Genomic DNA, 63123 nt, shown 5'->3' with positions numbered 1-63123 from the left:
CTTCCCTCGACGCGGAGGAGGAGGGCGGCGGAGCAACCGTCGGTTTCGGGCTTTTCCGAGTCAGAGACTGAAAAATCGATTTGATTATCACGTTAGGGCTCGGGATGAACGATGGGTTGTGATTCTCGAGAGGTACAACGGAGAATCTTTCCCGATGAGGGTGATGGGGCCGACAGTTGTTGCAGGAGACGGCTCCGGTGCCGTCGTCTTCACCGGGAAAAGTGCTGTCGTGTCGTTTCCTGGTGGTGGGTTCGTCGTTTTGGCGGCGGTGGCGGCGGCTCGGAGTGGCGGAGGATCCGCCGTCGCTGCTTGGGGTTGTTCTGTTTTTACATCTTTCTTCGTGGAGATTGTCTTCTTCACATTCTGGTATCTGGAAGAACAAAAAGGGAGAAAAACATCAGTTTTCTGGGGAAAATATGCAGGGAGGGATCATGTCATAAGGAGTACAAAAGGTTGAATTTTTAGATGAACAAGTGACGGCAGTGGTTCTGTCCAGTTGTTTTCCTTCATTTTCTCGGGAAACAAACAAGGGATTAGAAAAAATTGCTGGGCAACACGAAGAAGTATATTCAAGGTGAACACGAATGAAAAGGTTCTGCATTTTTGTTAGAAACGTCAAAAAAAAAGGGACGCGTTATTGGACTAACAGAGTAGAACATGAATCTCAGTTCTTTTCTTTCAAAACTAAAGATTTTTCTTGCGTTTTCCCGGGAAACAAACAGGGTTTGACTTACAGGAGTGAAGTGGAAGGATTGGTGAAGAGACCGAACGGGAGATTTGGAAGGAGAAGAAGAAGACGACGGAGCCATTTTTGTATCTTTTTTTCGTTTATCTCATCTGTTTTTTTTTTGGATTCTGGCCCCTTTTTTTATTATGGTTGCTTTAATATCATACCTTTATATATATATATATATATATATAATATTAATATATATTTTTTCTTTTAGTCATCATAAATATGGAAATACAATTATGATTTTTACCGGTAAGTAAGGTTTCTCAGTGTATACTTTCTATCCAAATTTGTTCAAATAATAAATGTGTTTCCAATTTTCCTCACCTTAGTATAAAGATTCCGATCTAACAAAATTTTATCTTTCTCCAAATTTCTTTCTATAAATAAATTTTTATCTTCACTAATGGTTTGTAAATCTCAATCTTGTATAAAACATTTTTGTTAAATTCTAAACTCATAATTTTACAGGTGCAGAGGAAAATCCATAATTTCATATTTATTTGAAGTGTATTAGACGATCATTTGAAAATAGTATACAGTCTAAACCTAGATATTACAATAAATTAATCACAAGTAAAAATAAAAACTAATTCAAATTAGGAACATGCATGCATGCATGCATGTATGTATGTATGTATGTATGTATGTATGTATGTATGTATGTATGTATGTATGTATGTATGTATGTATGTATGTATGTATGTATGTATGTATGTATGTATGTATGTATGTATGTATGTATGTATGTATGTATGTATGTATGTATGTATGTATGTATGTATGTATGTATGTATGTATGTATGTATGTATGTATGTATGTATGTATGTATGTATGTATGTATGTATGTTACACATGTAAGTGGTAATTATTGGAATTTCCTTGGATATGTAAAAAAGATGGGTATGTATGTATACACACACACATATATATATAATATATAGGTGTTGCATATCTACATTTGTTGTTGAAAATATGTACATAAGCGTGCCATAAATTTGATTCCACATCCATCCATATATAGATATCATATCTCCTTAGAATGACATAAAATACAAAACTATACATACAACAATTTATATATACGTGTATAATGGGTATAATAACAAAAATCATAACCAAACAGAATTTATGCAATATTTTTCTATTTCCATTTTTCATGTGTGAAGTACATAAAACATCACAGGAGAAGATGCTTTCTAATAAATGCAATTGGGTGGTAGATATACGAGGTGGACCAAATATTTAAATTATCAAACATATAAAAGTTATAAAACAATGCATGTACGTCTGTGTGGTATTGCGCTATTATGTTCATAAGCTTATTATAGAAAAAAATCATTTAAATTCTATGTCCTATCTGTGGTGGGAAATTTATGCATTTGTTACGTTAAATCATGTGCATAAATATTAAATTTTTATTATCGATTGCCGCTCCATGTTTCAAATCTTTATTAAGTCAGAGACACAGATATTCGATGGCCAATATAAAATCAAACCGGTTAATATGTATGCGAATCAAATTTTATCTAGAAATTAATTGGATGTTATTTCTTAGAATCAAATTAACTGTGTTTGAAATAATCTGAACTAATAAAAAATTTTAAAAAGTAATTTTTTTTTACAAAATAAATATGATTTTAATGAAAAAACAAACATAAAAAAATTAAATTAAAATCAAATCGAAAAATCACACTTTTCTTTTTAAATAGATACATTTTTAAAACCAAAATACAAAAAAAAATCACTTAAAAAACACAAACTTTCAGAAAACTTGTATAGAAATACATAAATTTTGAAATTTATACCAAAATATTGAATTTTTCAAATATTTAGAAAACTCATATATTTTGGTTTTAAAAAAAATAAAATTCGTATATAATTATATATGAAAGTTTTTTTAAAGTTTATTTTTTTTAAAGCGATTTTTAAAAAATATGTAATTTGTTTGAATTAGGGGAGAATAAGGAGATACAGTGCTCACTATTGATATTGGTGAGAATGCCAAGAATAGATATGAATGAAGTATGGGAAAAAATAGGAAATAAATTATCCATTATATATATATATATATAAAGTTTGGATTTAGCGTGTGATGGAATTGATAGAAATTAAATGAGGGCTAACAATTCGACCCACCCTCATTTATTTAGCATAGACCCACGTGGAAATGCCTACAAAAAAATATTTAGCATACCACTTGGTACGGTCGATGGGTGTCGTTGCCTTGCCGCATTTGTTCCGCTCTTTTCCGACTCCCATGAAATTAACTTTCTGAGTCTCTGTCTTGTGATTTTATTTTATCGTTTTATAATAATAAAAAACACACACCTCTCACCTGCTTTAAATGAAAAGACTTTTCAACATTTCAAGCTAATTCTATATATATATATATAAACTGGGTTAACTTCTATTATATCTTTAATGTGCTAAAACAACATCCACTCATACCCTTTTCTTTAAAAAAAAAAATTGCAACTTCTATTATACCCTCTTCTATGCATAATGACTAAAATACCCTTAATGTATTATATTATATAATTTTTTTATTAAAAAATATTTCTCTTAAAACGCATGATTTTTCTCTCTCCTCCCTTTTTTGGTTTCTCTCTCTTCTTTTTTGAGTTTCTCTCTCCTACCACTCTCTCTCATCAAATTTGTCCACTCTCTTGCACTTTCTCTCTCTTCTGATTTTTCGTCAAAATTATTCAAAATCAAAACAAAATCAATGAAAAATTAGTTAACAGTTGAAAATAAATAATCAATTGCAAAAATCTTATTGTTTTTCATACACATTGATGGTTGTGGGTGTTATTTTGATGAAGAATGATGTTTTTTCTATTTCTTTTCTTCTACTTGGTGATGTTTGTGAAGTTTTGTCTTTTGTTGTATGGTATTGTCATAGATTTGTAAAATCTTATTGTTTTTCATACACATTGATGGTTGTAGATGTTATTTTGATGAAGAATGATATATTTTCCACTTATTTTCTTCTACTTGGTGATGTTTGTGAAGTTTTATCCTTTGTTGTATGGTATTGTAATATATCTGATTCGGATGGTACCAGATTCACATGGTACCATGTTCACATGGTACCATGTTCACATGATCACATGGTACCATGTTCACATGGTCACATGGTACAAGATTCACATAGTTACATGGTATCAGGTTTACATTGTCACACGATGACATGATCTCCATAATAGTCGGATTGATAATAATGGTCTCATGGATTTAAATTAAATGGTCAAATGGTAATAATTATCACATGGTACTATGTTCATATGATCACATAGTCACATAGTCAAGAATAGTCAGGAATGTTAATAATGTTCACATGATACTATATTCATATGGTCACATGGTCACTGTGTCCAGAATAGTCGAATTGATCTGCATTTTGTATTTATATTTTCTATAACTATTATAGACGGACGAGATGAGAGATCGATAATTGTATATTTTTTGTATGATGGTAAATGAATAGTGAATAAGAATGGAGAATATATATGAATGAGAAGGAAAAGTGATGAAAAACTAAAGAGTGTTGGAAGTTACCGGATCCGACTATAATTGGAAGTTGCGTACGGCATTGATTTTAAACTCGAAACGTTGTAGTGTAAGAAAACACAATCTCATTCATAGTTACAAACATGTATCAGAATCAAGCAAAACTATGAGGGGTACAAAGAAACTGGAAGACAAATGAAAAAGTGGGAGACCTAAACAAAACCTTTTTCAGGTCCTAGCGAAGTCCGAAAGTGAATCCATATCGTAACAGGAGTATCAACATCAATAAAGTTTGAAAGAAACCCTAATTTTGAATGAATAAACAAATATAAATTGTATAATATTATTATATTATATCTTTATACTAAAACATTAAGATTTTTGTATAATAACGTATTAAAATAATGAATTATAATACTTTGGTTCTATTTTATATAATAAAAAATAATAAATAATTTATCTCATATGAGTAGTGGTTGGGTCTCATGTGACCAATGTGACCAATGTACAATTTTACACTATGTGACCATTGTGACCGGATGTGACCTGTGACCAAGTGACAAAAGTAAATACAGGTGGAAACATACTTTTCAAGCTTTGGTCTATTATTATAAGGTATAAGGAAAACAAATATTATGTTGATGACAAAATTACAAAACATTAAAACGAATTTGTAATATAAAAAGACCAAAATTGTCAAAATTCTTTATAAAAGACTATGGACATTAATGTATCACATTTGTGAAAACTACTTTTGTACACAAAATTCGAATAACTCAATTATTATAGTTCAAAATGGTGCATATGGAATATGTGATGATAATCAGATCGATTCATTTGAAAATATCCACTAAATCGACCCTTGTGACCAACTGTGACCCATTGTGACCGAAATATTGTGGGTCCCAATTTGAATATGCAATATTTCTGGTGGGGCTCAGTATAATCCAAGTGTACAAAAAAGTTACGGTTGACAAGTCATCACTGATTTTGGTGTGACCCCACATTTTCAACCCATATTTTTAGCATCCAATATTTTTTTAACCCAAATTTTTTTCCCTCAAAAAAATTTCAACCTAAATTTTTTTCCTTCCAAAATTTTTCAATAAAATTTTTACCTTCCAATATTTTTCATCTCATATATTCAGGTATAAAATAAACATAAAACATAACATCATAACATAAAATTCTTTAGATTTATAATAAACAAACAAAAAGTCATAACGAAAAGAAATAAATTCATAACATAAATAAGTTATTGATTCTACTTCTCAACACTTCCATTGACATATATGACGGTTGCAAGGAGACAAGCCGTGAGAATGAGATGACAATCATTAGTCTCGATTAACAATCATAAACTTGAAACACCTTTTCATTGAAATCCACTTTAATGGTGTTCTTGCATACCCAAGTGGATTTTTTTCCGCCACCTTATTGGCAATTATAAACTTGGAGCACTTCATATATTATCTCCTCAATGTGCTATAAAATAAATATGTCAGCATTCTAGATCATATCACCATATGACCGTGTGATATGATACCTTGTGACCGAGTGACATGGTACCATATGACCGAGTGAACATGGTACCATGTGACCGAGTGAACATGGTACCATGTGACCGAGTGAACATGGTACCATGTGACCGAGTGAACATGGTACCATGTGACCGAGTGAACATGGTACCATGTGACCGAGTGAACATGGTACCATGTGACCGAGTGAACATGGTACCATGTGACCGAGTGAACATGGTACTCTGTAACCAAACGATCATGATACCATGTGACCGAGTGACATAAGATATGTGACTATGTAACTTGTGACATGTGACCAAATAGGATAAACTCTCATGTGACCGTGTAACATGGTACCATGTGACCAATTTAACACAGTACCATATGACCATATGTTAACAAGTCACCATGAAACTTGTGACCAAGTGGCCTGAGACCATGTAACCAAGTCACTCGTGACCATATGACCTACTATCCTGTGAACTGTAACCATGTCACTTGTGACTTGTGACTATGTCACTTGTGACCATGTCACCTGTAACCTGTGACCATGTGACTAAACTGATCATGTGGCCTGTGACGATGCCACCTAAATCACTCTGTAACATGTTACCACGTAACTTAAATCAACATTTGGCATGTGGTTTTTTTCACCTTGTGACCATACAATTATGTAACATAAATTATATCAAACTCTATCACCTATATGAGTGAGATCCAAATTAACATATTATTCATCATTCAAATATCGCCTCATACATCCATGTGATTCAAATCAATCCGATTTTAACTATTTCACATCACAATCGATTATTTGACTTCAATCCCAATATTTTATTTTGAAATCCAAAAAAATTCAAAAACATAACCCTAAATTTATATCCGTAAAATCCTCATGCTAACACTTAAAGTCAACGTAAAAAAATTTCAAAATCTAACAAACCTGAGAAAAAAAAGAAGTAACCTACCCGATGATCGTTTAACTCATTAATTTGTATTTGGTTCTCAATCTCTTCAAAGATATCGATGAAAATGAGTATTGGGCTGAGTATGAGTCTTTTTTTTTTCGTTTGTGACTTCATTTCTTATTTGAATCACATGAGAGTTTAATAGATAGTGAGAGATTCGACTTTTTCAAATTTTGGGTAAAGATTCAATAATTTCGAAAGAGAGCGAAAGAACATATAGCAAGAGGTAGGAGAGAGAAAGATTTTCAGAGAGGTAGGAGAGAGAAAGATTTTCAGAGGTAGAAGATAGATGCATCGTGAGTAGAGAAATAATTATCTTTTTGTTTTTTTAATTTTTTAAATTGAGAAAAAGGTTTTTTCGTCTTTTTGGATTTTTATAAGGGTTTGAATGTCTTTTAAACTGTGCAAGACTCTTTTTTTTAATTTTGATTTTGGAGGGTATTGACAGAAGTCCGTAAAGCAGTCAAAGGGTACTTCAGATATATCCCCATATAAACTAATACAAATGTGTAGAAAATTGGATTAAATTTTTTTTACATGGTTTTATAATTTAAATATTTGTATTAGATGATTAAATCGTTTTCATATATATATATATATATATTATATATAATTTTGAGTCTTGGATTGAATAGAGACAAAATTCAATGTATTCTCCAAAATACGTATCTATAGTTACTTAATCTCCCATGTTTCTTCCTTCTCATTCCCATCTCTTTCTAAATTAATTATCTGATGCGTCATTCTATTCAAAATGATACTATCAACATATACACGCACATTCCACTCATAAATTTTAGGTGAAGTTCATTAAGTTCCTCAACTATCTCCGTAACTTTTGGTGGACAAATTAATTCTCCATCTTCTATAGAATGGTCGAAATTTGCAAATAAAATTCAGACTAAAACAGAAATTCCGGTTCAATTGACCCGGTTCATTTAACAACAAAAAACCCTACCCTAAATCACATCTCCCATCTTCCAAACCAAATCACCAATTCTTCTTCTTCTTCTTCGGCAATGTGTATGTTTTTTTTTTTAATCATTGTTCCAATATCTTCGTGGGTCACCTAACAGTTGATGGTCCAGATGATGAAATGTGACAAAGTCATCGTTAAGATCCTGTTTCGATTTTACTGGTGGAGAGTGATGTAATTTCTGGATCAAAATGGTCTATATACAAAGACTCGTCTCCTAGGATAAATGTAGTTGGACCGAAGGCCCGAGGAACCATCCTGGTTATAAAAAAAATACATCTTCATCAGTGGCGGACCCACGTTATGACCAATGGGGGCATGTGCCCCCAGTAATGTTGCAAAAATGTCTTTGTACAATTTATTTCTTCATACCATTTCTTTTTTTATTAGGTATATATATACATTATTATATGTCTATGCCCCCAATTAAAATTTGGCGTGAGTCCGCTACTGATCTTCATGATTTCTACTCTATGCCTTACGAGGTGTTTGGGATTTGGTTTCGAATGGAGAAAATGGGATGTAGTTTATTTATTAAAAAAATGGACCTGTTTTAGTGAACCGGAATTTCCGGTTTGGTCTGAATTTTTTAATTTTTGAAATAACTTACGTAGCAGTGGTACATGACGTGCCAAGTTCAGGTACGATGATATTAATGTCCGTCGAAGGATCGACCTTGAATTTTACAAAAGAAGAGAAGAGAAACGTAAAAACAAGGGGCACGTGAAAGTAATTAATGGAAAGGGGAGAGGGTAAGATGGTCTAAAGATGCCTTTTTTCATCATAAAAAAAGCTCGCTGACATGTCACCGTGCACGTCACCCTCCTCGTCAGATTTTAATTTAATTTATAACAAAATAAATTATTTAAAAACACACGAAGAAATAAAAACCCGAAACTTGGGTTACACGGTTATGGGAGGACAACGTCAGACTGGTCAGGGATCGGACAAGCCAGACGCCGAAGAAAAACACAACGGCCCTCCCCTTGTTAAACTTTTTCCAATTTACATTTTTCATTTAATAACGTGAAAAACCGCAATCACTATCTTTTATATTGGATAAACTCATTTTCGTATAATTGTTTATAAACCACAAGAGAGATCTAAACTATATTAGATTACTTGTGTACGATCCAAATTCATTTTGAATATGAATTTTAAAAAAAATCAGATATTTTGTATTACAGAATCGGAACTTATCTTCATTGTATATAAGATCAAGTTATCAGTCTATAATTCAAACGTGTGTAAACATGAATTTCGGATATCACATCCGTAAAATGGTTAGATATATTAAAATTACGTATTTTTATCTAGATCGAATCACATCTTCGACGGACATTTTTACCAGATTTGTTTTTTGTATCTTTTGAGTTGGTCAGGGAGTATATGACTTTGGAACATAGCATATATATTGTCTATATATGTATACATACACCAAGTATGCACGTAGAACGTGCGCGTGGATCAGGATTCGTCTGAGCATTTGGGCTTGAGATCACCCGATTATAAAAAAAAAAAGAATGCACATAGAAAAATATATATTTTAGTGATTATCAATAACAGTGATAAGAAAAATCCCAGGTCTTGACATTTTCATTTGTAATTTTCTAAAATAATTCCAGATTTTCTTTTTCTATAGGTTTATTATAATCTATTCTGAAACTGGGAAAAAAAATGATAAAATCATCTGAAAGAAGAAGAAAAAAACGATTTATGATCGTTACAAAAAAAAAGTATGATGAGCCAGGCCCATATGAGTTGGGCCTTTACGTCATTTAGAACTTGGAAACGGCGCCGTTTAATTCCCATTTCCTTGGAAATCACAAACGCGCATTCAAAGATCGTCGGTTTTTGTGGTAGCCGAAGCGAAGAGCAATTTCCACGGAGGTCGCGAAGATGGGGAAATACAATCTGACCGACGAGCAGGTCTCTTCGATGAGGGAGGCTTTCATGCTCTTCGACACCGATGGCGATGGCAAAATCGCTCCGTCTGAGCTCGGGATCCTTATGCGGTCCCTCGGTGGCAATCCGACGCAGGCCCAGCTCAAATCCATCATCTCCTCCGAGAATCTCGCCTCCCCGTTCGATTTCGACCGGTTCCTCGATCTCATGGCGAAGCACCTGAAAACGGAGCCCTTCGATCGCCAGCTCCGTGACGCGTTCAAGGTTATCGACAAGGAAGGAACTGGGTTCGTTGCTGTCGCGGATCTGAGGCATATTCTCACCAGTATCGGCGAGAAGCTAGAGCCGAGCGAGTTCGATGAGTGGATCCGGGAGGTTGATGTCGGGTCCGATGGTAAGATCCGGTACGAGGATTTCATCGCCAGGATGGTCGCAAAGTGAGATCTAATCTTTACCTCGTTCTTTGAATTTGAATTTGAGTTGATTTCTTTTTGTTTATTTCTCTGTTGGTTTGAGCGAATTCTAGGGTTTGTTTGTGATGCCATTGGGGTTTGCTCTTGGGACAGTACGTACTAAATGTTCTTCCTGTCTGTGTGGGTGAATCCTCTCCCTAGTATATCTATTCCATGAATTTCTTAAATCCCTCGTCTTCTTGCCCTGTTTGTTGCTGTATGCATCTGTAATTCCATGAGTTGGATAAGGGAATGCGATTGATTCGTGTCTGCAAACTGAAAATGTGTTTGGTTTTGATAACACCACATTGACATCTTATGAATCTTGTTTGCTCTCAGATTCGAGTTCATGTTCTTGTTTGCTACTTATGTGTCTAGTTCTGTGTCCCTCACCACATGTCAACTGCATTCCTTCATATTCAATTCAAATAGATATGGGATCACGGGTTGTCTTGATATTGATCTACTGTCTGAACAAATGCCTTGTTCGTATTCTGAGTCATGCTACTATGGTTGTTGATGCGGACACACGATGAAAGATGTAGAGGTCTTGCAATGATCTTGAGCTTTGCTTTGTTCAACATCCTGCTCGCTGTTAAATTTGCTTTTCGTTTTGGAATGTTAAAAGCTCATAGGATGACTTCGAAGAAAGAACTGACCTTTCTATACACCCTTCTCAAAGGTTGTTCCTTTGGAAGATAGGATCGATGCATAGAGATGTTAGTCCAGTTGCACGACTCGGGTTTTGCTCCTCTTCGTGCTCGGGCAACGACGATCCATTTCGTTGTGCCCGTGTGATAGAATATATATATCTTAAGAAAAGAACTAGACTCATGCCATTGAGGTAGCAAGCCCTATGCACTGAGAGGAGTTTTGCTTCATCAGGTGAATAGATAATATAATCTTGAGGCTTTTTACTAGTTTCTTAATTCTTATGGGTACCTTGCCAGAGGATGTGTCTGAAACTCATTGATTCCGGTTCGGTTATTGGGATTGGACCGGTTTAAGGCTTAAACCCAAGTGGGTGATTCTGGTCCAGGGTAGGACCATGAAATTATATAAACCGGTATTGGATCCGGCAGTGGCTGATGGTTTACCGGTTCAGGTTCGTTAGCTAAATCGGAAGTGTTGGAACACATGAATGATGAATATTCGGACCGGCACAATACCAGGGGCGTAAAATGCACTAGTAACCAAAACCGAAAGTCTTGGAATTATTTATCAGTAAACCGGCAATAACGAAAACCGGTTATGACCACAGAAGAACAACGTTTTGAGGATGCGAAAATTAATTGGCAGTAAATAATCGTAAAATACCTTAATTTGTATAATCAAATTTGTGTGAACCGGATTGCCGAGCGGCGAAGTGCTAAGTAAGAACCCAATAGTGTTTGGTTTGGCTTATGTGAACATTAGTTTTGGATTCTTTCCTTTCGGTAAATATGTGAAATGGAATTTTGTGGGATGAAAAAAAATGTGATTTCGTAAATGGAACTTTTTTTTTTTCATTTTTCTATTTTAATATTTTTATAATTCAACTTATCTTTTAATTATCTTTCCTAAAACATATATATTTTCTTCATGTTATCTCTTTTAACCATCGCATCTTTCCTCGTCATCTTTTTCGTTGCATCTCTATTCATAGTGTCACATCAAAACATGGATCAATGATATCATCGAATTGGAAGAAATAGATTGAATATCCATAATTAGAGATCATAGAGAAAAAGAAAAAAAAGGTATGTTGAATTAGGAAATATATAAATAGATTACCAATTAACAACTTTCACATGAAATATTACACATCCCAAATTAACTTATATTCTTTTTACCCATTGATTGTATCAAGCACGTTATGCTTGTTTTTTACCATTTGTATGGGAATCTTTTTGTAATCAGTTAGAAACTGTTGTAACACCAGTATTTTTTGTAAGTACAATATAATCACATTAAACCAAAAAAAAAACTTATATTCTTTTTTTTTTCAAAACCGCATCCAAAATAAAGAAAGAAAGAAAAAAAACATAGTGAACATATGACATATCTTCGTATCCGTGACATAATCCAAGAATTATGGTTAAACAATTACCTTGTTCTATAATGTACGGAACCATTGTTTTTTATTTGCATGTTCTCAATAAATTTCTGGTTTTAATAATTTGAGAAATAGAAATTAAAATTATTTAGTGTGGACGAAAAATCCAAATCAAATCAAATAATATGAAGTCAGACTAAAGTAAACCAAATTTATTTCTTTTTTTTTCTGTTTTATATAAAAATAATAAGAATCCATACAAAAACTAAACTATTTCCAACCCAAATCGAAATAAGACAAAGAAATGATCGAAATGGTTTGTTTCCAAACAAAATAAATGTAATTTAGTTTAAATTCGGTGCGAATTATCCGTATATTAAATCCATGTCCGAAAAATCCTCATTTATATTATATATTTTAGACAATTTTCTAAAGAAAATGTGAGAATACTTGGACAATATTTAGTTGAATTTTTGTGTATTGGGTTATGATAACATTTAGAACGACAGCATTTGGCTTCGAACGCAAAGTTTCCACGACAACTGCCGAACTTTGTGGCCAAGAAACTAACGCACGACAACGACGAGACTTACTCCCGCATTCTACGGATTTCAAAGCAAAACATAAATAATAATAATAACATAAATAATAATAATAATAATAATAATAATAATAATAATAATAATAATAATAATAATAATTATAATAATAATTATAATAATAATAATAATTATTATTAAAGAAGCATTCAGCCCAAAATCAAGTCTCACATGGAAGAGAACTTCCTTCAGTAGATGTATCCGACAGGACCCCAAATCCAGAGAGATATACGCGGAGACCAAATGCCAAGAGAAAATTTTCTATTTACCAAATAATAATAATTCATGATTTGATTGGAATTCGATTTTTATCGATAAAAATATTTATTTTTTGGGTCATTTTTTATTCGATACAATTATGGTTTCTTTGATTTTAGAAAAATGATAATCATTCAATTTTTATTCAACTGATTTGATTACACTTATTATTATTAGATTGTTAACCAAATTCATCATCAATATCCAATTATCACAAAATATTGACCGAATAATAATAATAATAATATTCTGTTACAAAAAGGAATATAATTAAGGAATATGACAATTTCTCGTGTACAAGTAGAACACGTGTCAATATGTAAATATCTTCTAGATAATTTGCTTAATTCATTATAGAATGTATATATATATATACACATGTTTATTATCGGCCGCCATGCGCAGTTAAGTCTACAGAACAAATAATTAATTTTGGAGAAATATGGTATAAGTATGATCATTATACATTATATCAGTATGATTTTGATATTTATTTGGCCATTATCAAATGTTTCAATTAATTAACGAATTATAAAATGACATGAGATATACGTGAGCTGTTGCTTGCACGATTATTTCATACATATATATATATATATGTCACAGATGAAAAGAATATATATATAAAATACACGATATGGCTTATAATATAATATAAAAATAATATAAGCCATAAAAATGTATTAAAATCAGATTGATATTTGGGGGTCAGTTTTTGTTTTCATTGTTCCTTGTTTCTTCTTTCCTCTGGCCTTGTGGGCTCAATGCCGTGACATTGATGTTAAAAGATGTGGTATTTTCAAATTATTGATAATTATTATCAATAATTAAAATGCCGAAAAAAATAAATATAATTAATTTAAACTGTAGTACCATATAATATTCATACATCTTTTCTCATAAAATATTTCTACGCTCTCAATAGAGATTTTAATACAATAAATAGATATTGTGAACAAATAATAATCTAAATATTTAGTCTGATTAACGTTTCTTAATTTATTTTCTTTTACTTTAATCAGACCGGAAAAAAGGAACGTGTCATTTGAAATTAACCTCGTAATTTTTTGGTATAAAAATTAACCTCGTTTTTTTTTTTGTTATAAAAATTAACTTCGTATTCTTTCAAATGCTTGAGCTTTAAACACCTTGATTTTGAAGCGCAACATTAGTACTTACACGATACACTTAAAAAACACATTTATATGTATATCTATAATATATATATATACGTATATATAGTTTTTTATTATTTGAATCTAAAGTGCGTTAGGGCTCAATATTTTAGAGCATCGGATATAAACATCGTGTTTTAAATAAATATATTAAAAATTCCCGAATTTTGACACCATGATAAGATTTGTAAAATAAAACGTTATTTTATTATTCTTTTAACCAAATAATATATTTATTGATAGTGATTTTTTTTGGTTAAAATAGTGAATTTAAATCCCACTAATAAATTACAAACTAATATATATCTATATTCTATATATCTATATATCTATAATATATTCCGATAAAATATAAAAAATCTTTATACATCTCTAATATATATATTTAATTATTTTCATTTTGCATAAAATATGTATATATATAGTTTTAATAATACTTATTTTCATGAACGAATCTCTCACTTCGCATTCTCGCTCTATATATGTATATATTATGAACACAACAACATTCCCAACCTCAAAGAAGCGACGGAATTTAAATCCCACTAATAAATTACAAACTAATATATATCTATATTCTATATATCTATATATCTATAATATATTCCGATAAAATATAAAAAATCTTTATACATCTCTAATATATATATTTAATTATTTTCATTTTGCATAAAATATGTATATATATAGTTTTAATAATACTTATTTTCATGAACGAATCTCTCACTTCGCATTCTCGCTCTATATATGTATATATTATGAACACAACAACATTCCCAACCTCAAAGAAGCGACGGTCCGGGAAAAAATACAAAAAAAAAAAAAAAATGAAAATCTTATCTATATCCCTTGTTCTTCATCTTCTTCTCCTCCAAGTCTCCAACACTTCAGCCACGAACCAAACCACAAATAATCCAAACCAAACCGACGTAGATTACATCAAAACATCATGCAACGTAGCCCTATACCAAACCCTGTGCTACTCTTCTTTATACCCTTACGCCTCTCTGATCGCTTCGAGCCCCGATAAACTCGCCATTACCGCCCTCAATCTCACGCTGTCGGAGACGAAATCCTCCCGAAAATTCGTCAAATTCATCTCCCATCGCCGTCAAGGAAGCCTCACGCCTAGAGAGGCTTCGTCCCTAAAGGATTGCATCGAGGAGATGAGTGATTCGGTCTACGAGCTCAAAGATTCGATTAGCGAGATGAAGGCCATAAACTACTCGAGCTTCGAGATGGTTATGTCGGACGTTCAGACATGGGTTAGCGCCGCTCTGACGGACGAGGACACTTGCATGGACGGTTTCGAAGAAGCTGGTGGCGGTGGTGGAGGAGAAGCGAGACGAGAGGTTAAGGATTTGGTACGTAAACGTATAGACCGAGTTGCTCGTATCACGAGTAATGCACTCGCTCTCGTCAATATGTACGCCTCCACCCACCGAAACTGATCATTTTTTACGTACCATCAAATGATATATAAATTTTTTTATAGAACAGTTGTATACTATATGTTGAATCCCCATTTGTGAAACAAGTTTGTGTGTATGTCCGTCCGTACTATGAGTCTATATGGTTGTGTAATTTCGTGCTTTTTTTTAGTTGTATTCGGAGATTTATGTTTTAAAATGTTTGTAAACTACATGGGGATCCAATCGGGGTAAGCCAAATGGCGTAAGTGGTGGAATGGCCGTTGGGGAGGAAGAATGTAATTTAATTGCAATAAAATTGTTTTCGATTCAAGATATATGTAGTTGAGTCCAAAATCTAATGAAGCAACCCGCTCCATGGTGGGCGAGGGGTAGACGTTTTTGGTGGCTGAATCTCCTTAAGATCATTAGGCGCAGGTAGTGGCCGGTTCGAATCCATGAGAGAGTAGACGGTATGCAATTAATTGCAGCAAGGTGATCCATCTGTTCTGATTGGATATAGTTGGGTCGAATGTCCGGTGAATCAAGCTGATTACCAGAAAAAAAGAGAGTCTAATGAATCAATAATGAATCAATTTGAATAAAAACAAATACTATATTTGGAGGGAGGTCCTGTGTTTGTTTGTGTCCAATTGTTTATTAGAGTTATTCTATTTTATATTATTATTATAAAATAAGACGAACGTGCGACCAAAAATGACACGGTCTTTGCCTCTTGGGCTTGTATAGGCGCTTGCTTAATGGGGGCTTTGCGTAACGTTTCAAAGTCCATCATCATCATCTCATCAGTTAATAATATATTCAATAATTATTGTTATTATCTCACTATAAAATTTTAAAAGTAGGTGATTAGGGTTTTGAGCTGAGTTATGGTTTTTACTAGGGCTGAGTGTTTCGGTTCGGTTCTTCGGATCCGGATCGAATCGATCTGAAAAAATGATACTTTTTCCGATCCGAAACGTTCTTAATTCCCGAACGGTACCATTTTTAGATAACCGAATTTTTCCGGAACTAAACCGAACCGAACCGAACTTTAAAAATTCTGAAAAACCGAATATTTTTAAAGGAAATCTATCTTTTTTTTTAATAAAACCCGGAACCAAACCAAATCGATATCGAAACCGAATCGAATCGAATAAAATATAAAAACCGATTGGTACCTATTTTTGTAAAACTGAAAGAACCGAACTGATCCATTCCCATCCCGAATCCGAACCGTTTCCCGAAACGTCCACCCCTAGTTTTTAGGTTATGGAGAAATTCGATTGTACTTTTGTTACATTTTATCCAAACAAAATTAAAATGTGATTAAATGCTTCCAACAGACTCCGAGGTAGGGATTCATAAATTTTGGAATAAGTGACAATTTTCGTTCAATTAAATAAAATCGAATTAATCTGGACATATAATTGCATTAAAACCAAACCTTACGATAAAAATATAATTTTTTTTGTTTTAACAAAATAAAATAACTTTTAAAATATTTTTAATAATAAAAATCAACCAACCAAATCGGAAAAATAAATAGTCAAAGCACAAGCTCTTACACAAAATTACATACATATATAGATATACGTAGAATTTGTAAACCCTCTGTTTTATTCAGAGGGTTCAGGTTGTGTCTTTGGTTATGTGCTACGTGGCTTATTGGAAGCCATCATTCCTGGGTATGGAACAAAATTATCCACACTTCGGCAAATTAAAATTTCGATAAGTTTTATAAGCCACTGATGGGTTACAAACGGCAAGAGTGACGAAGTGACAGGAGGAGGAGGAAGAAGGAAAGGAGAGACCTTGACGGAAACTCCACCTTAAAAATGGCGGCTGATGCTCTGAGAATTACGCGTTTGAGTTCTGGTTCGGTGGTTTGTGATCTTAATGGGTCGCAGAGACGACCCGTCCTTCTTCCTCTGTCTCATCGTGCTCGATTTCTGGGTCTTCCTCCTCGAGCCTCTTCTTCTTCGATTTCCTCTTTGTCCTCTGAGCTTTTGGGAAGCTTTCGTTTTGGGTTGGGTTCGGCGAACGTGTCCCGCCATGGACAGAACTCCAGGAGGAGGCAGTTCTCTGTTTTCGCCATGGCTGATGGTTTATCATCTCTCTCTCTCCTTCTTTCTGTAGATTATCTGCATTTTTTTCTACTCTAATTTCATGTTTTGTGTTGAATTCTGCATTTGGATACGGATTCTATCAAAATTATATCGATAACTGGGTTTGGATGCTTGATTCTCGTCCAAGTGTTTGTCGAAATGCCTGTGAGAAATGGTTCGATTAGGCCTGTTCAGTTCTTGAATCCAAGTCCCAATAAACCTTGCGAGCATAGTTCATTGGCTAATTCAGAATCTGGTTACGTGCGAATTTGTTAACTTCTTCCGACATGTAGGGAGTGTTCATGTTTTAGTGCTTTTCCCAGCACATTTTTGTCAGAGTTGGGTGGTTTCTTTTGATCTTCTGGTATGTAAAAATCTCGTACTTGTTTCATATTATTGCTTAATGCGGCTTGTGTTATAATGATGTTATGGCATTTTGATGTTTCATGACTTAACTCTGTGTGTTCTGTCTTCTTTCTTACAGAGGTGAAGCGAACTGTTCCACTCAATGATTACCGTAACATCGGGATTATGGCTCACATTGACGCCGGAAAAACGACTACAACCGAGAGAATTCTGTACTACACGGGAAGAAACTACAAGATCGGGGAAGTGCACGAGGGAACAGCCACCATGGATTGGATGGAACAAGAGCAAGAAAGAGGAATCACCATAACCTCAGCTGCAACCACAACTTACTGGGACAAACACCGCATTAACATCATCGATACACCTGGACACGTGGATTTCACTCTCGAAGTAGAGCGTGCTCTTAGGGTTCTTGACGGTGCCATATGCTTGTTCGACAGTGTTGCTGGTGTTGAGCCTCAATCCGAGACTGTGTGGAGGCAAGCTGATAAATATGGAGTTCCCAGAATTTGCTTTGTCAATAAGATGGACCGACTTGGGGCAAACTTTTTCAGGACAAGGGATATGATAGTGACCAATTTGGGTGCAAAGCCCCTGGTCCTTCAATTACCGATTGGTTCCGAGGATAGTTTCAAGGGTGTTGTCGATCTCGTGAAGATGAAAGCTATTGTCTGGTCAGGGGAAGAGTTGGGTGCTAAGTTTGCTTACGAGGATATTCCAGAAGATCTTCAAGACTTGTCTCAGGAATATCGGAGTCAGATGATAGAAACGATAGTTGAGTTGGATGATGAAGCCATGGAGAACTATTTAGAAGGGGTCGAGCCCGATGAGGAGACTGTTAAGAAACTGGTTAGAAAGGGAACCATCTCGGCCAAGTTTGTTCCCGTACTGTGTGGTTCAGCTTTTAAGAATAAAGGAGTGCAGCCATTACTTGATGCCGTGGTAGACTATTTGCCATCACCAATCGACTTGCCAGCGATGAAGGGATCAGATCCCGAGAACCCAGAAGCTACAGTTGAACGGAAAGCGGATGATGATGAGCCATTCTCCGGGCTAGCATTCAAGATCATGAGTGATCCTTTCGTGGGTTCTCTTACGTTTGTGAGAATCTACTCGGGGAAACTTGCAGCCGGGTCTTATGTGCTGAATGCGAACAAGGGGAAGAAAGAGAGAATCGGAAGACTCTTGGAAATGCACGCAAACAGCAGAGAAGATGTTAAGGTGGCTTTGACGGGTGACATCGTGGCTCTTGCCGGGCTTAAAGATACAATCACGGGCGAAACCCTGAGTGACCCGGATAGTCCCGTCGTGCTTGAACGGATGGACTTCCCGGATCCTGTTATCAAGGTAGCCATCGAACCAAAGACGAAAGCGGATATAGATAAGATGGCCACTGGCTTGATCAAGCTCGCACAAGAAGACCCGTCTTTTCATTTCTCCCGGGACGAAGAGATAAACCAAACAGTAATCGAAGGAATGGGAGAACTGCATCTCGAGATTATTGTCGACCGGCTCAAGAGGGAGTTTAAGGTAAACACATTTCCGAATCTTTCTTCCTCAAATTTCCAAACCCTTATAACCAAATTCAAACCCTTCTCTTCTCTCAGGTCGAGGCCAATGTGGGTGCACCACAAGTGAACTACCGGGAGAGTATCTCTAAAGTAGCAGAAGTGAAATATGTACACAAGAAACAATCGGGTGGACAAGGTCAGTTTGCTGATATCACAGTCCGGTTCGAGCCGTTGGAAGCAGGAAGTGGGTATGAATTCAAGAGCGAGATCAAAGGAGGAGCCGTACCGAAAGAGTACATTCCGGGTGTAATGAAGGGGCTGGAGGAGTGCATGAGCAATGGCGTGTTGGCCGGTTTCCCTGTGGTAGATGTCCGAGCGGTTCTGGTGGATGGTTCATACCATGATGTGGATTCAAGCGTTCTTGCCTTCCAACTCGCTGCGAGAGGAGCTTTCCGAGATGGGGTAAAGAAAGCTGGTCCGAGAATGTTGGAACCAATCATGAAGGTTGAAGTGGTTACACCCGAAGAACACCTCGGAGATGTCATTGGAGATCTCAACTCTCGAAGAGGTCAAATCAACAGTTTCGGTGACAAACCCGGCGGTCTCAAGGTACATTTTTTTTTTGTTTTTGCTAGTAAAAAAAGAATTTCGGGTGCCCAACCCGAATTATGAGCACTATGTGAGAATGTGAGATGAGATCGGGTTATAATGCGAAGGAAAACCTGAAGATCGGGTTTAGATTTGGGTAATTGGGTCCGAGGTCGGATAATCCATATTCAGTCGTTAAAATTTAGAGTAAATAAATGCAGGTGGTGGATGCATTGGTGCCATTGGCAGAGATGTTCCAATACGTGAGTACTCTGAGAGGGATGACCAAAGGACGTGCTTCTTACACTATGCAACTCGCTAAGTTCGACGTTGTCCCTCAACACATTCAGAACCAGCTTGCTTCCAAAGACCAAGAAGTTGCTGCTTAGTCCTCATTTCCCTCTTTTTGTTTTGTTTGATCGTTTTTTAATACAGAATTTTCAGTGAAGCTGTTTGTCTTCAGATAACATTGCGGGGCATTTTGTGAGGCATACAGTTTTGTCTTCTCCATATTCAATACTGTAAACGAAACATTTCTTGGAATCAAAATTTGTCCAAAGCAATGGGGGACGAATCTGTTGCTTTTGATGCCTAAAGAGCCATGTATTTGAATGAAGTTATGTACTCGGTTTTCAACAGAATGAAAGGAGAAGTTTGGACCAGATTATTAGATTTGTAAGAAGAATCGTCTATTTACAGACAACAGATGGTGAATGTTGTTTACATAATGAATCAAAGAATTAGCAGTGAGGAAAGAATCCGGGAGAGAGAGGTTTGTTCTCAAGCGGCAATTTGGCCACCTAAGCTCCAAACTCTTAGTCTACCACTCCTGTCTCCTGTATAGATCTGACCATCGCCACCGAGGGTGAGTGTCCCCACAGCGTGGGTCGAGAAAATCCTGCCCCGTTCAGTGAATCTGTCACGAGAAACGAGATATGATTGATACGATCAAAAGGCCCGGATGGATGCAATAATGATGTTCCCGATAGATAGATAGATAGATAGATAGTTTACTCACGATGGTAGATCGTACACGTAGATTGTGTTGTTCTCGCACGAGCAGAATATGATGGGTTTGACATCCCCATCAGTCATCCCAAGAAGAGCGCAAACACCCTGTCTCAATTCAAAGCAAATAAAGATAAACTCATGTATATAATAAATCCTCGGAGAATGTGGAAGGGATGTAAAGCTAGCTTACATGTCCAAGTCGGTGCGTAAAAATCGCTTCCAATTCACCGCTCTGGGAAAAAGCCCAAGCCTTTACACTACCATCCAAGGAACCCGATATCAGATACCGATCCCAACATAGAAGCGACGTGACAGTGTCCGTATGCTGCCTCAGGGTCATTGTGCATTGCAATGTGTCAAGATCCCACACCTTGCAATATTTGGTTCAGAAGCACACAAGAATATATCAGATTTCTAAACCCTATTTAGTAATGACCCTGGAAAGATGGGCATAGGACTAAAAACCCACGATGGAAGGAACAGCAAGCAATTTACCTTAATTGTTTGATCCACAGAACCCGAGTAGAGATTCCGACCTCCCACAGTAAAACACACAACTGCACCATCATGGCCCTTGAGAGAAGTAGCGTACTTGAACGGATCCGACTCAGTGTTGCCCTTCCACACCGATATCATTCCAGACTGCCATGCCAGCATGAATAATTTAGTTTACACAGAAAGGGAACTGAGATATTCTATCAATTAACACTGCTAGGAATGTCATTGACATTGCAAAACAAGGGGAGAAATGCTTACGCTCGCCCCAGCAAAAAGCATTTCGTTGGCAACGATCATGGCATGCACCTGACCAACTGGTCCTTCTAGATGAAAATCTTTAGCTGTCTGGACATTAAGGGCCTGGAGAATAATAGAAAGAAACGTGAAACTAGAACTAATATTTCGAAAGATGACAATCAAAAGGACAAAGACGTTATGAGACTAACCTTTACAGCATTTGGCATTCCGATGAAGATCCATCGGCCTTCACTGATTAAGGATCCTGCTTCAGCACCGAGGTTCATCACACGCATACATTGACCTTTGCTGTACTCCCATACTCTCAAAGTACCATCATCGCTAGCAGAGATAAATCCGTCGGAACCCAGTGGAAGGACAATCCCTTTAAGATCCTACATGCAAAAAAAATTTAGTTCTAACTCAATATATACCATCTCCATTTATCAATACTAGAAAATTCAACAAGGAACAAGGACAGAAAACGTACTTTCTTGTGTCCTTCAAGTTCAGCCAGCATCTTGAACCCAGGGCAAGAGCACCAAGAGTGCAAAAAACGGCATTGTTCACCATACTTGCAATTTCCAGACATCCAGTACTTGCAAACATTTCCCTCAGACTTGGGAGTAACGCGGTTTCCTAAACTACTACCACGGACGCTTGAAACAGATGAGTTGTTAGATCCATAGGCAGCATTATTCCTGGGATGGTGCGGCCCACTGTCTGAAATGCTAGAAACAGGTGATTTCTTCGAACCATAAACAGCCTTCTTCTGTGGCTGGTCTTCATCAGGTGAAGGACGGGACTGTTCCCGTGTCCAGACCAAATTCCTGGAACCCTTATAAGGACCATTTCTCTGTCTACGGTAATAAGGTGCACTGGGTCTTCTCCCAACTATATCTGTCGCACTGTCTTGATATCTGTTAACTCTGCAAGTCATCTTCCTGTCTGAGTATTGCTTCGCTGCCCCAAGAGTCATACTATACAAGAGAACATATGAACTTTAGCAGACTGAACCACACAGCGAAGCATACAATGTTCCTTCCATGACGATCCATAATCAAGAAGCACATGAGTTCCATCACGTCAATGGTATCCCACCCGCGAAAACAATCCTGATAACATTCTCAATGAACGCCGATCCTAAATCTTAACGGCACTAAGAACCGAATAATTACTTCCATCCTAAATCCACACAAGCAACAGACGATCTTTCCAGTATTTTAGCGAGAGGTGGAGAAAAATCATGACCTAAAAATCCAATCCAAGGGTCCGATAGTTTCATCCAACAGCGAATTCACAAGCATAAAATCCTAGATACAACAAAACGGAAAGTCCGCCGATAATCCTCGCAAGGTAAAACCCTAACTCCACGGAAAGCCAGACATGGCGGATGACGAGAATTGCGATGAGGCAGAAACCCTAACCGAGAGCAAGATGAAGACATAGCCGGGGAAGCAAACCTGAGATATCAAAACAAGTGACCGAGATCCTCGATTTGGAGGAAAATCCAAACTCAAAGGCCGGAGTAATCGAGAGAAGAGAAATCCAGAAATCGATCGTAGAGATCAAGCAAATCGAAAGCCAAGAAAATTGGAGAGAAAAGGAAAGTTGAGAAACAAGATGAGAGAAAATGTTGAATTGCTGTTCAACGCGGCCGGGAGCGTATATTTATATGTAACGCAAGTATCGATTAAAATTTAATTAATTAATTAATTGACGACGCCGACATTCCTTGTCCGGTTGAGATTTTTGAATTTCAGTGGGGATAACCGGTTTAAGTTTCAAACCGGGAATTATTCCGGTTTATTATAGTAATACGCTTCCTATTCGTATGATTTCAAATTTCAAATTTCAAATTTCAAATTATGATTTTCGCGTTGATCTACTGAATGGTTTTGTATATTCTGAATTAATTTCCACATATTTTGATGTGCCAAAAAATACAAAACACATCTATTTTTAAAACCGATTTCAATTTCCTAATGTATCGTAACGACGTGAAAATTCTTGTCAATTTATCAAGTCACAAAATAAAAAAGATAAATAAAGAATTAAAAATTAAAAGAAAATTTTAAAATAAAAAGTAAAACATTAAAGAAAAAGAACAAAAAAATATAGATTCATATACAAATATATATATACATATATATTCACACATACAGATACATATATATGAATTTGTGAATATATGTATATATTCGTACGTGTGGATATATATCTGTATATATATATATGTATTTGGACGGACCCGATTGGAGATGAAAGGGGGTATATACTCCATTGGTTTGAGTAATAAATTATAATTCTTTTATAAAGTTGATCAACCAAATTTTATAAATACCGCATAGTAAATTATATTTATCACATGATAAAATTAACTTTGCTCTCATTTAGAATTTGTTTTAGATCCACTACTCCGCTACTGTATATATATATGTATATATATATTTATATGTATATGTGTATATGTGTTTGTATAACAAATACGAGATCGAGTTCTATCTCATAATACTCGAAACATTCGAGTTTGGGTATCTAGTTGTACGGTTTTCTTTATATTTTTAGATAGATTTCATCTAATGTTCTTCTTACCAATTTTATATATTTCAGGCTTATATTTGGGGTTTTGTTTTAAAGTAGAAAATCCTCACAAGAGTATGGAGAATATGAGTTTAAATTAGGGGCGGACGCGGACGTTTCAAGAAACCGGTCGGGTTCAAGACGAAAATATATCGGTTCGATTTTTTTGGGTTTAAAAAATAGGTACCAATCGGTTTTTATATTATATTCGGTACGGTTCGGGTTTGATACCGGTTCGATTCGGTTCTGGTTTTTATTAAAAAAAGATATATTTTTTTAAAAAAATTCGGTTTGGTTCGGTTCTAAAAAATTTAGTTCTGTAAAATTAATATCGTTCGGAAATTTAAAACGATTCGGATAAAAAAAATACTGTTTTCCGATTCGGTTCAATTCGATTTTGAAGAACCGAACCGAAATGTCCACCATGATCGTGTGGCTTGACAGATTACACAGGGCAAAAACGTAATTTAACAGGGTGAGCCGCATTGGAAAACCAAAAACTAAAACTGAAGATTAAAATTTGAAAATGATAATTAGAGTAGAGATTTTACATTTAACTTTCGTGGTTAGTGACTAACATTTGTTGTACAGTCACTAACAAAATAAATATCTTATATTTTTGTTATTTTCTCTGTGTATATTTATATCTATAGTCTGACGTTAGATTACGTTTGCGCCAAGGTGGGTCCCACGAGGACCGGAACCTGCATCAGTTTCCGTACGTGTCAAAACCAGGCTTTGCATGTCTTCTGTTTCTGTCGAGATGACACACATCGCCACCGAGTCGTGACTCGGCGGCTTCTCCATCCATCCATCTCTTTTGCTATTTATTTTATTTTTACTCAATTGCCTATTGTGGTTGCCTCGAAAGTCGTCGATTTTGATTATCGGATAGGGTCCAAATAAAAAAATATATTCCATTTAAATGATTTGAAGAAACTGAAGTGTTTTGCCAAATAAAAGTGATGCTGGTCTTAGTCTTAATTATACTTATCATGTGAAAATATAAAAATATAATGGGGAAACATCCCTAATCACTGGTTTTTCACGTATGTTTGCCTTTTATGAATTTTCATAACATTTATGTTTCCAATTCTTTTTTTGCCTTTTTTTGTACTTAATTTATTATGTTAATACACAATGCTTTTTGGTCTAAAATATTAGACGTTTTCAATGTACAATATAGTTTGTTTAAAATCTTTTTCCGAAAAAGAAAATAGATAATGATTACTAGTAGTAAACATTCGAATAACCATAATGGATTTATAAAAAAAAATATTCCCCAAACTATAGAACTATTAGTTGTGAAAAAAAAAATATGCAGACTTCGCTTCTTTTTTCCACCTTTACTTTACTCTTTTCTTTGCATTATATTTTAATTATATAACGCATACAATATTTTCTTTTATAAAAATATTAATAAATAATCGACTAAAGCCTTTTTGGTTCTACTTTTTATTTATAAACACCTTTTTATTCTCCCCACTCTCTATTGCTTATTCCTTCATCCCAAAGAGTTCTCTCTCTCTCTCTCATATCTCCATGGCTATGTCGATTTGCTTCAAACCAGCTCTTTTCCTCCTCTTACTTCTCCTGGTTCGGAGCGAATCAGGCACCGGTCGGGCCGGTCGGTTAGGCCGGTTTATACCGAAAATCGTTATGCCGACGGAGAAACCTGAGCCGGAGGAAGACGACGGTAGCACCGGTACGAGATGGGCGGTTCTCGTCGCCGGCTCTTCTGGTTATGGAAATTACAGACATCAGGTACACATACACATGCATATACTTATTTTTGTATTCGTGTAAATAAATATAGTCTATATTACATACATGGACCGTCATAAATGCTTAATCGGTTCGATTGATTTTGGTATTCCACTCGTAGATGAATACCATTTTTTTTTTCAAAATTGGGAAAAAATAGTTATTCGATATTTACCTATTTGATCACATGCAACCCTTAATTGTTGACTTGATTTATATTAATTTTCTGCTTTTTGCGAGCAATTGATCGCAAAACGAAATTCCAGAAATTAATTTATGATTATTGGAGTAAAAAAATTCGAATTTTTCTAATATAGATTTTTTTTTAATGGTTACAAGAAAGGAGGTCGGCTTATTGTAGCCTTTTTCTCTCTCTAATAAAATTTCTTACCTTTTAATTGCTCTTTAGCACTTCAATGATGGAGATAATTTTTATAATATATATATATTATACGACGTTACACGCAGAATATCCTTGACTGTATAGTCTGTTTTTTTCTTTAAAAAAAATGCATAATTTGTTTTACTAAATTTAATTTAATTTAACTAGACATCTATATTTTCACACACACACACACATATATATATATATATATATGTATGGGAGAAGTATACGTATAGGTGTGACAAAAGTCATATACAAAACGTGATGTAGGCGGACGTGTGCCATGCGTATCAAATACTGAGAAACGGAGGACTGAAGGAAGAGAACATCGTCGTCTTCATGTATGATGACATCGCCGACCACGGCCTCAATCCACGACCAGGCACTCTCATCAACCATCCCCATGGCGATGACGTCTACGACGGCGTCCCTAAGGTACATATATAGTGTACATATTTATACGTCCGGTTATTTCGTTATAATTTCGGTTTAATATATGGTATAGGTCCAGATGATTTCGGTTTATATATATATTTGTTGGGATCAATAAGCCAAAGTGGCGTGCCAGATGGTCACTTGTGTAATACCCAAACAATCGTGATGATAGCGACAAGAGACATTTGGTGCGGTGACGGTCGATTTGGTAGAAATATTTCAATTCTTAATCCTAACGTCGGATATTGATGTATAGTGTTACCGGTTTAATTATAGCCACTAATTTTTATTAATTTTTGCTTTAATTTAATTGTGCCCCCTAAAGTTTACTTGATTTCGTGATGATTAAATTGATTGCAAAATCAGATGGTTAAGTCTAATTGGTCAAATTTAAATTTTTAAAATTTTCATTTTTAGGACTACACTGGGACCAATGTCACGGCCGCAAACCTCTACGCTGTACTTCTCGGTGACAAGAAGGCGGTAAAAGGTGGAAGCGGGAAGGTCGTGGCCAGTAAGCCCGAGGATCGGATTTTCCTGTATTATGCGGACCATGGTGGTCCTGGAGTTCTTGGTACTTCCTAATCTTTAAACGTTATATGATCGTATTTTTCGATTCACATTTACTATAATCTTTGGGACTGATCAGGTATGCCGAAAACTCCGTATGTTTATGCGGCCGAACTCATTGAAACGCTTAAGAAGAAGCATAAATCCGGAACCTACAAAGAAATGGTAAATGTAGTTTTAACCCTTGTTTTTGTTCTCTGTTATATATGATCATCTTTTTTTGTCAAATATATATGATCATCTTGATTCTTCAATTATAATCCTTTGGTATTATAGTTGTATTGTCCACATTCAAACGTTTCCATGCATGAATATATGTCAGTTTCTTAGCCTTGTGTTTGTTGATGGAACAAGTCAGGTTCGGTTTTATTTAGATTCGGTTCTTTCAGTTATAGTAGATTCCATCTTCTTCGATTTCGTTTCGGTTTTTCACTTGACATTCGGGTTTCAATGACAAAGATGTGTATTTCCTAACTAAATTTATATTTTCCATTCAGTTCCTGTCCGTTTTATTCGGGTTTATAGTTGTTCGGTTATAAAAATATTATCGGGTTCAGTGATTACGTTACATGTTATTCGGTTTAGGTCGGTTTGGTTTACGAATAATCAAACCGAATGCAGTCCTTGTGTTGACGAGACCTATCATTATCGAGTATACAGGTTATATACGTGGAAGCCTGTGAAAGCGGGAGCATTTTCGAGGGTATAATGCCAAAGGACTTGAACATTTACGTAACAACAGCCTCGAACGCACAAGAGAGTAGCTACGGAACGTATTGTCCTGGCATGGACCCTCCGCCGCCGCCCGAATACATCACTTGCTTGGGAGATTTGTATAGCGTCGCTTGGATGGAGGATAGGTACGAAAATTTATCATCCATCAATCATTGAATTTCGATTCTTTTCCCAATGTAGAACGATATATGTTATATAATGAATCGGTTCGTTTTCGTGTCTGACGTGCAGCGAGAGCCACAATTTGAAGAGAGAGACGCTAAAGCAGCAATATCAAACGGTACGAAAACATTCGGTTCGGTCGACAGTAAACATTTTTCGGAAATAACAGATCGGTATTTTGCTTAACGTAGGTTAAGACCAGGACGTCAAACTACAATACGTACTCCGGTGGCTCTCACGTTATGGAGTACGGAAACACGAGCATTAAATCCGAGAAACTTTACCTGTACCAAGGATTCGATCCCGCGAATGTGAATATCCCTCCCAATGGATTATGGATCGGATCACGAATGGGAGTCGTTAACCAACGGGACGCCGATCTTCTCTTCCTTTGGCACCTGGTACGCTGTTCGGTATCGCGGTTAACGGTTATACCGGTTTTGTCCAATTTTCTAACACGTACCGGTTTTATTTCACAGTACCAGAGATCGGAGAACGGATCGAGAAAGAAGAGAGAGATCCTCCGGGAGATAACAGAGACGACGAGGCACAGGAAGCATATAGACGCAAGCGTCGAACTGGTAGGCACGTTCTTGTTCGGACCAACCACGGTCAAAACCATCCTAAACTCGGTTAGGGAGCCCGGTTTACCTTTGGTCGACGATTGGAGATGCCTTAAAACGATGGTAAAAGATTCTTCATACTAAATCTTGATTTGAAAGACCATGCAAAGTTTAGGGCTTCGATAGATATGTATAGACGAGGTCATACTAGGGTTCCTGTGCGTTTGCGTTTTCTCAGGTACGCGTTTTTGAAACGCATTGTGGATCGCTAACGCAATATGGGATGAAACACATGAGGGCGTTTGCTAACATTTGCAACGACCGCGTTTCAAACGCGGATATGGAGGAGGCTTCTGCGGCAGCTTGCCGTGGCTACACGGCTCACGAGAGGTGGCAACCGTCAACCACAGGTTATAGCGCCTGAGGTTATATATATATATATATTATATGGGCCTTTGCCAATTTCAATGGTGTAATAATTAAAAAAAAAAGGTGTTTTACATTTTGATAATGTAATATTTAAGATTAAGATGGTGGTTGTGTCGATTGGTTAGTATTATGTTCTACATGTGAATATACGAGTGGATAATGTTTTTGTGTTGGGCAGTTTGCATGTTCTTAAACTTTTTTTCTTTGGTTCTCTCTCTAATAATGTGTAGCTCTATTATTGGACATTGCATTACTAAACTTCGATATATTGAATTTCAATAAGAAAATAAAAACACACAAAAAAGGTATTAGTATACTATATATAAATACACACAAAAGCGTGAGTTGGGCCGTAATATTTTATTTTTCTTAAACTAGAGGCCCAAATAATATGTCCAATGGCCCAAAAAGGCCATCTGTATCCCTTGGTTTTCATTTGAATTTTTTCCATCACAATTACAAAACCTGAATATTTTATCTGAAACATCTGATAATTTCTGTAAGAATTTAAGACAAGAATTTTTTTGTATATTCATTTATATGTGATTTAATGGATAGATACATGATGTACTACATGGTAAAACCTAGAAATTTCGATTTCTTTAAATGGTTTCAAATCCTAATAATATAATTCATCTTATCTTAATCTGCTCCCATTTCTTAATCTTATAATTACCTCTATAATCAGCATCATTACTCCGAAGAAGACATATAAACCAAAGTGCAATCATGCATCCCCCATTTCTATACAATATTACCTTTCTATTATTTTTTTAATATTAATATATAGAGAATTAAAAACATTAGAAAATATATGAAGCCTTGTAATTATTACTCATCACGCCTTTGAGCAACCCCAAGCAGTGAAATCATGGAGGTTGGTGCATATGTTTTTGTGCGAAACAGTTGACCTTTGAATTCAACAAGTCAACTGAAATAGTATTCTATTTTTCATTACTCCGTTGAATATATATATATATTAATTAATTTTCTGTATATTGTGCATTTAGTAATTGGCTTGACACTTATCAACATGTCATGGGGTGGGGTTCACTGTTATGCTATTGCCTAAAGAAAGTGGAAAGGAAATAATAAATGTAACTTTAATTATTAATTGAATTTTGTTGAGTTAGTATTGGCGAATACAGACCATGCGGTAATTCTCTGATTCAATGATTCGTATGCATGAAATAATTAGTCGTTTGGTGCATGGAATAGTAATTAAGGCCATGCAGTATTATTGTTAAAGACTAATAATTATTTATTATGATCTTGTTAACTATTAGGAATTTAAGTGTACAGATATACATTATTTTGTACTAATTGTGATAGATAATTTATGTGGTAACATCATATACGCAAAACATACAAAAAATACACCATATATATCATTTGAGATCAAATTACAATGACATAGTAATCTAAAGAGTGAAATTCACTTTAACTTTTTCGTTTATCTTAAAGATGTAATTAGGACGAAAGTTTAGTGAATAGGGTATTAATTTTTGCATGAGGTTCGAAGTTCGATTTGACCCAACCCAAAAAATAATAGATTTTGAGTCTAAATATCTCGGTCCAAAAATTTTGGATTTTCGAATTGGGTTTAAAAAAATTCAATTTTTTTTAAATTTCATAGAAAAAAAAAACAAAGAACAAATTTAAGCGGCCGACCTGAAACCAAATCCAACCTATAGAACCCAACTTGGGTTTGATCATTTAGGTCCGAAAAAAATCAAATCGTTTTGATTGATCTGTGAATTTACGGATTATAAAAAATAAATAAATTACAATGCCATCAATATATTATATCAAACGTTTAAAGGGGCGACTGGTTGCACCGTCGCCACCCGCAAACGGAGCGGTTGCGATTTCCGGCGATTGCGGGCGATTGAAAAACTGACTGGTTGAACCGCAACCAACCGCAACCGCAACCAAACTTGTGTTTTCTAATCGCAGCTTCCAACTTGCGTTTTGGTAGCGGTTTCCGGCGTTTTGACAAAAAAACTAAAATATTTTTATTAAAAATTATATAAAATATTAATATATATATTGGTGATGATTTTGTTTAGTGTTATGATTTGATATTATTTTTTAGTATTATATTTTAATAAAAAAAATACAATAGTATAATTTTTAGGTTTAATAATGATTATTTTTAATAATTTTTATATATAAAATTATTTTTTTACTTAAAAATAAATTAAATTAATAATATTTATATTTTAAATTTGTTATTTAATTATTATAAATTTAGTAAATAATTTTTATCAAATGATACGAAAAATTTAATTAAAACTATTATACAAAATTATTTTTAAATAATATTTTTTTTGACAATTTATATCAAAACGCAACCGCAACCGTAATGAACCATTCACTTCTAACTGCATCCACCCGCAATCGCTACCAACATTAACTTCTCAACCAGTTAGTATTAATCATTTATAATCGCTATCAAACGTTCTGAAAACGCTGTCACCCGCAACCGCAACCGCTGCGGTACAAACAGTCGAACCCTAAATAGTCCAAGTGTCTTCAGTTAAAGCAAAAAGGATCACCGAGACACATGTAAAATCACATTGTACATAATTTTTTTCTTCGCAGGACAAGACACTGACAAGAGGAACAAACTTCCCCACGTGGTTTAATTTTAGGTATTTCGTAATGATTAGAGTCAAGAGACAAGTTGTGAAGAAAATATATCATCCCATCGAATGGGTTTACGACACGTGGCCATGCGCAAACCCTAGACAAAAAGACCGGTTTTGGACCGCTCTTTTTTTTATGTTTTAATTATTAGAGTTAAGTGATTCATCAGTTATTAATTACTTAATGTGGCATGCTAATTGTAGGTTAAGATAATATAACTTACTATGATTATTAGATGTTAAACGTAGAGATAATTAGGAACTTCTGCCACCTTTGCCATGCGTATGTAGGATAGTATAATTGGCTGTTTCGTAGATTTTACAAAATAGAATTATGTATCAATGGAATATTTTTTTCGCACATATATTTTTGTAAAAATATATCGTGGATAAAACATAGTTCGCGGTCTTTATACAAATTAAAAAATGGAGCAAATATATCTAAATATTTATAAATATGTTAATATAAAATTTCTACCATCTATATATATGTTATAAATAATTATATATACGAGGTATATTTTATATTTGTATCTTGTGGACGGGTTATATAAACGAGGTTTTAAATAAAAGTTTGGTACAAAAGTTTTCGTGAGATATTTTAGGAAAGTCTTCTTGTGAAACTTATAGAAAATTATTACTTTTACCATTTAGCTTTTATCAATGTTGACATAATTTAGAGTGCTAAACATGGAAAACTACAGAATAATTATTTCCATGTCTTAGATATTCCATATATTGCAGGTATACACAGTAGGAGACTCATCGGATTATTTACAAACTATTTGGCTGATTTATTTAACCGAAACACATATTTAAAATTGTGATTATCTTTGCACATTGGATGTTGCGAATATAATTAAGCACTCTACAATTAGTGAATTAAATAAATATATATAGTAGTTTTCTCTATAACAAATTATAATAATTTAATTTCGGTATCAAATAGGTAATTGACAGGAGGCAAAGTCGGACACAAATAGACACTTTTGGATCAAGGTCTTTCCTTTTGCTTCACTTCTATACTTCCTTTCAGCAACACACCAAAGCAAAAAAAAAAAAAAATAGATATTAAGATATTCTCAATTTCCCATAATAAATTTTTTAAAAAGTTTTTCCCTATTTACAATTACAAACACCAAATCTTCACTCCCAAGTCCCTGACCTCAGCCGCAGAACCATCCGATCAACTTACCTAAATCTATTTATAATCTATATATACACACTTAACTATCATAACTTAAAATAAATAAATAAATAAAATCATGCCACTTGGGAGTGATGTGATCGATTACATCATCTTGAATTGTGGAGTTTAATTAATATGTTTAAACCTATATAAAAAAATAAACTATATACATTCCTCGTGAGAATCGATTGGGGCATTATAAAAAATAATCTTACTTTGTTATTTCTACTTCAAGACCTACCCTTGTGACTATGTGATCAATGTGACCGAAATATAGTATGGTCTCATATTGATCTCATTGTTCATAACGTTAAATTTATGATGTTTTAATCAAATTATTAGTAAGATATACAAGGTATGAACATAATGAATTAGTGTGATCACCATAAATTTAACGTTATAATTGATAAAATCAAAATGTGATCATACTATATTTCGGTCACATTGGTCACATGGTCACAAGGGTAGTTCTTGAAGTAGAAATAGCAAAGTAAAGGTATTTTTTATATAATGCCGAATCGATTAGTAGCCTTCAACCTGCATGAAACTTGAACAGAAACATCTATACAAATAGAGGAATGCATTTCATCAAGACAAATCATTCCAAGAAATTAACGACTAAATTAAAATTAGGGTTTAAAAGTAAATGTTAATACTTCATCTTTAGTTTTCATGTTTTTCTCGTCTTGTGTGTATTAAAAAAAATAACCCTTACTAACCATCCTCTGTATATTTGTCTGCATATAAAGGGGAAAATAATTTGTATAATGCAATTATGATGTATTTTTTTTCCCCATATTATGATAATTGGTAGCGTATTTTAACCGGGTAAACAACCCTTTTTTATAAACAAATTTAGGGTTTAAAAAAAAAGATAACGGGATAACGGGGTGGGGCCCACATGACCAACCGGCCTGCAACAGCGGATCGTGAGATTAATGATCGACGGCTAGGTCACGCCCGCCACGTCAGCAATCATTTATATGTGGGGCCCACTCTCAGCGGCTCAATCCCACTACCACAGCTTGAACGGCTCTGAGCCAAGCCGCGTCGAGCTGTACTCTCCCGAAATTTTTGTTTTACAAATAACAAATAAATACGGTCTTTTTTATCGTCGTATAAATAAATAAATAAACGCCATCACCCCCCACTAATAAACCGTCGGTCCATGGGTTCTATAGATATATGGGGTTTCTGTATAATGGTTTATCAAATGTAAACTTTATCTGATATCAAAGTCAAACATTTAATTTTCATGCACACCCTATCGCGAATTATCGGCAAAGATATGTTAGTAATTAGAGATATTAATCGGAACTCCTAAACAAATGTTACCCCTAATTTTGGAGATTATTATGCATTTTTCATTTTTGAAATGAAATTTATAATATATAACGTAATAAAGAAAGCTGTCCTTTTGTTTATATTCCATATTAGATTCATATATATAATTGTTCCGAACCGCAAAACCGAGTTTTCATAAATAATTCGAACTTTTTTTTTTTGAAATATCGAATGTGTATTTCTTTTTAAATTTTATTGATTATCGTCAAAAAGATGAAAGAATAAAAATCATAGAAAGAAACTGTTCTTTCATTAAATCAATAAACAATAATTCACTAATTAAACAGTAATTTATTATTGAAATAAACTCTAAAACTCTAATTTACCTAAACTAGAATCATAATACAATATATATAACAGATAAAAAAAATATTATTGGAATATTTTCAATATTTAGGCTGCACCACTTTCCATGGAAATGTAACTTTTTCCATATATTTTTAACTTAGAAGAATATAATTATGTGAATCTTATGTGAAACAAAAGTTTAGAACATATAGTTCATTTCTGTTGATAAATCAACAATTTATATGTTAATTATTACAATGATCGGGTGAGAAAAACATCACAAAATCTTGAAATTAATATTTTTAAAATGTTACTATAAAACCCCGAGTGTTGGTAATTAATGCAATAGCAATTTTTCAAAATTGATGATGATTAATCTTATTGATTAAGGTCTAGAAACACGATGAGAATATAATATTAAAATATACGACCCTCTTGACTACTGTAACATATTTTCAATTCAAATATCTGAAATGTAAATATAAATAATACTTGAGTGACTCCGTACGTTCGTTTATGTATTGATAGGTTTTGAAAAAAAACTATATTGGTGATAGAAATATTATTTACATATAAAATTATGTATATATAAATGTTTATATGAACTATATACATATACATATACATATTATATGTGTCACAAAAGTAACAATAAAATAAAAATAATAAAAAGTGGGAGGCCCAACCAACGGGAGATCGCGTGCGTATGGAGGTGGAGGACTTTGAATAGTTGTTTTATTGCACCAAATACCACCAAACCCTATGACGCATTTCTTTTAATTCCTAAAATTCACACTTTTCTTTTTTATTTTTTTCGCAAATTTATTTTCCTGTTTTTTGAAAAAAATATTAAAAGAATTGTTGACTAAAGAAAGAAAGTTTGTGAATAAAACATTAAAATATGTGAGGAACGGAATCTGCCCGTACGTCGACGTTTACATGGTGGATGCTAAATAACGTTAAGAATAATATTGTACAAACTTTTAATTCTATTTAATTAGGTAAGAACCCCCCCCCCCCCTGGAATCGATTATAGATTATAAATTCTATAGTGTGTGTGTGTATATATATATATATATATATAAGCGCAACTGATTTGAAGAAGAGGTGCTTCAATGTTTCATCTATGGTTTTTACTTGAAGTTACTTTTAACATACATTTAAAAAATGGGCATTGCAAATATTTCTTCATATTTTCCTATAACTTACAAATGATAGCACATCAACTCACAGATGATGAATTCCCATGAAAGCCAATGGATAACTTTGTAATTATGTCATGGACAATATTCGGAATATGAAAGATTATAAATCTAATTTATTTTAACCAATCAGATAAATCTATTTTTTATGTTAAATATATATATATATATATGTGTGTGTGTGTGTGTGTGTGTGTGTGTGTGTGTGTGTGTGTTGTGTGGTAACTTTTGAAGTGACCACTGACCAATGCAAGACGGTTGACAAAGAATTTACATTTATTTTCGCATCATAATTACCTTCAAAATATAATGTACTCCCTCCTTTTCTAAATAAATTAAAGTTTAAGATTTTTGCACAATTTTTAAGGAAATATAAAAAAGGTCATAAATACTCTTATTAAATTACATTCCCATTACATAGATATTTTAAATCAATGATAAAATTATAAATTTTCTTAAAAATAATTTAAAAAATCTAAAATTACATCTATTTAATAATAAAATATATTCTCTAGAACGAAATTTATTCAGGAGGGAATACCTCTATATATATACACATTATGTATATATTGATTGACTGATTCCATTTTACGGGTTATTCTTCAAGATGACAAGCACTTTGATAATAAGGTATGTCAATTTCTCTTTTGGAAATAGGAGCCACCTTTTTTTATTTTCCTTTGAATTGGTTAATGAATATATATATATATATATATATATTGTAAATATGACTTCTCAAGTCCTTAGAACCTTTTGTTTGAAAAGGAAAAAAAAAGACTACATAAATATCTTCTGAGATATCATCTTCGGTAATTGTGATATCATCTTCATAATATTCATCATAGACTTAAGATATATATATATATACACACACACCTTTATGGGGTAACAAAGCTTAAAAGAACAAGTATGAAAAGAACCTTAATGTAAATTAAGCATCAAAATAATAAGCTCATAAGGTCTCTATCAGGAGCTGGTGGGTACTAATATCTCTCTCTCTCTCTAAATCTGACATGAACCATCTTATCGGCTCCCCTTTTTCACTCCCGAAGCTTTTGCAGCAAATACTCTCTCTCTCTCTCTCTCTCTCTCTCTCTCACTCGGAGTAAAAAGGACAGGAGAGAAACTAAACTTGAGAAGGACAGAGAGGGAAGGGAGAAAGAGAGGCATCCTAATATAAGAGTCTTAGGATCCGGTTGTATACTTGTGTTTTTTTGTCTTGCTTCTTTCATTTTTCTTTCTTCTTCTTCTCCTTTATTTAACCCTTCTCTCCTGCTCTCTTCCCATTCCTCTATCGCCCCCTCTCTCTCTCTTCTCTCGGGATCCGATCTCTGACTATTCCCGAGGAACACTGTCAATCTTTTCGATTCTAGTCACAAATCTTTTTAGGGTTTTTCTCATTTCTCTCTTTGTTCCTTTCTATAGCTATCTCTATATAATTGAAAATCGCACCAAGTGTTCCATTGTACGAGGCTGAGAAGAAGATGAGACAGCCGACCCTCAAGCTTTGTTATAGTCTCAAATACACAATAATCGAAGCTATTTAAGGTTTTCATCTGGATCTGTCCGGCCGGAGAAGGCCCATTTCGAGTTTCCTAAGGTAAAAAAAAAAACCCTAAGTTTCTTGAATTTGTTTTAAAAAAAGGTCGAAACCCTAAGAGCAAATCTTATGTGGAAGTCATGTTTTTTTATTTTCTTGTTTAGCTATCGTTTTTTTTTTCTTTTGGGATATTTCTCGAGATTTTTTTTTCTTTTTTCTTTTCTTGAGATTTGTAGCTTTTCGATCCTCATCACGATTATGATAATCGTCATCAATGTTGCTTACGTTACAAAGCTAAACAAAAAGATGGATTGAAACAAGTTTTCTATATAGCAATAAAATTATTAATACACAAATATATATATATATATATATATATATATATATATATATCATCTCTTGGATAGATCGATCTAGAGATATGGTTTGCCTCTTTACATATAATTCCTAAATTGTTTTTCTCTTTACACACACACACACGAAAATCTCTTCTGAAATAATACGTTTTCTTGATAGTCCATATAAGAGGTTGAAGGATTTTTATTCATTTCTAATAAGTTTTCAAGAAAGATGCCAAAAAATAGGGGAACTTATGTTATATTCATGGATCTGTCATGAGTTCTTGGTGAATTCATTGCTAGTTATTAATTCTATCCCATAAATTTAAATTTTCAGACAGTTTTATATACAAAGGAATCAATTAGTCATTAGAAAATGATTTTAGTAAATTCATGCATCTCATTCAATCAATTTAATCATAGTATGGATTTATTTTTCTCTCCTCTACCTATATATACAACAACTACAGTGTTTTGTTCAAACTCATATAGATACGAAGGAGTTCGATGAAGTTCATCATTATCATATAATAACATATATAATACTAATCGGGGTTATTAAGTCCTATCATTTGTCTAGTGCTATGTGGATTTAAATAATGATGGAACCATGAGCTTCGGATATATATATATATATATATATATATATATGCTTACAGTTCTGATACTAGCGTCGATCCAAATCTTATCATCGACAAAAAAACACAAATCATAATATCTAGAGAATTCTAGGTGTGATCATGCAATACTCTTGTCTCTCTCTCTCTCTATATATATATATATATATATATATATATATGACGGTACGACGTGATTAATCGGAAGTTTGAATAGCGATCAAGCTAGTCAATTTCTGATGGAATTCATATGGTACAATATGCTTTAACCAAATTATAATATGTATAAATCATCCCGACTCTCATTTTAGTTTTTATTGCCATCTCCAACAAGCAGGTTTGGTCCGCCCATTCTTGAAAAGATCAAACATGAATTCATTCTCCCACGTGCCTCCTGGCTTTAGATTTCACCCGACAGATGAAGAGCTTGTAGACTACTACCTGAGGAAAAAAGTGGCTTCGAAGAGAGCCGAAATCGATTTCATCAAAGACGTTGATCTTTACAAGATTGAGCCATGGGATCTCAATGGTTTGCCCAATGATTTAGATCTATGTATCTCTTGTTCTTTAATTGACCCCCCCCCCCCTTTGATCTATAGTTTGGAATTGTTCTTTTGTTTGTTTTTGGGAATAGACTTGTGCAGGATAGGGAACGAAGAGCAAAACGAATGGTATTTCTTCAGCCACAAGGACAAGAAGTATCCGACAGGAACAAGAACCAACAGAGCAACGAAAGCCGGGTTCTGGAAAGCCACCGGAAGAGACAAGGCTATCTACTTAAGGCACAGTCTTATCGGTATGAGGAAAACCCTTGTGTTTTACAAAGGAAGAGCCCCAAATGGACAGAAATCCGATTGGATAATGCACGAATACCGGTTGGAAACCAACGAAAACGGAACGTCTCAGGTATATATATCGATCCAAACTACTAGACCTTTCTTGCCATAAACATATATACTTGCATTGTAAGATGGATCTTCCTATAGAAAATGTAGTAGCCTCTCAAACCAATTTTATGATTCAAACATCACATATATGTATATAGATATATACCATTCGCCTATTCCAATATGGGATTAGAGGCATATATGCATATGAAAGCTCAATGATTTTGTGAATGTTATAATTTTGGCAGGAAGAAGGATGGGTGGTGTGTAGGGTGTTTAAGAAGAGAATGGCGGCCGTGAGGAAAATGGGAGACTACGAGACATCTCCCTCTCATTGGTATGAGGATCAGCTCTCCTTCATGGCCTCGGAGTTCGAAACTAATTCTCCACGGCGAATTCTCTCGAGTCCTTATCCCTCTGCTTACCCTCTCCACAACCCTAACTTGCAATGCAAGCAAGAGCTCGAGCTGCAGCACTACAATCATCATCATCATCATCATCTGCTTCATGAACCTTTGTTCCTCCAACTACCTCAGCTCGAGAGCCCTAAATTCCAACAACCTAACAGTAACTGCAGCTCTCTTCCTCTCCGGACAAGCAATGAAAGCGGTGATAATGCTGCTAACTTTCAGCCGACGAATCTCGGGCAGGAGGAACGGATGGATCAAGGACAGCAAAGTCTCGGCTCTCTATACGTGAATAGAGAAAATGGGCAAGCCGTGACCGATTGGAGGGTGCTCGATAAATTCGTTGCTTCGCAGCTAAGCAACGAAGAGGCTTGTGCTTCAGCTCAGAACAATGCCAATGATCAAGTTGACGATGAGGGAATGAACTTGTCGGAGAACGAAACAAAGAGGGTTTCTGAGATGGGGCAAGAGTTTGCTGCTTCGAGCTGCCAAATCGATCCGTGGAAGTGACCAAAGAGATAAAATAAAAAAGATGACGAAATTCAGAAGATATTATATAACGTTGCGTATATATATACATGCATATATATATATATGACAAGACGCACACTGATCGTGTGTAGATCATGGTGGCACAGATTATAATTAAGGATGAAACGGTAGAAAACTTGGAGTATCTACCGGATTCTTGAGGTTCTGTATATAATAAAACCGAAACTGTTATATTGTTTTCATACGATTTTTACTATATATCATTGAAAACTATGTTATATGCTTTCTGTACGTATATCTTTTGTATTCGTTATAACCAAAAGAACACATATCTGTCTATGATTTGAACACAAATATACGAAAAATTATCGAACTGATTTTCGTAAGCGTAAATTTGTCGATCGCAAGCTAATTGTCTATATATGATTGGGTTTTGTTTGTGAAAATATTAACATGCAGAAAATATTATCTTTATCCAAATTTGAAAAATTGGAGCGTGGTAACAAATTACGAACATTGTGCCACGTACGTAGATCGAAATGTAATTAAGCCTAATTATTTTTTACGAATGCAAGCATATTTTAAAGCATAGTGTTCGCCAAACTTTTAATGTTTTAGAACGTATAAATACGTAGATATACACATATTATATATATATATATATGTAAATGCTCGAGTAATTAATTTACGGATGAATATGCGTGTGTGTGTATATATATATACACACTCTCATCAATGAATATACACACGCATATTCATCCGTAAATTAATTACTTGAGCATTTACATAATAATTCAAGACCTTCAAACAATGGAGAACTAGATGATTTTTTTAACCCAATAAAATAATTCAAATTTTATCACTGCCCCAACCTTAAACACGAGATATATAATACTGTCCGCTTTAATTCATAGATATATAGGATCGATATATATATATATATGTATAAATTTGAAATGTAAATTTTTTGTTGGACTTACCTCCAAAACTATATATTGCTTGAAGAGTGTGATGAAACCGAGAAATATACAAAGGGAGATGATTTATATAAGAAGATATTTGATTTTGAAGGAAATGAACCAAATGCAATGGAAAATTTGGTTATGAAATGACCATTGAGATTTATAGACAATGTGTAAGAAAAGACAAAGCATGCTTTGTCGTGAAGAATCTTTATGTAATTATAATGTTTGATTTAAGGAAGGCATAAAAGAAAAACATGTTATAAATTTACTTTACTTGATTCCGGCAGTGCCCTAAATTAATTTTTATAAAATTAATAAAAATCAGTACTTATTAATTATATTTCTAATTAATTATCAATAAAACCGAAATAATAATTTTTTAATTATGAATGATCATATGGATAATAAATTTATCTAAATTCGTGTTTATTCGTGACCCTTCTACATATTGATAGCAAAAGTTAGGAAATAGAGAATTTGTATATGAATTTTTATTAGGATATGGAAAATATTCGAACCTTTGATCACAACATACCAAAATATAAATATATTTTGAGCAAATAAATTAGATAATATTATATTTGAAATGTTTGAGAAATGGGATCTCTCATCCATTTAATTTGGTGAAGGAACATAATGATTGGGCGTGCTCTTGGGGGTTTGACAAATACACACAATCCATCTCTCCTTCACACGATCGGTCCATTAATGGAGAAATCGAATTTTCATTTCCACAATTTAATAAACTATATAACAATTTATCCGATCTCAAGTTTTTAGATAAACAGTAAGGATGTTTATTGAATTAATCAATCAATTGATAACCTTAAGTTTCTATTATGGTGATAATCTTGAGATTAACAAGATTTAAACAGCATTAAATAGCACAATGTGAGACAGAAACATGTGGGGTATCATCATCAGTTTCAACATTTTAATTAATTATTTTATTGAGATGTTTAGAACTCAAACTTACATTTTTTTTTGAAATATTAATTATTTTCTAATATTTAACTGCACAAAAACTCATTAAATCCAAGTGATTTACTATAGAAATCGTGGCAAATAATATTTCAATGTATAGCAACAATTTAAATTCATGATATCGAAAGCAACATCCACTTGCTGTCCATTACCAAAAAAAATAAAAACACGTTGTAAAAGAAATTTTGTTAACAATTCAAAAGTTATGTTTACAAAAGTTACTTTTCTTAAAACAAAATAGGTGAAAAATAATAATTCTTTATTCTCACATAAATATCTAAATGAAATAATATTTGACTAAGAAGAGACATGTACTGTTTAAACATGCTTTGATGCTGTCCTAATTGGAGACAAAATTAATCATTATATCATTTTCCTATTTTCTTATCGAATTTCATTTTTTTTATTTAGATATTTTCAACTAAATCATATATATATAATGATATTATTCTTTATATATATATATATATATAACAAAATTAAATCTATACAAACCAAATACGGGAGAATCGAAATCTGAATTACTTAATAAGACAAATAACTTGAAAGGATATTTGAAAAATAAGTCTAACATTAAAATGGATAAATAAAGAAAAAAGCTCCTTTTCGTTACCCCCCCCCCCCCCTCTTCAACACAAACCGATTGAACCGGTCAGCACTAACCGAACTAAACCGGTCTCTGCCATTATTCCGCTCGGGGAAGAAACTTGGCTCTCAAGTAACCTAATCTCTGGAATAATTCACCTCCACCGGACAATGGCTGAGCCCCAGGTTAAGCCAGCTCCAAAACCCGAAGTGGCGATGGTGTGGCCAGGCTTCACCTTTCCACTTCTCACCGCCTCGTCGAGGGCCAGAGGTATCGAAGCAGCACTCGTGTTCCCGTAGTTGGCCAAGTTCGATATCACTCTTTCCGGTGGGAACTTCAGCCGTGTGGCCACCGCATCGATTATCCTCTGATTTGCCTGCAAAAACCATTTCCAGTTTTCCCAATTTGTACAGCAAAGTTTCAAACTTTTCACCACATCCATATGCGAAATTTCACAAGGGAGTTCATGGGTTCGTCTATCAGAACACTACACCTTCAATGGCTGGAGAAAGTTCGAAACTTTGATCATCTATATATATATATATATACCTGATGGAGCAGAAGCCAATCTATGGAAGAAGCAGAGAGACCAGCTTTTTGAATGGCTGACTCGATGGATTGAGGGACACATCTGACAGCAAAGCGAAAAACTTCTTTCCCGTTCATCTGGATGCAAGAATATGAAGGGTGTTTCGGAGGAAAGTCTCCCAATACTGATCCATTTGTACCCAAGGCATCGTCGACTTGGGTTTCTTGTATGGAAGCGTTCAAATGTCTGCCACAATATGCAAAATGAAAGTCGGGTCTCTAGCGAAAAATATGAATCCAAGAGGTCAAGAATGGAAAGTATGGAGTATAAAAACGATTCACTCTAAGTACCTACGGCCATCTCCATCGCTGTGCAAGTCAAAACTGAACAAACCATCATCCTCCATGTCACAAGCCTGCCAGAAAAAGGAGAATGTTCATCAGAATAGTTCAAGAACCAAAGAAAGGGTATGCAGAAGCTGTACTATAAAGTCTGTTTTCTTGCTGATACAAAGATCGATTTTTGTTCAAGATAAGTTTTATTTGCGGAGGGGCAGACACCCATCTTGTAATTCTGTACTCGTAATATACTAAAGTTCATCTCTTTTGTGAAAACAAAACTGGAATGTCCTTGCCTTATAACTTAAAAAAGTATTTTAGGTTTAAGAAGAAAAGGAGAGGCACTCATGTTACAGTTCATTCCTGAAAATGGGTTTTTACAAAAAAGTGGTATTGAGAGCTAATTGAAAGGAGGAATATTGCTAGCACCTGAACAACTACAGCACCAGCGGCGTCCCCGAAGAGTATGCAGGTCCCTCTATCCGTCCAATCAACAAACCGAGAAAGAGAATCAGCTCCAATCACTAAAACATTCTTAAAGCCACCCCCTGAAATAACAAAATCCAGTAAAGAATTATTACTTAAATCTCAATTACAGGTAGGCTGTGATATTTTTTCATTTTACCTCTTATATGACAAGCAGCAGAGACTAGGCCCAGAACAAAACCACTACAAGCAGCAGTGATGTCATATGCCAGGGGATTGTTTGTGCAACCAAGCGCCTTTTGAATCTGCCATCAACAGAAAAACAATCACAAAGCAGAACTTTCCGAAAAGCAGGATTTAGTCGATAGTAACAGGAAATCTTATGCATTCGGAGAATCGGAGTTTAAAGTTTGATACCTGTGGAGCAGTACCAAAAATATCATCAGGAGTGGATGTGCACATCAAGACTAAGTCAAGATCTTCGGGTCCAACCTCTGCCATTTCAAGGGCCTTTGTCGCTGCTTGTATTGCTAGGCCGGTCAAGCTATCTTTGCCTGAAATAAAAGTTCTAGATTAATATCGATATACGAAGCCAAAGATGTCTAAAAATATCAGAATGAGCAAATAGGCTACCTGAAAGAACCCGGCGGTTGCGAATGCCCGTGCGAGTTGCTATCCATTCATCAGATGTATCAACAATTTTTGCGAGATCATCGTTAGACAGCAGAAGACTCGGCACTGCTGAACAAAAAGTGAAAGCCATCTGACAAAAAAGGCAACGAAAGAACTCAGAAAATAAAATATGGAAAAAAAAGCTACACTATTTATAGGTAAAAAAAGAAGCAACGTCCATGAAATTTCTTATAGTAGAAATAAGAACATGCAATTAGCCAAAAAAAATAAAATAAAGGCCAACTTTAACGTTGAAAGTTGATCAAATGAATTCAGACGTCAAATTTTGAACCACATCCAATCAACTTGCAGCCTTTGGCCACGAGCCTTTGTTGTATATGAGGAAGACAAAGATTGCTCGAGTCATAAGTTACGTTTCATTGCACAAACTATATCGAGAATCTTTAATCAAGCTATTGATTGGAGAGAAGGCTCTGGTGATTCATAAGCTAAAAGACATTCCGAACGGTGCAGCTCAATTTAAACATTTGACACAGTATTCCAACAATATTGTCCATCCCTTGTCCTAATCTTATGGAAACTGAAACTCAAAACTCAGAAATGGTAGGAGAGAAAACATCAGAAGCAAATTCCATAACTAGAACGAGTCAAGACCGAAGATATAAAGGCCATTTCCGAATTTCAGTATCTTGTGGGAAGAGAATAGAACTCATTTCCACGAGATACGTCAAAGTACACGTGATCAAGGTATAAGAGCAATGGGCTTTGACCCAGCGATCACAAGATCGTACAAGATGATGACAAGCTAATGACAAATTCGATCATCGAGAAATCTGATTAACATTTTCTCTCCAACCAAACAGGGTTTTTACTTTCTACAAACTGACCCTGAAACGTGAATTGATACGCCTCGCCATTAAATACCGAAAGGAATCACCATCGCAACGGAAAACGAGGAGTTATGATGAAAGGATCCAGAAATCAAACCTCGGGAAACGAGGTTCAGACGGAGAAGGGGAAGCATGTTTCTCGGCGCCATCGACGGAGCACAAGACCCTCCTGTTGATTCCCTTGAAAATGCAAAACCCAGATCCAGAAACGCCATTCGGGACATGGGTTCTGCTTCGCAGGCTCGGAAACGAAGGATGCGTGAAGAACCCAGATGCATTCGCCATTGAACCAGTCACCAAACAACAGCAAGGGCGAGGGAAATATTCAATGTTCCGATTCAGCAATCGGAGATCTTTCAGCCGGAATTTGAGAGAACAGTAATGCAAGTGGAAGAAATTGCATTACCCATGAACCAGAAGGATTGGGAAAGGAGGAGAGATTCGCGTAAACAAATCAAACGAATTCGTAAAGAGGGTAATTCTCGCTTCGTGAATTAGATTCCTTTCTCGGGAAATTGTTCTTTCTTTCGTTGGAGGCTCCGAAGAAGAGAAGAAGCGAGGGCAGACAAAGGCGTGAGTGTCGCAGCCCAATTTGAGGGAACTCCCAATGCCATGAATGATGAATACAAACAAACGGTCTCTCTCTCTCTACGCAGGGAGAGAATTCCATGCGACGATCATCCGTGAAACCTTAGGAGGACGTGACACGTCAGCATCATCACACGTGGCATTATCTGAATGGAGATCTTCTTGGTGTCGTGTGTAATAACTTGGTGAGTCAAAGTAAAGATTAAGTAGGATTTTCCCGGTTTAGGTAGGAGGACAATTTTTTTTTTAAGTTATTTAGTTATAAATGCTAAATTCATGTACCTTATTCAATTATAACAAATATTATGAATGTTAGTCATCCGAAATTTATTAATATGGACATTGATAAATAGGGGAGCGTTTTGGTTGGGGAATTTTAATTCCAATTTGATTCACATTGAACCAAACTTAATAGCATTCGGTTTTAATTTAGTATAATTTTTATATAAAAAATAAATTCTTCTCGATTCGGTTTCGATAACAACCAAAATCGCGAGTCATCTCTCTATGGATAATATAATTATTCGAAAATCGATCCAAATTCAAAACACCGCCGTAGAGATAAATATTTTTTTTTCTATTTGTATTAGTGATTATTATATGCTTCAAATCTATTCAAAAGCTCCAATTTCATTCAACCTCTATGTTATGGTAAAATATTATAATTCGGCCTCATCTTCGAACTAGAATGGTTCGAAATATTTATGTTACTTTTCCACATGTATAATACATATTCCAAGTTTAAAAAGAAAAAAAAAACGTGTACAACTGTCGAAGATGGATGGGAGTTGGTAAACTAATCCGAGAAAAAGATAGATTTTTAATGATTGACTTTGCTTCCAGGGAATTCAGATTGAGTTTAAAATGTGAAAAACATAAAATATATTTGCATGGGAGGGCAACATAATTAACGTGCACATATTTTATCTTGATCGATTATGTTTTTGTTTGTATTTTTTAATTTTAGAAAAAAAAATAATATTTTTTATGTTGGTTTCCGTAAAATTTGTTTTTTACTTGGTTTGAATTAAAATTTATAAGTAAAAGGATATTTTCTAACGAAATTTTAAATTTTATTTCTTTATTTTATATTTTTGTTTAATTTAATTCGAAATTAGATTTCGATATTTTAGAAGTTTTATGCAGTTTTTATATTAAATTCCATTTAAAAGAAATTTTTTAGATTTATCGAGAAAGATGACATTTCCTTTAATGATTCCAAAACGATGCCGGAGTGATCCTCTCGGCGAATCTTCCCATCGGCGTCCCCGGCGTTGACAACTGCCACGTGGCATAAGCAGATTGGATATTTGAGGACTAATTTAGTCAATGGGTTTCAGGAAAAAAGGCCGATAATAGGAGCCCATTAAGGATATCTAAACAGGCTTTATTTCAGGCCCACTAAGCCCTGAGCAAGCTTGGGGTAACATTGTAAATACCTTTAAAATTAAGGCTGAATGGCTGTATTTTGGAGTTTTTAGAATTAAAAAAATACCACTTAAGTTTTCACAAAATTACTTTTCTAAAAATTTGAAAACCATTTTAGTGATAACTACTTTTTCTTTTTAGTTTTCACATATTATAATCCAAAACCCAAAAACTAAAAATTAAAATCCAAAACTAAACTAAAAACCCAAAATAAAAGTTATCTCCATTCAAAGCCTAATTTTTCTTCACCAGTTTTTGGTTGGGTTTTATTCTTGGAATGTACACTTCATGCATTATTTTGTACAATTTTTTTTTAATTAATCTCTTTAGGCAATCCTGACTTATTTTGTTTTCTATTTTTTTTATCAAGTGCTGTCGTTTGGTTTCATTATACTGAATTTATATATATGGCAAAATAAATTTATTGGGCTTATTTTATCAAAAAAAAAATTATTGGGCTTTGTCAAACATCAATCTTTGTGGAAGATTGGTTGCTATAATCCACAGTCCAAAAGAGGGATGATTTCAATTTTGATTTTTATTAAAATAAAAAAAAAAGAGAAAGAGAGATGAAACTCGGAATTGAAAAGAGAGATGATTATAATATTACATATTAAAACTTGTCCATTTGAATTCTTACTCAAGCCAATAAAATTTCCCCTGGTTTTACGTGTACATTTCATCGAGATAATCTAGGATCTGTCCACCGGGAAAAATATTTAAAATAATAGTTTGGTAAAAGTTAGGATGAACATTTATTTGGTACGTACATACAAATTATAGTTATATTTGAGACAAATTCAATCTTAAAAAAAATTAGTATAATTTTATTCAAATGAAATTATTCTAATTCAAACTAAATTGAAATCAAATACAAAAATAAAAAATATATAATAAAATAAATTCTTTTAATAAAATTAATTGGATAGCATAATTTGATTCATTTTTTAGAGAGTTATTATCATAAAAATATTAGTATCAATAAAATTAATTAAAAAATTATTTTACTTTTAAGGTGAAACTGGCTTACAAATAGATACTGTCCCTGACTGTGTTTGGTCCTCTCCTATAAAGCCTAAACCCTGACCAAACTCTTCAGAACACGACAGACAGTCTGTCTCATTTTTTTGCATCAAAACTCGTTTTTTCATTTTTGTTTTAAAAAATAAAAATATAATACTAATTCCATGTATATATATTGCTAACTCCAAAGGCCTCTTGAGAAAATATTTCAGTATTTTGCCAAAGAGAAGATAATTTCAAAAATATTATATTATTATTTAATCCAGTATCTAAGATGTATCTTTTGGATATCACTACACATCTTGCATAATAATGATTTAAATATTTAAAAAGGATCCTACTTTATATAGAGTTACTAATGTATCATAATTAGAAAAAACAAAAGGTAAAAAGCGAGGAATCCTAAATACCCCCTATTATCTCAAGTTTGCGAGAAACCATGTGCCACTCTCACCACTAAGCCCCCCCCTCTCTCTCTCTCTCTCTCTCTCTCTCTCCATGATCAGATTTCTTTTCTCGTTTTTCTCTCCTGCATTGTTGTAACATAGATACACATGTATGTGTGTATGTATACATTGTCTGCATCGTTCGAACATCGGCATCCGACCATGAACTGAGATTTTTTTTTGGGGGTGTTTGGTCTGTCTCCCAGATCTGTTCGACCATGGAATGCTTCAAGCTTCGTGTTTGGGTAAATTCCTCGTTTTTATTCTCTCTCCCAAACAAAAATTAATAATGGGTTTGTGTTCTTTTTTGTCAAGTATTATCTAGGGTTGCGGCTCTATGTTTGCTTTGTTGCTCTTTCTTCTCCTTTTCGTTAGATGGTTTTTTTCCTCCCCTTAATCCTCCTGTTGTTCAATTCCAATTTAGAAGAAAAAAAAAACTTATCATTGAATGGCATTATCACTATGAAGGTTGGGTTTTTGCATTGAAACTCATATTAAATAGGGCAGAATCTTGATCCCAGACACGTTTAAAGGGTTGGTTCCTTGTAAGATCGTCTTAGATTTGGTGCTCTTTTGTTGTTTATTTTCCTGGTTTTGGTAGAACCATTTCGAGTATTGTGTTTCTTGATAGCTTATAGTGAAATAATGTATAATGTGTGTGTATATATATACGCGGAGAATGTATAATGTATATGGGTATGTTGATGAAATAATGGATTCTTGAATGGAGCTGGTTTTGTGTTATGGGCATGTTTATGGTTCGCTTGCTACCATGAACATTGGCATGAATGTTTATTATGTTCACAACAACTACAGGGAAGGGGTATCACACTCACTCTCATCTTCGTTTTTCCTGTTTGGTGGGTTTGATCATAGGGATGGGTTGTGGCATAAGCTCGGGCCAGACAAGATGTATTTCCACGGTTTGTGTAAGGATAACGTGCTTTTGCAGAACGGTATTCGTCTGAAACCCGAGAACGAACGCGTTGATTCGTATCTAGAGACCTCGAAGCAGAAACCCGTCGGTATGGTCACTCTTTTCGGGAGGCAGGTATAAAAAGATTGCAGCTTTATGGATTTGGTTTAAGGCTTAGTGATGATGAACAACGTGTGAAACCACTTACTGTTCCAAGATTTCGATCTATTTTCGGGAGACATAGATGATGATGATGAAGAAGTCTTCATCGTACCTTTGTTTCAGGTGTTTCCGGTACAAAGTGGGAGCTATGAATCTGTAGATGAACAGCCATGTAGGGATCTGAATAGAGATATTATTGATCTTGGCAGCCATGGCTGTCCTGGAGTCACTGCTGAGATAGAACTTTCGATGGGGGTTGAAGTTATCGAAAAAGAAGCATCAATCCCAAAGTGGCTTAGCAAGAGAAACCCGGTATTCGTAATTGATCTCGAAGAACCTCCCTCTCGGCTCTCGCTGAAAGAGATGGAACCTTCAGCTTCTGGCGTCGGGAGAGTTCTTGAATCACAACCCTCTGTAGATGATGATGGCACATGCTACAGAAATCCGGGATTGTCAGATGAAGGTATGACCTCTTACGGGGTTTTCCTCTGTTTTCGAATAATGATTCTTGCGTTATGGCAGACTAAAAGCATGAATGAATTTCATGTCTCAGGACATATGAGTGGCAACACCGAGAAAGCAATGAAGAAGAAGAACACGCCATCCTCGAAGCAGAGCTTCGTTCTGGATCTGAACGAAATCCCAGCTGATGAGCCGTATCCTGATGGCCACCGCTACTTCTTACAGGACTTGAACTGCTATCCTTACACGGATGACACAACACCGAGCTCCGAGAAAAGTGGAGTTGAAGATCCTACGCCATTTTGCTCTCCTCTTAGCCAAAATGTTCTTGATAAAGATAGTACATCATCTCCAGCTTCATACACTTCATGCTGTACCACGGAAAATGACTCGAGAGTCGAGTCGAGGAGTTCTTGCCCGGCAACACTGATACCCTCTTGTCGTGCTCGGCTTGAATATCCCGAAACAGAAGCCTTACCAAGCAAGCCTACGAATGAGTCCCATAATGAGGAAGATTCGTCTGAAATGAGCTCGTGCATTCAATTTGCAGCTGAATCATTAGTCCATATCTCATGCAACAGCTCATATCGACACCAAGACTTGCTGTCCAAACCCGAGCAACGACCTATCTGCTCATCTCAAGACCGAGACTTTTCATCCAAACCCGATTTGGGTAATGCAGCACCGGAGTATTCTTACGATTCATATGAGTTAATGACCATGGAACTAACCGAAACCAGCCCTGAAGACTACTGTGTGTCATCAAAGGCAGTAGATGAACTAAACGTTACCGGGGAAAGCAAAGAACTCGGATTAAAGCTGAGACGAGGGAGGAGGATGAAGAACTTCCAGAAGGAGATACTCCCGGGACTGGTCTCGCTCTCTAGGCACGAGATACGTGAAGACATAAACATCTTGGAGGCGGTTTTGAGGTCAAGGGAGTACAAGAAGATGCAGGGAAAGACGGGAGACGAGAAATGCGAGGCAAACCCGAGAAAGAGACGTTCGGGGCAAAGGTACGTAGGCAGAAGAAGGAGAAGATCTGAGTGACGGAAAAAAGAACCCGAGTTTCGGGTTTTTGACGTATGGTGTGTAGTCATTGGTGTATCATTTGAACAACGGGTCTATTGTTACTCTCTGTTATTGGCATTGGTTGGAGTTTTTAGTAGTTAAGTGGTAGAATCTGATGTTACGACCTTCAAACTCCCTTCGGCTCTTTGTGCAAATTCTTCCTCTATATCGTTTTGTTGTTTTGGTTATATAGATTTGGTTAATACCCGAATAATTAACGGAATACCGAATCAAAATCCATGCATAATCGAATTGAATTCGATAACAAAAAACAATAATCGAATAGTTATTTTAATTCTATAAAATGGACAAACTAGATATAAATCAAATAAAAAAAATTTAAAAAACGAAAATTTTTATTAATAAAATCTAAAACCAAAACCAAAATAGAATAACTAAACCGAACCAATTCAATATAGAAATTGAATAGTTATAATTCTTGAATAATTATAATTCTTTTTTAAAAAAAAAAAATCGGAGATGGGGCACTTGATTCCTGTGGGAGGTGTTGTGCTCTTGTTTACTTCCGGTAGGAATGGGACTTATTTATTGGGCCTTATAGGCCCTTACAAATATAATAGGCTTATATGTAGTTATATTTCCAATGGTCCTTATGGGCCCATACACTTGTAATGGGCCTCATGGCACTTGCACTTGTAATCTTGGATCATAATTTTATAATTTAATACTCCGTTATTTTTATTTACTGAATTTTTGTGCAATCTTCATTAAGTTTATTGGAATTGATTAGTTTTAATTAAGGATAAAATTGAAATTTATTTTAAAAAATTATCTAAAAAATCTAAAATGATAACTACTTAAAACAAAAAAAAAAATTGTCTATAATGTCAACTAATGAGAAATCTAATAATTCTCGGTGTATTTCTCTATTAGGAAATGGATGATAACAATGACATATAGACAAACAACTAATGGACAAATAAAAAATAAGTGACAACAATTAAGGTAAAATTAACACATAAAAATAATAATGATAATGGAATAAACATATCATTTATAGCCGACATCCAATCCAAATTATTCACAAACAGCTAATGTGACGTAGGTGTAGGGGTGGCTATTTCGGTTATTAACCGAATAATCGAGTCGAACCGAACTGAATAAGATATAACCGTACCCGAACCGAATCCGACATTAAAACTGAACGGTTATAATTTTTTTAAACCCGAAAAAACTGAAATCGAACTGACCGAACCGAATAAAAAATAACCGAAAAACCGACGATTTCTTTGAAAATAATGAGTTTTTTACCGAAACTGTACCGAAAAATAATCGAACCGAACCAAACTGGAACTTATGTAAAAACTGAACGGTTTCTATAATCGAAATAACCGAATCCGAATATAACCGAACCGAACCCGAACCGAAACCTGAAATGGCCACTCCTAATTAGTTGGATACAAAACAATCAAGGTATACGAAAATTTTGATACATATTTTTTGGAATTAGCTAATATTAGTATTATTTAAGGTAAAAAAATAAAATATTTATAGATAAACATAAACCTAACAAATTCTAACAGATTAAAATATATAAATCACGAAGACAAATACGAATTAGGGTATTAATTATGTCGGATAAAGAACAACCATACAAGACGATAACAGAGCACGGTCATGTTATTTGTTTATTTAGTATCCGACTAGATACTTGGATTAAAAGCATAATTAGTAATCTTTATATAATCAGTTTATGAATTTGTCCAAACCTCGAGTTTTCCCCTTTTGTGACAGTATTTCTAACGGAAAATTATTACCAAAAATATTGAACCTGTATTACAGTAAAAGAAATTATTTTGTTTTTCAAAACACTATTTTTTTAAAAAAAAAGGAAAAATACTTGTGCCGATCTAGATCCCCAACTTGTAACAATTGTCTAACTATAAATATGGTAATATTGTATTATTTTTTTAAAAAAAATAATAATTAAGATTGTGTATGGCTTTATTTTTTTATTTGAATTTGGTTTGATTTGTTTTTCTCGTGATTCTTTAAAATCATCCTAAAAGATTTTTGTAAATACTGTTTGTATTGATAGAAATAACAATCTTTATCAATTTTTTTATTAAAAAAAATGGAAGAGATAAAAGATAAATAATCCAAAACAAAATACAAAATAAAAAATAAAATCATGTCATATCCAATTTTTTATTTAGAAAAAATCAAGATGCTATTAACATTTATGCATGTCATCTATATATATATATATATATATATATATATTTATTTATTTATATGAGTAATCCCGATAGTCCATATATTCAAAGCTTTGCCCACAGATTCTGCGCCCAATGAATGAGACAGCTATCAATCAGTTTATTTATTGTAGACACATGTGCATCGGTTCTGATTGATACGACAACACATGTATTAATGCGTTTTTGTTAAGAATCATATAATTTATTTTCGAGTCAAATCACTTATATCAAATTCCAAATCATCTTGATGTAAGGCCACGACGTTCTGAGAATGCACCTTAAATTATCATTCCGCAAATTAAAATACAATTAAGATGGGATTAATATATGGGTCAATCAAAAAATTTAAAAAGGGGAAGGAAAATAGGCACCCTATTAACTTGATACGTTGAAATTGAAAATCATGGAAATTTTTACTGATTCTGATTTATACAAAGACGCACAAATTTTGCAAGATTGATACATATAACTTGTTGTTCCTTCGGTCGCCCCATTTTCTTTTATGAACCCCGGTCTCTTTAACCCCTCCCTCTTGTTTCCCTTTGTACACTCGGGAAAACAAGAGATTTAAACCAAAACCAAGAAACATGTTTTTTTTTTGTGACAAAGTAAGAAAATTTACGTACTATACCACAAAACCATATCGTGTTTATCATCATCATCGTCGTAATCTTCATCATCATCATCAAGCATGACACGTGGGGATCTCGGGCTCATCATCCAACTCAATCCCGACCTCTGCTAGCCTCTTGTCCTTGTAAACATACCACTTTGCGAAAACCAAAAACACGGCGAAGTTCAAGGCGCAAAGAACAGCGACGAGCCAGTAGAAATTGTAGAGCCGACCTTTGTTGAGATCGTTGGCGATCCATGCATGTGCGGTTCCGGTGACTTTATGAACAATCGCCACGAGAACCGAGCTCAAGAAAAACCCTAACGCCAATGTACTCAACAACAGCCCTGTGCTCATCGTCTTCATACCCTTTGGACACTCTCTCAAGAAGAAATCCAATTGTCCTGTGTATATCAGCGCTTCACCTATACCGACGATTAGATACTGAGGAATCAGCAAGTAGAACCCTAGAGGAAGCGTTTTGTCAGTTGGACTGTGGGAATGAGCAGTTCTTAGACGTTTGATCTCGACTAGGGCAGCGACCGCCATGGCGAAAGAGGCGAAGAGTAGCCCTATACCGATGCGTTGTAATGGTGTAAGGCCATTAGGTTTCTTTAGGAATTTTTTGGTGAAGGGGATGACGAAACGGTCGTAGACGGCGGTCGTGAGGAGGAGACCGCCGACGTAGAAGACGGCCATCGAGGCGGGAGGGATTTGGAAGCTTCCGACGCGTCGGTCCATGGTCTCGGATTGTGCCACGGACAATGTTGTCAGCTGGGCATGTACTGTCCAAAAGAGAATGCAGGTTGCCCAAATTGGTAACATTCTTACTATCTGTTTCACTTCTTCGACGTCCGTTAGGGTTGAGAGTGTCCATTTGTTGTATAGGTTCGGACCAATCGTGTCTTGTTGTTCCTTAATGGCCGCTTTATCCAAGGACCTATATCATAAAAAGAAAAAATATAAATAATTTAAAAAAGATGGACATACAAATGTTATGATGAATGCGTATCAAAGATGTTTAAATTTGGTCAAAAGACAAATCTAAATTTGTTTTGTGTTGCAGCAAACGTAAGTGGAATTCTAACCAAAACAATCATGGTTTTCCTTTGTTTGTTTGGAAAATGTTGACTTTTGGATTATAAATACATATATATGTATATATCTAGTAATGAAGGGGAAATGTATTTGCATGGCCACGATTAGAAAAAGGCATGCAAGTCACGTGGCGTGAACGTGACAACGAAATTGAAATCTGGCTTTCTGTGTCAGTCAGGCCTGGTGAAGGTGTGAAGCAGTGGAGGCGTCACGGCAAGAAACGTGATCGATCACCATTACAAGACAAAAGCAACTTTCTATATAATAAAGATATATAATTTATTTTATAATCAATCTTTATTAAAAAAATCTATATAATGTTTTAGCAGTTATTTTTTGTCCCTATAAAAATAAATAAGTATTTCCTATAAATGTTTTTCTGTACCCATCATATATTTATTAGATTTGGTTTGGCGATGGACTCGAAGACATGTTTCTATACCTCAATAGATAAATAGATAAAACTATATTGAAGATCTAGAAATGGTGAAAAATACAATGTTATTGTTTTAGTATGTACGCTTTGAATCATTGAATTGATTCTCTTTGGATTATCTTCTTCTTCTATTTTTTCTAATTATCTTATATATATGCATAGGATAGGATAAATATCATGTTATAAAATAAAATAATCACGGGTCGTGCGAAGACAACCATAATCTTAAAATTTTATATCTTTTAAATTGTAAATATTGCCCACTCGCGTTTTCAATCTTTTTTATTTCATTGTAAGTGCATATTATTTAATAGTATAATAATAATAATAATGATACTCTGGTCCAAGTAATCAACGCAAATATTCAAGCCACTTTAGTTGGATTCTAATGCCACGTAGGCATTTATATTAATGGACCTTCCCACCTCAACTAAAAAGACACTGCTGATTTCCTACCCACTCTTAATTCACACTTCAAACCTAATCAAAATTCAATTTGTGTTTAACCTACGCTCCAATCATTTCAATATTTAATTTATTCACGAAACATATTTCAAAATAATTTCCAAAAGATAATCATTTTTTTTTTGATAACCGGGTAATTCCAGGTCCAAAAGGCCCATACTAATCCCGACCCACACGCACAACCGGCACCACACGTGTGGGATGTGAAGCATCCGAAGGTGGTCGGAGGAGAAATCTCCATACCCTGGGTGTTGAACCCACGACCTCTTGTTCAGGAATTGGGCTCTCAAACCAACAGAGCTGGGGGAGATCCCCTCCAAAAGATAATCATAATCTGTAAGTCGTAACGCGTACCGGAATTGCTCGGTGTGGGGCAACCTTTGCTTCATCTTCTTCGAAACCTCCGACGTAACGATATCGTCCAAATCGAAAAAGAGCGACGGATCCGCAGGAAGTTCAAGCCGTCTCTTTTGCCACGCGGCGATGAAGACCGCTGCAATCTGCGTTAGCGGGCTACCGATCAGCTTCTTGAAGCGGTAGCGTTTAGTCCCCGACAAAAACACCAAAAGCGCGAACACAATCGCAAACGCGCATACACCATAACCCCATTTGCGCCCAACGTCGTCTTGTATGTATACAAGAACGGTGACCGCACCAAGCGAGCCAACGTTGATGAAGAAGAAGAACCGGTTGAAGAAATACGTCATTTGAGAACGTTCCTTCGGGTCTGTCTCATCGAATTGATCCGAACCGAAACCCGAAACGCTCGCTTTAACGCCACCGGTTCCGAGAGCGGTGAGGTATAACGCTATGTATAGGACTAAAAGTTGCATTCCACTAGCTTGTACGCATGAATTTGACGAGGTTGGATCGCATTTCGGAGGCCGGAGGCCAGGAATGATCGTTGAGAGCGTTAAGATCGTTACACCCTAATAATATTTTAACAATCATAACAAAATCATCAGAATTCCCGAAATAAAAAAAAGGGGGGGGATAAAAAGTGACAACGGTCAAACAAATTGATATGAAAGAAGGTTGATATTTACGTGGGGACAACGATATATGAACCAATGATTCAGTAGGTACACTTATTTGTCTATTTGTTAAATTTTTCTTCATAACTTTGGTGGAGAAAAGACTTATATTGTCTTCTTACCGTGGCTTGAATCGTGGCGAAGATCGCAATTGTCATGTACCTATATAATTAAGGAACCAAAATTAAATGGTTATTAGTATATGATGATTATGACACACACATATATATATATATATAATATAGTTATCATATTGGTCGGTTGTGATAGATACGTTTTGGAGGAAGGGAATTAAGGACCAAACCTGCCGAGAAACGTGTCGGCGACAAAGCCACCGAGGAGACAGAGCATGAACGATGTTCCAATGAAGTTGGTAACGGTGTTAGCCGACGTTGCATTTCCCAAGTGCATAGTCCCCTTCAAATACGTAACCAGATTAACGCCGATACCTAACGTCGTTAACCTCTCTACGGCCTCGATACCTTGACAAAAAAAAAAGTTTCAATCTTTTTGGGAAAAAAAGCAATACCCACATGAAAACAATTCAAACCCATGTCAAAGACATCGAAAAGTTTCAATCTTCTTGAATACTCATATATGTCTGTACATGGATAATATATTGTATGGACCAAAATTCATATTATATGAAAACAGATACGATATATATATATATATATATATATACACGTACAGAGAATCATGGCGGCGCTGGCCCAACCACCGGTCTTGGATCGGATGGCGGGGCGGCCTTGGAAGTCCCAGGCATCTAAGAGGGTATCTTGGATTTCAGGAAGAGACATATCTTAAAGATTGATGGAAAAATTATGCAAGAACAAAAGAAAACTGAATCTTTTTTGGTTCTTTTGATTCTTTTCTTTTATATATTTTTTGTGAATCACACGGAGCAAAAGGGTAGTTTTGTTTGAGAGCTTTTGCTTTGTTGTGAGGGCTCTCTGCGGTTAGGGTATTTATAGGGGGAAACTTGAAAAGCTAAATTTAACAAAACAAAAAACTTGAAAAACTAAGTTACAGTTGTAAGGAATTAAAAAGGTTTCGAAATTTAAAAAAAAAAAAAAAAGGAAAAGGTTTTAAAAAAAAGTGACACCTGGTGTGACTTCGATGAGTGTTGTTTGATTATTGGGGAAAGAATTAATATAAAAATATATACATATACATAAACACGCATATATATGCATATAGAGAGAGGAAAAAAAGAGAGAGTGGGACCAAAGTGAAATCTTCACCACTTCCTCTGCATTTGGAACTGTGGTTTAAGTTCCAAGAGGTCGGCCAGTGGGCCATGCGTGTGAATTTCCCTGTTCTTGAGTTATTATTATTTATGTCTATAATAATATATAATATATATTATATATTTTCGGCACACCTTTTCATGAAACCAGAAACTATGTTCATCTGTATCGATTTGCCAGAATTTAACGTGTTTTATTCAATAAGTTTCTGATCATTGGAAAATATTAATCCATTTTTTATTTCACTATTATTCAGGTTTGTTGGATCTACATCCCATGAAATGCAATTATTTTTCCAAACAATTAGAGAAATTATTTATAATTTCAATTTCTTTCTTTTTAATCCATTTACTATTTTTTAAAGGAATATCCCAAAATAATACCTAAACTTTTCAATTTTGACAAAATAAAATCTGAACTTTGTTTTTTATCAAATAAAACGTGAACTTCATATTTCAGTCAAAAATAAACCTGAACTTTATAATCTTTGTCATTTTTAACTCTATTGCTGACGTGGCGTTCCGACATCCTACATGGCAAGTCAACATTTTGACCGTATTTAACACATCATCGTCCACGTGTCACGATATCGGAATGTCACGTCAGCAACATGGTTAAAAATGATAAAGATTATAAAGTTCAGGTTTATTTTTTACTAAAAAATGAAGTTTAGGTTTTATTTGATAAAAAACAAAGTTTAGGTTTTATTTTGTCAAAATTGAAAAGTTCAGGTATTATTTTGGGATTTTCCCTTTTTTTATACATTCTTTCCTAATTTTACCATGCTAAATTTTTTTTTCTAAAAATCGATCAATCTTCTTGTAATTATATAGATGATAATTATCATGTTGAAACTAAGATTTTTCAATTTGATAGGATTAAAGTCATATGCAAAGATTCATGGTTCACAATGTGTGCTAGCTAAGCACCATTGAAATCTATCGTTTTTTGGTGAAGGAAATCTATCATGTTGCAAGATAATTATAATATGATATTATTTTAAATTTAATAAAAAAATGTGAAAAAATAACATAAAGTTTCAAAAGTCATATGAGTCTTGTGAACCTTGCAACTTCAATGGTTCTCCTTCGTTTCTTATAAAAGGAGGCCAAATATTTTATAAAAAAAAAAACAGAAAAAGACTAGATTTCTATGCACCACACAATAAGAAGTTGGCTTACAAGTTGGTTTTTATAATCATTTATTAATATCTTATCTAAGTAATCACCGAATCGGAGATTTTCACTAACAGTATAATTATGGGCTCAAAATATATATATAGATTTATGCAAATATAAACACCTACGTGGTAGATATTCATCATAATGCACGGGATATTTCTTTATAACTTTGACAACATATTGGATCAATTTCCGAATATTTTATAATTTTTCAGTTCAAAAACTCTATCAATATTTGTTGTATAAACGGAAAACGAAATAAAATTGATAATATTCCTCTTAATAGAATATCATAATCAAGACAGTGGGCTAACGTTTATAACGCTAAAATAGATAATGTTCATCTATAGATAACAATGCTTACGAGTATAATTAACGACTGAATTTTAATATAAACGTAATAATCAAGTCATCTAATCCTTGGTCGTTTTTTCTACAATCTTTTGGATTGGCATACAATTATTACTTGTAGAGGAAATATTTCATTATATATTATATATATAAATATATAATCTCGTTTTTGTTTTCATTCAGCATCAATCTTAATAGGTTTGTGTATATATTTTTTTTCGATTTAAATTTTTTTTAAAAAAGGATTTTTTAAAAAATGAGAACATACTGATTAAAATTCAATTAATATTGTTATGTTCACTAATATATAAAAATTTAATTGCACGTTCAGCTGAAATATAAAAGGAAAAATAAATAAAAATCAATGGATCACAAATAATTTCGAGAAACTTGGCCCAGCTTTTGGCGCACGTGACACTTGGATTGGATACCTCTTTGAGATTCCTCGCGGGGTTGACTTGGTAATCTTAATTGTTTTTAATATTGTTTCAATTAATTTTGCTAAAATTTATAATTTCGACATCAATTTTGTGGACGATAAACTTATGATTGGACGAAATTTATTATTCATTAGGATACGTTTCTGGATATTAATGACTAATTCAAATTTGTTCTTACCAAAAATAAGTATAATAGCTATTGATTAAAGATAAAATATAAATAAATACATAATTCCTTTTTTTTTAATAGAATTCACCTAATTATCACGAATACTTCTAATATTAATGAAAGGGTTTAGTCATAGAAAATAAAATCAAAGAAGTAGAAAAAATTCAACTGTAAAATTATTACAGTATATGATTTACTGATAGATATTAAAAAATTATTATGAACGTATATAGAACTCTACCAGAAGTTTTATATTTTTTATATTTTCATATGTATATCTAATTTTTAATATAAGTTTATGTTTAAGAATGTTTTGATATTAAAGATTAAATTTATTAATGTATATTAAGGATATGATCATTTGAGATTTGAAACCTAATGATAAGAAATGTTTTTGGTCCCATATATAGTAGAGAAAATAGTTTTTTTGTCTCTCCAATCATATATATATATATATATATATATATATATATATATCTTACATATTTATTCAATGTTGGAAATAAAAAAAATTCAAATTTTCTTATGTCATAAATTAATAAAATAATCATTTGTGATTAAACTGTCTTTTTCGAGGAGCTGACATTGGAATAAACAAGCACAGATTCTAAAATAAATTAAGATTGATTGAATCATCAAAGGAGGAATTGGTATCGAATTAATTAATGGATATGAATCCGTTCAAGTATCCCAAAGGCCACGGTTGACCAAACAAGGAATGACAACTTGTTCAATCATAATTTCTCACTATAAACAATGATTATATTTGAATTATCTTTTAGGGTATCTTGATGTTCTGGTTATAAAATCATTTTATAATGTAATGAGGAGACAGATATGGTCGGATGGATGGCAATGAAGTTATCCATTTGTCGTAAAATGGTGACATATTACATAATTTAATTTTATTTGACAAATTTGGTTATGTAATCACATAAACACGCGCGCATATACACACACGCACACACACATATAGGTAATTATACGTAGCATATTGGTAAATCTTCACTAACTTAGATTTACAAGAATTCGGACCACATGGGTTATTTTTCTCGCTAATATTTTTTTTTGCGTAACCGAGTATTTTAAATCAAAATCCAAACTAATTTTAGGGCCGGGAGTCAGTCATTTGTTTTGAATTATACGTTCTCTCTCCAAATTTAAAATTCGAATTCGAGACGAGGCATAGATTTTATATCCGTTTTATTGGTTGAATTATCCAAATTTAGATTCTCGCTAAAATTTATTTGTGCGGACGAAATAATAATGTGGTTAACAGATTTAGAATTATAGAATATACGGATGAGTTTACTTCGTGCAGTCTCTTTTTAAAACTCAACATTATCTGTGAATCGCTAACATTATCTCATGAGCTTTGACTCAAATCAAGCAATTTATATATTTGTTTATTTATTTTTATCTTAATACATGATATTCACGAACGAATTCCATGAATATTCAATATCATTAGATATATATAAAGTATCCTTAAAACTCTTACAAGCACATACATTGGCTAGAGGGGCGTATATATATATATATATATATTAGGTGGCGGATGGACGGCATAAACTCTTGAAAAAATGTTTAAAGTCAAATTCCTAAAAAATGAGATAAGCAAAATTATTGTCGAACAAAATAATGAGATGATCACACATGATACGTGGACATTACATATTTATCAATTTGTTTATGCATCGTGTGTATACATATATGTATAGAAGAAGAGGGGCATTATCAACTAACCCTAGGTGGCGGATGAACTGGGTATCGTATGATGAGATATATGATATCAGATGTTATATTATTCCATGATATATTTTATTTTATGCATAAAAAGAATGTATCGTTTACATGTATGTATATTTTATAATATTGTGATGAGATATATACTAAAAAATATTTTTTTTAATATAATACATTGGAAGATAGTGGTGTTCATTTTATGATCATTCCAGTTACTTAATTTAGGGAAA

The 63123-nt window shown here is 34.3% G+C and overlaps 9 protein-coding genes and 1 pseudogene across 10 annotated transcripts; 6 read left to right on the top strand and 4 right to left on the bottom strand.

The window, feature by feature from the left end:
- The window catches only part of LOC104823557, a 2215-nt pseudogene extending 1360 nt beyond the window's left edge, over positions 1 to 855 (bottom strand).
- Positions 856 to 9547: 8692 nt separating this feature from the next.
- On the top strand, positions 9548 to 10385 carry LOC104823556 (probable calcium-binding protein CML13). Its single transcript, XM_010555173.2, has one exon. It carries the CDS (start codon positions 9611 to 9613, stop codon positions 10055 to 10057), a length of 447 nt encoding a protein of 148 aa, XP_010553475.1. The 5' UTR covers positions 9548 to 9610; the 3' UTR covers positions 10058 to 10385.
- Positions 10386 to 14910: 4525 nt separating this feature from the next.
- LOC104823555 (21 kDa protein) lies at positions 14911 to 15884 on the top strand. Its single transcript, XM_010555172.2, has one exon. The coding sequence runs from the start codon at positions 14963 to 14965 to the stop codon at positions 15584 to 15586; it is 624 nt and encodes a 207-aa protein (XP_010553474.1). The 5' UTR covers positions 14911 to 14962; the 3' UTR covers positions 15587 to 15884.
- A 1411-nt stretch (positions 15885 to 17295) lies between these two features.
- Positions 17296 to 20694, top strand: LOC104823554 (elongation factor G, chloroplastic). Its single transcript, XM_010555171.2, has 4 exons — positions 17296 to 17650; positions 18137 to 19551; positions 19629 to 20141; positions 20342 to 20694. Exons 1-4 carry the CDS (start codon positions 17383 to 17385, stop codon positions 20507 to 20509), a joined length of 2364 nt encoding a protein of 787 aa, XP_010553473.1. The 5' UTR covers positions 17296 to 17382; the 3' UTR covers positions 20510 to 20694.
- A 67-nt stretch (positions 20695 to 20761) lies between these two features.
- LOC104823553 (zinc finger CCCH domain-containing protein 59-like) lies at positions 20762 to 23490 on the bottom strand. 2 transcript variants are annotated; one of them, XM_010555170.2, is made up of 8 exons: positions 23330 to 23490; positions 22357 to 22846; positions 22076 to 22261; positions 21888 to 21989; positions 21627 to 21773; positions 21322 to 21501; positions 21139 to 21236; positions 20762 to 21036 (listed from the first exon to the last, which is right to left on the bottom strand). In XM_010555170.2, exons 2-8 carry the CDS (start codon positions 22843 to 22845, stop codon positions 20901 to 20903), a joined length of 1338 nt encoding a protein of 445 aa, XP_010553472.1. In that variant the 5' UTR covers position 22846; positions 23330 to 23490; the 3' UTR covers positions 20762 to 20900. The 2 variants fall into 2 exon arrangements, with proteins under 2 accessions (XP_010553472.1, XP_010553470.1); XM_010555168.2 differs by having other exon boundaries at positions 22357 to 23490.
- Positions 23491 to 25935: 2445 nt separating this feature from the next.
- Positions 25936 to 29686, top strand: LOC104823552 (vacuolar-processing enzyme beta-isozyme). Its single transcript, XM_010555167.2, has 9 exons — positions 25936 to 26213; positions 26869 to 27033; positions 27451 to 27607; positions 27683 to 27768; positions 28264 to 28463; positions 28570 to 28618; positions 28692 to 28901; positions 28980 to 29186; positions 29302 to 29686. Exons 1-9 carry the CDS (start codon positions 25992 to 25994, stop codon positions 29485 to 29487), a joined length of 1482 nt encoding a protein of 493 aa, XP_010553469.1. The 5' UTR covers positions 25936 to 25991; the 3' UTR covers positions 29488 to 29686.
- A 7562-nt stretch (positions 29687 to 37248) lies between these two features.
- LOC104823551 (NAC domain-containing protein 7-like) lies at positions 37249 to 40735 on the top strand. Its single transcript, XM_010555166.1, has 4 exons — positions 37249 to 37763; positions 38996 to 39187; positions 39293 to 39564; positions 39794 to 40735. The coding sequence occupies exons 2-4, from the start codon at positions 39028 to 39030 to the stop codon at positions 40460 to 40462; spliced, it is 1101 nt and encodes a 366-aa protein (XP_010553468.1). The 5' UTR covers positions 37249 to 37763; positions 38996 to 39027; the 3' UTR covers positions 40463 to 40735.
- A 2271-nt stretch (positions 40736 to 43006) lies between these two features.
- LOC104823549 (3-oxoacyl-[acyl-carrier-protein] synthase III, chloroplastic) lies at positions 43007 to 46423 on the bottom strand. The gene is made up of 9 exons (XM_010555165.2): positions 45893 to 46423; positions 45237 to 45271; positions 44906 to 45019; positions 44690 to 44826; positions 44472 to 44577; positions 44276 to 44394; positions 43859 to 43923; positions 43529 to 43754; positions 43007 to 43355 (listed from the first exon to the last, which is right to left on the bottom strand). The coding sequence occupies exons 1-9, from the start codon at positions 46078 to 46080 to the stop codon at positions 43134 to 43136; spliced, it is 1212 nt and encodes a 403-aa protein (XP_010553467.1). The 5' UTR covers positions 46081 to 46423; the 3' UTR covers positions 43007 to 43133.
- A 2867-nt stretch (positions 46424 to 49290) lies between these two features.
- On the top strand, positions 49291 to 52057 carry LOC104823548. Its single transcript, XM_010555164.1, has 4 exons — positions 49291 to 49525; positions 50157 to 50331; positions 50482 to 50821; positions 50912 to 52057. The coding sequence occupies exons 2-4, from the start codon at positions 50191 to 50193 to the stop codon at positions 51868 to 51870; spliced, it is 1440 nt and encodes a 479-aa protein (XP_010553466.1). The 5' UTR covers positions 49291 to 49525; positions 50157 to 50190; the 3' UTR covers positions 51871 to 52057.
- Positions 52058 to 54504: 2447 nt separating this feature from the next.
- On the bottom strand, positions 54505 to 58706 carry LOC104823547 (protein NRT1/ PTR FAMILY 6.3-like). Its single transcript, XM_010555163.1, has 5 exons — positions 58448 to 58706; positions 58061 to 58238; positions 57879 to 57918; positions 57077 to 57651; positions 54505 to 55663 (listed from the first exon to the last, which is right to left on the bottom strand). Exons 1-5 carry the CDS (start codon positions 58554 to 58556, stop codon positions 54796 to 54798), a joined length of 1770 nt encoding a protein of 589 aa, XP_010553465.1. The 5' UTR covers positions 58557 to 58706; the 3' UTR covers positions 54505 to 54795.
- Positions 58707 to 63123: the final 4417 nt, after the last annotated feature.

The sequence above is a fragment of the Tarenaya hassleriana genome, unplaced genomic scaffold (genome assembly GCF_000463585.1).
Source record: "Tarenaya hassleriana unplaced genomic scaffold, ASM46358v1 Cleome4, whole genome shotgun sequence".
Lineage (NCBI taxonomy): Eukaryota > Viridiplantae > Streptophyta > Magnoliopsida > Brassicales > Cleomaceae > Tarenaya > Tarenaya hassleriana.
The sequence above is the reverse complement of the archived record's forward strand: the minus strand, read 5'-3'. Positions and strand labels throughout refer to the sequence as shown.

Coding starts and splice junctions, on each gene's coding strand:
- LOC104823556 (XM_010555173.2), top strand. CDS start 9,611: ATGGGGAAATACAATCTGACCGACGAGCAGGTCTCTTCGATGAGGGAG.
- LOC104823555 (XM_010555172.2), top strand. CDS start 14,963: ATGAAAATCTTATCTATATCCCTTGTTCTTCATCTTCTTCTCCTCCAA.
- LOC104823554 (XM_010555171.2), top strand. CDS start 17,383: ATGGCGGCTGATGCTCTGAGAATTACGCGTTTGAGTTCTGGTTCGGTG. Junction 17,651..18,136: donor TGTTTTCGCCATGGCTGATG/GTTTATCATCTC, acceptor TCTTTCTTACAG/AGGTGAAGCGAACTGTTCCA. Junction 19,552..19,628: donor GGCTCAAGAGGGAGTTTAAG/GTAAACACATTT, acceptor CTCTTCTCTCAG/GTCGAGGCCAATGTGGGTGC.
- LOC104823553 (XM_010555168.2), bottom strand. CDS start 22,845: ATGACTCTTGGGGCAGCGAAGCAATACTCAGACAGGAAGATGACTTGC. Junction 21,502..21,626: donor CTGTGGATCAAACAATTAAG/GTAAATTGCTTG, acceptor AAATATTGCAAG/GTGTGGGATCTTGACACATT. Junction 21,037..21,138: donor TACGTGTACGATCTACCATC/GTGAGTAAACTA, acceptor TTCTCGTGACAG/ATTCACTGAACGGGGCAGGA.
- LOC104823552 (XM_010555167.2), top strand. CDS start 25,992: ATGGCTATGTCGATTTGCTTCAAACCAGCTCTTTTCCTCCTCTTACTT. Junction 27,608..27,682: donor TGGTGGTCCTGGAGTTCTTG/GTACTTCCTAAT, acceptor GGGACTGATCAG/GTATGCCGAAAACTCCGTAT. Junction 28,464..28,569: donor GTCGCTTGGATGGAGGATAG/GTACGAAAATTT, acceptor TCTGACGTGCAG/CGAGAGCCACAATTTGAAGA.
- LOC104823551 (XM_010555166.1), top strand. CDS start 39,028: ATGAATTCATTCTCCCACGTGCCTCCTGGCTTTAGATTTCACCCGACA. Junction 39,188..39,292: donor TGAGCCATGGGATCTCAATG/GTTTGCCCAATG, acceptor TTTTGGGAATAG/ACTTGTGCAGGATAGGGAAC. Junction 39,565..39,793: donor ACGAAAACGGAACGTCTCAG/GTATATATATCG, acceptor TAATTTTGGCAG/GAAGAAGGATGGGTGGTGTG.
- LOC104823549 (XM_010555165.2), bottom strand. CDS start 46,080: ATGGCGAATGCATCTGGGTTCTTCACGCATCCTTCGTTTCCGAGCCTG. Junction 45,272..45,892: donor TCTGAACCTCGTTTCCCGAG/GTTTGATTTCTG, acceptor TATACAACAAAG/GCTCGTGGCCAAAGGCTGCA. Junction 45,020..45,236: donor CTGCAAGTTGATTGGATGTG/GTTCAAAATTTG, acceptor CTTTCACTTTTT/GTTCAGCAGTGCCGAGTCTT.
- LOC104823548 (XM_010555164.1), top strand. CDS start 50,191: ATGTATTTCCACGGTTTGTGTAAGGATAACGTGCTTTTGCAGAACGGT. Junction 50,332..50,481: donor TCACTCTTTTCGGGAGGCAG/GTATAAAAAGAT, acceptor CCTTTGTTTCAG/GTGTTTCCGGTACAAAGTGG. Junction 50,822..50,911: donor TCCGGGATTGTCAGATGAAG/GTATGACCTCTT, acceptor TTCATGTCTCAG/GACATATGAGTGGCAACACC.
- LOC104823547 (XM_010555163.1), bottom strand. CDS start 58,556: ATGTCTCTTCCTGAAATCCAAGATACCCTCTTAGATGCCTGGGACTTC. Junction 58,239..58,447: donor CAGCGCCGCCATGATTCTCT/GTACGTGTATAT, acceptor TTTTTTGTCAAG/GTATCGAGGCCGTAGAGAGG. Junction 55,664..57,076: donor CCCCACACCGAGCAATTCCG/GTACGCGTTACG, acceptor TTTATGATATAG/GTCCTTGGATAAAGCGGCCA.